Raw genomic sequence first — 72,089 nt, 5'->3', positions numbered from 1 at the left:
TTTGCAAGGGAAAAGGACCATGGTTTGTGTTTGGGGGCCTGTGACTGAGAGTGCCGGCTGACTCCTGAAATTCTTTGATATGCAGGATGATTCCCAGACGCAAGGTGGAAACGCTGCCAAGTCGGGCTGGATTGAAATTACCCAGGGACTCCTGCAATCTGCCATCGAGAAGCAGGGCAGGTGAGTGTTGTTTGCCAGGGAAAAGGGCCGTGGATTGTGTTTGGGGGCCTGTGGCTGGGAGTGGCCGGCTGGCTCCTGAAAATCCACGATCCGCAGGATGTTTCTCAGACCCAAGGTAGCAACATTGCCAAGTCGGGCTGGTTTGATATTACCAAGTGGCTCCTGCAATCTGCCATGATCACATGAAGAAATACTTTCTGGCGTCCGTACTGGGCCATGTGCTCTTTCTTCTCTCAACTTCTCCATCACCTCTCATCTGTTTCACATGCGCTATCTTCAAGGTCCACAGGCTACTTTTCACAGCATCTTCAGGCCTGATGCAGTAAGAATGATGAATAGAACAGAGTTGGGTCTATTTTCCAGTTTGGATAAAATGCTTTCTGCACACAAATCCAAGGAGAAGGTGCTGCCCCCATGGCCAGAAAAACTTTCACTCCTGCTAGTGTTCTACGTCAACCACAACTTAGTCTGAAAGAAAAGCTTTTTCTCTGAGAGCATCTGAGAGGTTTGCATGAAGCACTGATATCTGACATATGCAATTTTGAATAGGAGAGGAAAAAGAAAATGGCAAGAAGTTTTTAATTTTAGTGGTTTCAATTTTAATTTCCGTGCACTTTTTCAAAACTTGTCAGCTCAAATGCCCATCAACATCTTTTAGTCATCTGTAAGTCAGTATTCATCTAAAATGTGCTTCAAATCAAAAGAATTTCAAATTTGCACTCCAAGTTTCTATGCCTAGATTTATGATTTCCTACACATATTAGATGAAAGGAAGGCCTTTTTTACTGTGGGAGTGCTGGAACACTGGAACAGGTTGCCCAGAGAAGTTGTGGGTGTCCCATCCCTGAAAGTGTTCAAGGTCAGCTTGGACGGGGCTTGGAGCAGCAACAAAGGAGAAGCTTGATGGTAGAGAAACAAAGTTGGACTATAGAAGAAACTGGGATTGAAGTATAGGAGCAAGTTTTCTCTCAGCTCTTGGGGTAAATTCAAAGTTGTACAAAATGACATTTATCTGTGATTTTCACTACTGTAACAGAAAGGTTCATGAAAACTGTACAGAAGATAGCAAATTTTAAAAGAGATAAGAATTACAGCATAAAATCCATGGGACGGGTTACAACATGAGACACTCTCTAAGAGAAAATCTCTGTGTTTCAGCACTTCATCATGGTAAGATTTCATGAAGTGCCAAAGAAGGCGGCAAAATATCATTCGGGACATTATTTACTGGAGTTCAGCCTGGCCATTAGTAGGAACTGGGTTTGACCACATCATGTAGATATACCACACACACTTTCCCTTCACTGAAAAATGACTGTTTACAACCAAGAAGCAATTGACGATCAAAATTGATTGAAAGCATCTTAAACATGTCAAGTATTTCATTGTAGATGATCTGTGATCCAAATGCTTCTTCCACCTTCGAGAGGGACAGAACAATTCTTCCATATCATGATGGTTTCAAATTGTATCAACCAATGTTTTCTGCTGAAAAGATAGCATCTATTTTTTTCTATTTTTGGAAGAAAATATTCCTAGACATACAACAGGTGAGAACTAAGTAATTTTAAAGAAGCAAATGACATGAAAATATTCTGTAAATAGAATGAAATGAAAAGCTGTGTTTTAAATAGGAGCTAAATATGAAACAGAATTTCTGTACCAGGCATTTGAATTACTGCACCAGCTCTTTTGCCCATCAAGAGAGGCATTGAGCATTTCAGTCTTTTCCAAGGTGTTCATGATCTGCTATGCTGATCTCTGTGTGTGCCTAGGTGTGTGTGGAAGGGGGGGCATGTGAAGGGGAGTGTGTCTGTTTGCTTTACAATTGTTGTGGCAGATTCATGCCTCAGCTCCACATTTTGTTTTAGAAAGGTCACACAGAGTGGATATGAAGTTTACTATCAACAAGAGATCAATTCCCAAATCATCCATTTGACTCTACCTTATAAATCATGTGCTTTGTTGCATATTTTATCAAATCTACTTTCAAGCCAGATGGAGGCAGGAGGATGTGGGAATCCCTCCACCATCTTGCAACTTTTATGCAAGTAGGTTTTCAAGAAAATCATCATTTCTCTTTGAAATATGTCTGGAACAGGCATGATGGTAGTGTCAACCTGTTGGAGTTTTTGTTGCTGGAAGAAGTTGTACAAAAGGATTGGTTTTTACATTGACCGGTTACTGAATCAAGCGCAGGAATACATTGGAAATTCAACTGGGGCCTCCTTTTCCCAGCAGACCACTTCTAGAACGAGCTTGTACAATGAAGCTGACGCTTCTGCTCTCTTTTTGTTTCTTTCCTATTTTTCTTGGCTTCTTTGCCACTCTCTAGACAATTTGTGAACTCTTTTCCCAACTCAGATGGTTTCAATAGTCTGATTGTGATCACACATTTTTACAAGGAATTCTTAAAATCTTTCCTCCAGTTAAGAAAGTCAAGGACTTAGGTCTTTTTCTTCCCTTATAATATTGCAATGAAATTGATAAATAAAGACCAACTCTTTCTTTTTGTTTTTAACCCAAGTAGATAATTCCCATCCATTCATCCATTTGGTGGACCAATAGTTGCCATGCTGATGGAAGTTGTCACTTCTTAACAATAGACATTCTGTGACTATGTTGACAGCACTTTGGGTGAAGATCCTAACTGGTCTTGGATACACATAGGGAGAAATTTGCTCAGCCAGTGTCAGTCTTAAGCATGCGTATCAGAAGATCTTTCTAGAGCTGGGAATTTTCCCATGAAAGGGATTCAGTTAGGGAAGAGACACTCGTCCCAGAGTTTTACATTCTTCTTGAACACTGCTTAAGGAACTTAGATGCCGTGTCCATTTGGATCTCTGTCTTCACAGAACTTTGTCATGCAAGTGCTTGAAATGCATCTTGAAGAGAATTCACTAGCACAGAATGAATGAGAGTGGAAGGGGTTGGTGGGGCTAACCAGGCCCAATCCCCCTGCCTAAACCAGGATACCTAGAGCCTCTTGCCCAGGATTCTATCTGGGTGTACTTTTAATGTCTTCAAAGATCCAGGCTCCACAATCTTTCAGGGCAGTCTGTGCCGTGGTTCAGTCACCCTCACAGTAAAGAATCATTTGCTGATGGTCAATGGCAATCTCCTGTATTTCAGAGAGTGCCCACTGCCTCTTGTTTTTTTCACTCAGCATCACTGAAAAGACACTGGTTCCCTCCCCTTTGCACTATTGCTTCCATATGGATGCGTGCTGCCATGTAGAGATATGTCAAAAACCTCCCTGAAGCCCAGGCAGATAATATTCCCTTCATCTACCAGTCAAGTTGATTCATCAGAGGAGTTTAAAGTGATGTTCAGCATGAAATTCCCCTGAAAAATCATGCTAATTACATTATTTTGTCGTCTTGCATGTGCCTGGCAAGGTTTTCCAGGAAGAGCTGCTTCATCAACTTCCTGGGGATAAAAAGGAGGCTGGCTGGTTTGTACTATTCTGAGTCCTCCTAATTGCCTTTTTTAGAGATGGGTGTCATTTGCTCTCATCCACTCTTTAGCCTCTCTTGTCGTCTACATCTTAGCAAAAAGCTTTTCCACTACATGTTCATGTGATTGGAAACGTCAGGAAAGTGTAAGGTACTGTTTTCTATCACTTGGCAAGCTGCGCACACAATCCCAGTGTTGTACAGCTTCCTTCTTCACCTTTCCGATGCTGCCGCTCTCTCCGGCTCCCGGAGCCGAAGAAGCGGCTTCTTCGCGCAAAGACGATTGTACCGCTCACAGTGCTCTCTTAGCGCCGCTTCTGCCGAAAGAAGCCCGGGAGCGGCTCTTAGCTCCGGAGAGCATCGTACCTTCCAATTCAATTTTTTCGGCTCCACAAACCAAATGGTATACTTGCAGCAGTAGGGCGGGACGTTGAATCGGACTTTCTCCTTTTAGAGAGAAGCTAATGAAAAAGTTTCACCGGAATCAGAGCAGGCTGTAAAACAAGAAAAGTGTAATGGAAATAAGCCAGCCTTATCCTCTTAGCCTTGCTTGTTGTGATTGGCCAAGAAAGAAATGTGTCAACTCGGTGTTCCTGGGTATCATATCAGTAACAGGTACTTCAGCTGCTGTTCTTCTCTCCTGAAGTTAAGAACAGAATCCAAGGAATTGTGATTCCATGGTCTCAATTCACTCAATATGGTGCCGAAAAGGGAGTGGAAGGGGCACGGGTCAATTAACTTGAATGGCCTATGTAAATCAGCGGCCACTGTTTTTCTGAAGGCTTCAACAGGTTAGTTGCCTATGTTCTTCTTGGAATTGTTTTAATCTTTGGTCATGTTTTTCTTGGGATTCTTTTACCCTTTTCCCCTTAGTTCAGCCTTTGCTCTCAAGGCTTTGCTGACATTTCCAGTATCTCGGTAGCCTGGAAAAGTGTTGTCTTGATTGATCACATCATTATTCCCTTCCAAGGGTTGTTTTCCTCAAGTCTCAGTTTGGCTGGTTTTCTGCTAGTTGATTGTCAGAGGGCAGCAGGTGTTTTGTAAGAGCAAGTACACAATGCCATAACTTGCTTTTCTTTGGATTTGGCCTGTCTAGAAAATGGAATGACTGAACATCTCTGGGAGGCTTTTCTCTCCCCATTAGGTTTCACTGGAAGGAGGGCAGATGCAAATCGTCTACCTAAAGTCTTGGCACGGAAGAAAGTAGTGGTTTGCTGCTGCATAGAGCTAGAAGCTTACAAAAGGAAGGCCTTGGGCTGAGGCCCATTACTTTGGCTAAGTAGAAAAGGACTGTGGCAAGGTGAGGCAGCTGACTTCGAGGTAGATCAACAAGTTCTAGAAGCGTCGTGTGTTCACAGCGTGGTGCATGGTGGTTGGCTGAATTGTGTTTGTTATGGCTTAAAGCTATGGAAATGAGAAAGGCCTGAGTGTTTCAAAAGCCTGGTTTTTGCAAGAAAGCAGCTCTCCTTTGCATCTGCCTGGGGACTCGGCATCACCACGGACCCTCACTGCCACTTTGCCAAGGAGATGATCAGTAGGAATGTTGCAGAGCTGCTGTGTGCATCTGAATGGAATGGCAGAGAACGAAGCGCTGGACGTTTCTGGCTTTAGTACAATGCTGCTGCATTGGTGCCAGTTTAGTTGGTTTTTCCATCAGTGGCCTTTCTGTCTAGAAGTACACTGCCCAGAGTATTGGATGCCTTTTCCTTCCTGTTGTTTTCATACCTTCCTTCAGTTGAAAGGATGATACAACCTTGACATTTTGAAGATCCCTGTTAGGAAGCACTATGCCAGAGGAGTCATCGCTCCCTTTTCTTCTGCCTCCTTTGTCATTTTCAGAGACTCATTTCAAATTTCTGCTCATGTCAAGAAGAATACTGAGACTACTTAGCAGGGCTGACGCTCTCAGCTGCTTTCCTCTTTCCTACTGCTTCATACTGGATGTGACTTCAAGGCCTCGTTTTGTCATCTGCATTTTGCCGTCATCCAAAGCTAAGTATTCCAGGCCTGTGAACACAAAAAGAACTCTTAGTCTTTTGCAAGAACTACCCCTAGGAGGATTTGTGTTCACTTTGATCTCTTCAGTGTTTCAGAAAAAAGGAGATTGTACTCTCTTCTTGTGTACTCTCTTCTTGTGCTCTCATTTCCCTCTCTCTGCCTTGCATGCCCCAGTTAATCTACTGGTGTGACTCATTTGGCATCATCTCACGGTGCAAATTCTGCATAGTTTCAAGTCCTTACAAATGCCAGTTGCCAAGGAGCCTATCTAAGCATTCAAGGGGCAAAGAATTGTAGGGCTGGCAAGTTCAGGTGCTGAAACTGTAAGTCATGCCATATCAAAGTGACAGAGCAAATCAATTGATCTAGGACTTTCAGCTGGACACCTCTGAGAATAGCTGCTTGTCAGCAATGACACAGCCATCTTCCTAGCTGGATTCCAGAGAGAGGAAAGGGACACCTTCAATGGTTAATATGTTTGGCATGAGAAAACAGCAAGAAATGTACCGCAAAATACTTGAGTCAGATCAAGTGCGTTTCTCTAGTGAGAATTTTGCACTTGTTCTTTCTTGTCTGTGCCTTTACTTTTCACAGAAGACAGGGGAGCATTTCATTAGTACTGTTCTTTTGTTTTCTTTTGTTGGCCTCCCTCTTTCCACCTGCAATTAACAAATTTGCCTTTCTTTACTGGCTTCTCTTTCTTTACTTCTACAAGTTGACATGAGGTCATCCAACCTTATCATCAATGTTCTCAGACAGTGGAGAGAAGTAGAAGGTACAGCTAAATGGATAAAAGAAACCCACAAAAACAGACAGGTTTTTACAGTCTTCTGTGAGAACATTAGGACACAAGATGTCTTTGAACTGAGTCATGCTCTATTGACTTAACTTTTAGTCCACTGGTTACTATTATTACACGTGTTTGGCCTTTAGTACAGAGCCTTGGAACTAATCCAGGCCAATACTTGGCTAATTTTGTTTTATTTCTAGTGAGGACTTTGTTTCTTAAGGAATAGTCCAGAGAAAGAGCGTCCACGGTACAGTTACAGGTCATAAATTCTGGTACAGTTTGTGCTGGTAATAGGTCTAGGAAAGAAAGGTTTGACATCTTTTTTGACTTTCAAATGGAACCATGATTTGAAAAACCTAAGAGTTGCGGCTCCCCCCCCACCCCACACCCCAAGTACTTCTCTTTGCAATATTACTCAGGGATTACACATCAAAGCCCACCCTGTAAAATACGTTGCAGATACTTTGCAAGAAGTGCAGCTTAGCAGCTAGAGATGATAACGTGGCTTAAATAACATGGTCTAAATATGTCTGTCTACGCAGACATACTCAACAAAGGTTACGATGGCTTAGCTCCTGTGCTCAAGTGAACGTGCATTTTAGAACTTCCCAAGAAGGTGAATTCAACCTCCTTCATTGCTCTCTGCTGGAGTCCCAAGAGAATTTCAGTCTGCTTTTTGTCATTTACAGCTGTCACTGCTTAGCTCTTGAACATGAGACTCCCTCATGACTGATGAAAGTTGTCTAGTTAAGAGTGGCTGAAAGACATGGTCTTGCTCTAGAAGGAGATGAGAAGGTTTCTGCAGTCTTTGTCATCTCTACTGCTTGTGATTTCTAGACAAAACCAGTGGGAAGTTTTCTGAAGGCAGTCCAGAAGCTGGCAATATGGACAGCTTACAGCCCAACACTTGCTGCAGTGCAACCATGGTGACACCAGAAAGGACTTCAAAAATTTAAAAGGGCAAACAAAGCAGTTGGAAGGAAAAGAACATGAACCATTATTCCATTTTTCTCATCTATCTTTCTTTAAATCATCATTTTCGTGCAGTTTGGCGGCTTGCGTTGGTATCCCACCAAAGGAATCTGAGACAGAGTAAGCTTTTGAATGGAGTAGAAGTGAGAAACGCAGGCCAAGTTGCCTTTTTTGCCATCAAATACCAGTTAGGCTTGAACTACCCTCTGCTTAAGGTGCTTAGCTTACACTAAGAATTGATGAGCACATTTTGATGGGAGCAAATTTTACTGTCACGATGACTGAGTAAATTTTGCTGTCCCTCAGAATTTTACTGTCGTCTGAATAGCAATGTTTGTGTCCAAATAGTATTTTGTCTCCTGTATCTGCAGCAGGTAAGCCTTTTGCTGTCAGCAGTGTTGCTTAACCTTTCATGTCATATCCCTCTTCACATCCATCTTCTGCTTAAGGCTTATTAATCTACTTTAGAATTGGCAGGTGGAATAAGACTACTTTTCCTTTTTGAAAGCTCATGTCATTTGACCTACTTACAGCAAATAATTCATTAATTGCAAGTCCCCAGCTAGCATCTTTTCGGCATATTCTAACCTTCTAAAGAAGTAACAAAAGCACTCTCCAATACTTGACTTTCATATCACAGTGGGAACGCTGGTCCTGTTTGCAAGAAACAATCATGGGTATGGTAAAACAAAAGGAGGGCTTAGAGTTTTCTCTGTTAACCTATAGTGAGCTTGGATTTTGCAATATGCATGAAGTTAATTAACACTGTTATATAAAGTGGCTGATTTAATCAATAAATTGGAGTCAATGCTGATAAACAACAAGGTGGGTTGGCTTCCCTTCGCTTTCAACACAGTGCCAATTCGGGCTGGTTTGATAGGACTAAGTGGCTGCTGCAATCTGCCATCCAGAAGCGGGGCAGGTGAGTTTTGTTTGCAAGGGAAAAGGACCATGGTTTGTGTTTGGGGGCCTGTGACTGAGAGTGCCGGCTGACTCCTGAAATTCTTTGATATGCAGGATGATTCCCAGACGCAAGGTGGAAACGCTGCCAAGTCGGGCTGGATTGAAATTACCCAGGGACTCCTGCAATCTGCCATCGAGAAGCAGGGCAGGTGAGTGTTGTTTGCCAGGGAAAAGGGCCGTGGATTGTGTTTGGGGGCCTGTGGCTGGGAGTGGCCGGCTGGCTCCTGAAAATCCACGATCCGCAGGATGTTTCTCAGACCCAAGGTAGCAACATTGCCAAGTCGGGCTGGTTTGATATTACCAAGTGGCTCCTGCAATCTGCCATGATCACATGAAGAAATACTTTCTGGCGTCCGTACTGGGCCATGTGCTCTTTCTTCTCTCAACTTCTCCATCACCTCTCATCTGTTTCACATGCGCTATCTTCAAGGTCCACAGGCTACTTTTCACAGCATCTTCAGGCCTGATGCAGTAAGAATGATGAATAGAACAGAGTTGGGTCTATTTTCCAGTTTGGATAAAATGCTTTCTGCACACAAATCCAAGGAGAAGGTGCTGCCCCGATGCCCAGAAAAACTTTCACTCCTGCTAGTGTTCTACGTCAACCACAACTTAGTCTGAAAGAAAAGCTTTTTCTCTGAGAGCATCTGAGAGGTTTGCATGAAGCACTGATATCTGACATATGCAATTTTGAATAGGAGAGGAAAAAGAAAATGGCAAGAAGTTTTTAATTTTAGTGGTTTCAATTTTAATTTCCGTGCACTTTTTCAAAACTTGTCAGCTCAAATGCCCATCAACATCTTTTAGTCATCTGTAAGTCAGTATTCATCTAAAATGTGCTTCAAATCAAAAGAATTTCAAATTTGCACTCCAAGTTTCTATGCCTAGATTTATGATTTCCTACACATATTAGATGAAAGGAAGGCCTTTTTTACTGTGGGAGTGCTGGAACACTGGGACAGGTTGCCCAGAGAAGTTGTGGGTGTCCCATCCCTGAAAGTGTTCAAGGTCAGCTTGGACGGGGCTTGGAGCAGCAACAAAGGAGAAGCTTGATGGTAGAGAAACAAAGTTGGACTATAGAAGAAACTGGGATTGAAGTATAGGAGCAAGTTTTCTCTCAGCTCTTGGGGTAAATTCAAAGTTGTACAAAATGACATTTATCTGTGATTTTCACTACTGTAACAGAAAGGTTCATGAAAACTGTACAGAAGATAGCAAATTTTAAAAGAGATAAGAATTACAGCATAAAATCCATGGGACGGGTTACAACATGAGACACTCTCTAAGAGAAAATCTCTGTGTTTCAGCACTTCATCATGGTAAGATTTCATGAAGTGCCAAAGAAGGCGGCAAAATATCATTCGGGACATTATTTACTGGAGTTCAGCCTGGCCATTAGTAGGAACTAGGTTTGACCACATCATGTAGATATACCACACACACTTTCCCTTCACTGAAAAATGACTGTTTACAACCAAGAAGCAATTGACGATCAAAATTGATTGAAAGCATCTTAAACATGTCAAGTATTTCATTGTAGATGATCTGTGATCCAAATGCTTCTTCCACCTTCGAGAGGGACAGAACAATTCTTCCATATCATGATGGTTTCAAATTGTATCAACCAATGTTTTCTGCTGAAAAGATAGCATCTATTTTTTTCTATTTTTGGAAGAAAATATTCCTAGACATACAACAGGTGAGAACTAAGTAATTTTAAAGAAGCAAATGACATGAAAATATTCTGTAAATAGAATGAAATGAAAAGCTGTGTTTTAAATAGGAGCTAAATATGAAACAGAATTTCTGTACCAGGCATTTGAATTACTGCACCAGCTCTTTTGCCCATCAAGAGAGGCATTGAGCATTTCAGTCTTTTCCAAGGTGTTCATGATCTGCTATGCTGATCTCTGTGTGTGCCTAGGTGTGTGTGTGAGGGGGGGCATGTGAAGGGGAGTGTGTATGTTTGCTTTGCAATTGTTGTGGCAGATTCATGCCTCAGCTCCACATTTTGTTTTAGAAAGGTCACACAGAGTGGATATGAAGTTTACTATCAACAAGAGATCAATTCCCAAATCATCCATTTGACTCTACCTTATAAATCATGTGCTTTGTTGCATATTTTATCAAATCTACTTTCAAGCCAGATGGAGGCAGGAGGATGTGGGAATCCCTCCACCATCTTGCAACTTTTATGCAAGTAGGTTTTCAAGAAAATCATCATTTCTCTTTGAAATATGTCTGGAACAGGCATGATGGTAGTGTCAACCTGTTGGAGTTTTTGTTGCTGGAAGAAGTTGTACAAAAGGATTGGTTTTTACATTGACCGGTTACTGAATCAAGCGCAGGAATACATTGGAAATTCAACTGGGGCCTCCTTTTCCCAGCAGACCACTTCTAGAACGAGCTTGTACAATGAAGCTGACGCTTCTGCTCTCTTTTTGTTTCTTTCCTATTTTTCTTGGCTTCTTTGCCACTCTCTAGACAATTTGTGAACTCTTTTCCCAACTCAGATGGTTTCAATAGTCTGATTGTGATCACACATTTTTACAAGGAATTCTTAAAATCTTTCCTCCAGTTAAGAAAGTCAAGGACTTAGGTCTTTTTCTTCCCTTATAATATTGCAATGAAATTGATAACTAAAGACCAACTCTTTCTTTTTGTTTTTAACCCAAGTAGATAATTCCCATCCATTCATCCATTTGGTGGACCAATAGTTGCCATGCTGATGGAAGTTGTCACTTCTTAACAATAGACATTCTGTGACTATGTTGACAGCACTTTGGGTGAAGATCCTAACTGGTCTTGGATACACATAGGGAGAAATTTGCTCAGCCAGTGTCAGTCTTAAGCATGCGTATCAGAAGATCTTTCTAGAGCTGGGAATTTTCCCATGAAAGGGATTCAGTTAGGGAAGAGACACTCGTCCCAGAGTTTTACATTCTTCTTGAACACTGCTTAAGGAACTTAGATGCCGTGTCCATTTGGATCTCTGTCTTCACAGAACTTTGTCATGCAAGTGCTTGAAATGCATCTTGAAGAGAATTCACTAGCACAGAATGAATGAGAGTGGAAGGGGTTGGTGGGGCTAACCAGGCCCAATCCCCCTGCCTAAACCAGGATACCTAGAGCCTCTTGCCCAGGATTCTATCTGGGTGTACTTTTAATGTCTTCAAAGATCCAGGCTCCACAATCTTTCTGGGCAGTCTGTGCCGTGGTTCAGTCACCCTCACAGTAAAGAATCATTTGCTGATGGTCAATGGCAATCTCCTGTATTTCAGAGAGTGCCCACTGCCTCTTGTTTTTTTCACTCAGCATCACTGAAAAGACACTGGTTCCCTCCCCTTTGCACTATTGCTTCCATATGGATGCGTGCTGCCATGTAGAGATATGTCAAAAACCTCCCTGAAGCCCAGGCAGATAATATTCCCTTCATCTACCAGTCAAGTTGATTCATCAGAGGAGTTTAAAGTGATGTTCACCATGAAATTCCCCTGAAAAATCATGCTAATTACATTATTTTGTCGTCTTGCATGTGCCTGGCAAGGTTTTCCAGGAAGAGCTGCTTCATCAACTTCCTGGGGATAAAAAGGAGGCTGGCTGGTTTGTACTATTCCGAGTCCTCCTAATTGCCTTTTTTAGAGATGGGTGTCATTTGCTCTCATCCACTCTTTAGCCTCTCTTGTCGTCTACATCTTAGCAAAAAGCTTTTCCACTACATGTTCATGTGATTGGAAACGTCAGGAAAGTGTAAGGTACTGTTTTCTATCACTTGGCAAGCTGCGCACACAATCCCAGTGTTGTACAGCTTCCTTCTTCACCTTTCCGATGCTGCCGCTCTCTCCGGCTCCCGGAGCCGAAGAAGCGGCTTCTTCGCGCAAAGACGATTGTACCGCTCACAGTGCTCTCTTAGCGCCGCTTCTGCCGAAAGAAGCCCGGGAGCGGCTCTTAGCTCCGGAGAGCATCGTACCTTCCAATTCAATTTTTTCGGCTCCACAAACCAAATGGTATACTTGCAGCAGTAGGGCGGGACGTTGAATCGGACTTTCTCCTTTTAGAGAGAAGCTAATGAAAAAGTTTCACCGGAATCAGAGCAGGCTGTAAAACAAGAAAAGTGTCATGGAAATAAGCCAGCCTTATCCTCTTAGCCTTGCTTGTTGTGATTGGCCAAGAAAGAAATGTGTCAACTCGGTGTTCCTGGGTATCATATCAGTAACAGGTACTTCAGCTGCTGTTCTTCTCTCCTGAAGTTAAGAACAGAATCCAAGGAATTGTGATTCCATGGTCTCAATTCACTCAATATGGTGCCGAAAAGGGAGTGGAAGGGGCACGGGTCAATTAACTTGAATGGCCTATGTAAATCAGCGGCCACTGTTTTTCTGAAGGCTTCAACAGGTTAGTTGCCTATGTTCTTCTTGGAATTGTTTTAATCTTTGGTCATGTTTTTCTTGGGATTCTTTTACCCTTTTCCCCTTAGTTCAGCCTTTGCTCTCAAGGCTTTGCTGACATTTCCAGTATCTCGGTAGCCTGGAAAAGTGTTGTCTTGATTGATCACATCATTATTCCCTTCCAAGGGTTGTTTTCCTCAAGTCTCAGTTTGGCTGGTTTTCTGCTAGTTGATTGTCAGAGGGCAGCAGGTGTTTTGTAAGAGCAAGTACACAATGCCATAGCTTGCTTTTCTTTGGATTTGGCCTGTCTAGAAAATGGAATGACTGAACATCTCTGGGAGGCTTTTCTCTCCCCATTAGGTTTCACTGGAAGGAGGGCAGATGCAAATCGTCTACCTAAAGTCTTGGCACGGAAGAAAGTAGTGGTTTGCTGCTGCATAGAGCTAGAAGCTTACAAAAGGAAGGCCTTGGGCTGAGGCCCATTACTTTGGCTAAGTAGAAAAGGACTGTGGCAAGGTGAGGCAGCTGACTTCGAGGTAGATCAACAAGTTCTAGAAGCGTCGTGTGTTCACAGCGTGGTGCATGGTGGTTGGCTGAATTGTGTTTGTTATGGCTTAAAGCTATGGAAATGAGAAAGGCCTGAGTGTTTCAAAAGCCTGGTTTTTGCAAGAAAGCAGCTCTCCTTTGCATCTGCCTGGGGACTCGGCATCACCACGGACCCTCACTGCCACTTTGCCAAGGAGATGATCAGTAGGAATGTTGCAGAGCTGCTGTGTGCATCTGAATGGAATGGCAGAGAACGAAGCGCTGGACGTTTCTGGCTTTAGTACAATGCTGCTGCATTGGTGCCAGTTTAGTTGGTTTTTCCATCAGTGGCCTTTCTGTCTAGAAGTACACTGCCCAGAGTATTGGATGCCTTTTCCTTCCTGTTGTTTTCATACCTTCCTTCAGTTGAAAGGATGATACAACCTTGACATTTTGAAGATCCCTGTTAGGAAGCACTATGCCAGAGGAGTCATCGCTCCCTTTTCTTCTGCCTCCTTTGTCATTTTCAGAGACTCATTTCAAATTTCTGCTCATGTCAAGAAGAATACTGAGACTACTTAGCAGGGCTGACGCTCTCAGCTGCTTTCCTCTTTCCTACTGCTTCATACTGGATGTGACTTCAAGGCCTCGTTTTGTCATCTGCATTTTGCCGTCATCCAAAGCTAAGTATTCCAGGCCTGTGAACACAAAAAGAACTCTTAGTCTTTTGCAAGAACTACCCCTAGGAGGATTTGTGTTCACTTTGATCTCTTCAGTGTTTCAGAAAAAAGGAGATTGTACTCTCTTCTTGTGTACTCTCTTCTTGTGCTCTCATTTCCCTCTCTCTGCCTTGCATGCCCCAGTTAATCTACTGGTGTGACTCATTTGGCATCATCTCACGGTGCAAATTCTGCATAGTTTCAAGTCCTTACAAATGCCAGTTGCCAAGGAGCCTATCTAAGCATTCAAGGGGCAAAGAATTGTAGGGCTGGCAAGTTCAGGTGCTGAAACTGTAAGTCATGCCATATCAAAGTGACAGAGCAAATCAATTGATCTAGGACTTTCAGCTGGACACCTCTGAGAATAGCTGCTTGTCAGCAATGACACAGCCATCTTCCTAGCTGGATTCCAGAGAGAGGAAAGGGACACCTTCAATGGTTAATATGTTTGGCATGAGAAAACAGCAAGAAATGTACCGCAAAATACTTGAGTCAGATCAAGTGCGTTTCTCTAGTGAGAATTTTGCACTTGTTCTTTCTTGTCTGTGCCTTTACTTTTCACAGAAGACAGGGGAGCATTTCATTAGTACTGTTCTTTTGTTTTCTTTTGTTGGCCTCCCTCTTTCCACCTGCAATTAACAAATTTGCCTTTCTTTACTGGCTTCTCTTTCTTTACTTCTACAAGTTGACATGAGGTCATCCAACCTTATCATCAATGTTCTCAGACAGTGGAGAGAAGTAGAAGGTACAGCTAAATGGATAAAAGAAACCCACAAAAACAGACAGGTTTTTACAGTCTTCTGTGAGAACATTAGGACACAAGATGTCTTTGAACTGAGTCATGCTCTATTGACTTAACTTTTAGTCCACTGGTTACTATTATTACACGTGTTTGGCCTTTAGTACAGAGCCTTGGAACTAATCCAGGCCAATACTTGGCTAATTTTGTTTTATTTCTAGTGAGGACTTTGTTTCTTAAGGAATAGTCCAGAGAAAGAGCGTCCACGGTACAGTTACAGGTCATAAATTCTGGTACAGTTTGTGCTGGTAATAGGTCTAGGAAAGAAAGGTTTGACATCTTTTTTGACTTTCAAATGGAACCATGATTTGAAAAACCTAAGAGTTGCGGCTCCCCCCCCACCCCACACCCCAAGTACTTCTCTTTGCAATATTACTCAGGGATTACACATCAAAGCCCACCCTGTAAAATACGTTGCAGATACTTTGCAAGAAGTGCAGCTTAGCAGCTAGAGATGATAACGTGGCTTAAATAACATGGTCTAAATATGTCTGTCTACGCAGACATACTCAACAAAGGTTACGATGGCTTAGCTCCTGTGCTCAAGTGAACGTGCATTTTAGAACTTCCCAAGAAGGTGAATTCAACCTCCTTCATTGCTCTCTGCTGGAGTCCCAAGAGAATTTCAGTCTGCTTTTTGTCATTTACAGCTGTCACTGCTTAGCTCTTGAACATGAGACTCCCTCATGACTGATGAAAGTTGTCTAGTTAAGAGTGGCTGAAAGACATGGTCTTGCTCTAGAAGGAGATGAGAAGGTTTCTGCAGTCTTTGTCATCTCTACTGCTTGTGATTTCTAGACAAAACCAGTGGGAAGTTTTCTGAAGGCAGTCCAGAAGCTGGCAATATGGACAGCTTACAGCCCAACACTTGCTGCAGTGCAACCATGGTGACACCAGAAAGGACTTCAAAAATTTAAAAGGGCAAACAAAGCAGTTGGAAGGAAAAGAACATGAACCATTATTCCATTTTTCTCATCTATCTTTCTTTAAATCATCATTTTCGTGCAGTTTGGCGGCTTGCGTTGGTATCCCACCAAAGGAATCTGAGACAGAGTAAGCTTTTGAATGGAGTAGAAGTGAGAAACGCAGGCCAAGTTGCCTTTTTTGCCATCAAATACCAGTTAGGCTTGAACTACCCTCTGCTTAAGGTGCTTAGCTTACACTAAGAATTGATGAGCACATTTTGATGGGAGCAAATTTTACTGTCACGATGACTGAGTAAATTTTGCTGTCCCTCAGAATTTTACTGTCGTCTGAATAGCAATGTTTGTGTCCAAATAGTATTTTGTCTCCTGTATCTGCAGCAGGTAAGCCTTTTGCTGTCAGCAGTGTTGCTTAACCTTTCATGTCATATCCCTCTTCACATCCATCTTCTGCTTAAGGCTTATTAATCTACTTTAGAATTGGCAGGTGGAATAAGACTACTTTTCCTTTTTGAAAGCTCATGTCATTTGACCTACTTACAGCAAATAATTCATTAATTGCAAGTCCCCAGCTAGCATCTTTTCGGCATATTCTAACCTTCTAAAGAAGTAACAAAAGCACTCTCCAATACTTGACTTTCATATCACAGTGGGAACGCTGGTCCTGTTTGCAAGAAACAATCATGGGTATGGTAAAACAAAAGGAGGGCTTAGAGTTTTCTCTGTTAACCTATAGTGAGCTTGGATTTTGCAATATGCATGAAGTTAATTAACACTGTTATATAAAGTGGCTGATTTAATCAATAAATTGGAGTCAATGCTGATAAACAACAAGGTGGGTTGGCTTCCCTTCGCTTTCAACACAGTGCCAATTCGGGCTGGTTTGATAGGACTAAGTGGCTGCTGCAATCTGCCATCCAGAAGCGGGGCAGGTGAGTTTTGTTTGCAAGGGAAAAGGACCATGGTTTGTGTTTGGGGGCCTGTGACTGAGAGTGCCGGCTGACTCCTGAAATTCTTTGATATGCAGGATGATTCCCAGACGCAAGGTGGAAACGCTGCCAAGTCGGGCTGGATTGAAATTACCCAGGGACTCCTGCAATCTGCCATCGAGAAGCAGGGCAGGTGAGTGTTGTTTGCCAGGGAAAAGGGCCGTGGATTGTGTTTGGGGGCCTGTGGCTGGGAGTGGCCGGCTGGCTCCTGAAAATCCACGATCCGCAGGATGTTTCTCAGACCCAAGGTAGCAACATTGCCAAGTCGGGCTGGTTTGATATTACCAAGTGGCTCCTGCAATCTGCCATGATCACATGAAGAAATACTTTCTGGCGTCCGTACTGGGCCATGTGCTCTTTCTTCTCTCAACTTCTCCATCACCTCTCATCTGTTTCACATGCGCTATCTTCAAGGTCCACAGGCTACTTTTCACAGCATCTTCAGGCCTGATGCAGTAAGAATGATGAATAGAACAGAGTTGGGTCTATTTTCCAGTTTGGATAAAATGCTTTCTGCACACAAATCCAAGGAGAAGGTGCTGCCCCGATGCCCAGAAAAACTTTCACTCCTGCTAGTGTTCTACGTCAACCACAACTTAGTCTGAAAGAAAAGCTTTTTCTCTGAGAGCATCTGAGAGGTTTGCATGAAGCACTGATATCTGACATATGCAATTTTGAATAGGAGAGGAAAAAGAAAATGGCAAGAAGTTTTTAATTTTAGTGGTTTCAATTTTAATTTCCGTGCACTTTTTCAAAACTTGTCAGCTCAAATGCCCATCAACATCTTTTAGTCATCTGTAAGTCAGTATTCATCTAAAATGTGCTTCAAATCAAAAGAATTTCAAATTTGCACTCCAAGTTTCTATGCCTAGATTTATGATTTCCTACACATATTAGATGAAAGGAAGGCCTTTTTTACTGTGGGAGTGCTGGAACACTGGGACAGGTTGCCCAGAGAAGTTGTGGGTGTCCCATCCCTGAAAGTGTTCAAGGTCAGCTTGGACGGGGCTTGGAGCAGCAACAAAGGAGAAGCTTGATGGTAGAGAAACAAAGTTGGACTATAGAAGAAACTGGGATTGAAGTATAGGAGCAAGTTTTCTCTCAGCTCTTGGGGTAAATTCAAAGTTGTACAAAATGACATTTATCTGTGATTTTCACTACTGTAACAGAAAGGTTCATGAAAACTGTACAGAAGATAGCAAATTTTAAAAGAGATAAGAATTACAGCATAAAATCCATGGGACGGGTTACAACATGAGACACTCTCTAAGAGAAAATCTCTGTGTTTCAGCACTTCATCATGGTAAGATTTCATGAAGTGCCAAAGAAGGCGGCAAAATATCATTCGGGACATTATTTACTGGAGTTCAGCCTGGCCATTAGTAGGAACTAGGTTTGACCACATCATGTAGATATACCACACACACTTTCCCTTCACTGAAAAATGACTGTTTACAACCAAGAAGCAATTGACGATCAAAATTGATTGAAAGCATCTTAAACATGTCAAGTATTTCATTGTAGATGATCTGTGATCCAAATGCTTCTTCCACCTTCGAGAGGGACAGAACAATTCTTCCATATCATGATGGTTTCAAATTGTATCAACCAATGTTTTCTGCTGAAAAGATAGCATCTATTTTTTTCTATTTTTGGAAGAAAATATTCCTAGACATACAACAGGTGAGAACTAAGTAATTTTAAAGAAGCAAATGACATGAAAATATTCTGTAAATAGAATGAAATGAAAAGCTGTGTTTTAAATAGGAGCTAAATATGAAACAGAATTTCTGTACCAGGCATTTGAATTACTGCACCAGCTCTTTTGCCCATCAAGAGAGGCATTGAGCATTTCAGTCTTTTCCAAGGTGTTCATGATCTGCTATGCTGATCTCTGTGTGTGCCTAGGTGTGTGTGTGAGGGGGGGCATGTGAAGGGGAGTGTGTATGTTTGCTTTGCAATTGTTGTGGCAGATTCATGCCTCAGCTCCACATTTTGTTTTAGACAGGTCACACAGAGTGGATATGAAGTTTACTATCAACAAGAGATCAATTCCCAAATCATCCATTTGACTCTACCTTATAAATCATGTGCTTTGTTGCATATTTTATCAAATCTACTTTCAAGCCAGATGGAGGCAGGAGGATGTGGGAATCCCTCCACCATCTTGCAACTTTTATGCAAGTAGGTTTTCAAGAAAATCATCATTTCTCTTTGAAATATGTCTGGAACAGGCATGATGGTAGTGTCAACCTGTTGGAGTTTTTGTTGCTGGAAGAAGTTGTACAAAAGGATTGGTTTTTACATTGACCGGTTACTGAATCAAGCGCAGGAATACATTGGAAATTCAACTGGGGCCTCCTTTTCCCAGCAGACCACTTCTAGAACGAGCTTGTACAATGAAGCTGACGCTTCTGCTCTCTTTTTGTTTCTTTCCTATTTTTCTTGGCTTCTTTGCCACTCTCTAGACAATTTGTGAACTCTTTTCCCAACTCAGATGGTTTCAATAGTCTGATTGTGATCACACATTTTTACAAGGAATTCTTAAAATCTTTCCTCCAGTTAAGAAAGTCAAGGACTTAGGTCTTTTTCTTCCCTTATAATATTGCAATGAAATTGATAACTAAAGACCAACTCTTTCTTTTTGTTTTTAACCCAAGTAGATAATTCCCATCCATTCATCCATTTGGTGGACCAATAGTTGCCATGCTGATGGAAGTTGTCACTTCTTAACAATAGACATTCTGTGACTATGTTGACAGCACTTTGGGTGAAGATCCTAACTGGTCTTGGATACACATAGGGAGAAATTTGCTCAGCCAGTGTCAGTCTTAAGCATGCGTATCAGAAGATCTTTCTAGAGCTGGGAATTTTCCCATGAAAGGGATTCAGTTAGGGAAGAGACACTCGTCCCAGAGTTTTACATTCTTCTTGAACACTGCTTAAGGAACTTAGATGCCGTGTCCATTTGGATCTCTGTCTTCACAGAACTTTGTCATGCAAGTGCTTGAAATGCATCTTGAAGAGAATTCACTAGCACAGAATGAATGAGAGTGGAAGGGGTTGGTGGGGCTAACCAGGCCCAATCCCCCTGCCTAAACCAGGATACCTAGAGCCTCTTGCCCAGGATTCTATCTGGGTGTACTTTTAATGTCTTCAAAGATCCAGGCTCCACAATCTTTCTGGGCAGTCTGTGCCGTGGTTCAGTCACCCTCACAGTAAAGAATCATTTGCTGATGGTCAATAGCAATCTCCTGTATTTCAGAGAGTGCCCACTGCCTCTTGTTTTTTTCACTCAGCATCACTGAAAAGACACTGGTTCCCTCCCCTTTGCACTATTGCTTCCATATGGATGCGTGCTGCCATGTAGAGATATGTCAAAAACCTCCCTGAAGCCCAGGCAGATAATATTCCCTTCATCTACCAGTCAAGTTGATTCATCAGAGGAGTTTAAAGTGATGTTCAGCATGAAATTCCCCTGAAAAATCATGCTAATTACATTATTTTGTCGTCTTGCATGTGCCTGGCAAGGTTTTCCAGGAAGAGCTGCTTCATCAACTTCCTGGGGATAAAAAGGAGGCTGGCTGGTTTGTACTATTCCGAGTCCTCCTAACTGCCTTTTTTAGAGATGGGTGTCATTTGCTCTCATCCAGTCTTTAGCCTCTCTTGTCGTCTACATCTTAGCAAAAAGCTTTTCCACTACATGTTCATGTGATTGGAAACATCAGGAAAGTGTAAGGTACTGTTTTCTATCAGTTGGCAAGCTGCGCACACAATCCCAGTGTTGTACAGCTTCCTTCTTCACCTTTCCGATGCTGCCGCTCTGTCCGGCTCCCGGAGCCGAAGAAGCGGCTTCTTCGCGCAAAGACGATTGTACCGCTCACAGTGCTCTCTTAGCGCCGCTTCTGCCGAAAGAAGCCCGGGAGCAGCTCTTAGCTCCGGAGAGCATCGTACCTTCCAATTCAATTTTTTCGGCTCCACAAACCAAATGGTATACTTGCAGCAGTAGGGCGGGACGTTGAATTGGACTTTCTCCTTTTAGAGAGAAGCTAATGAAAAAGTTTCACCGGAATCAGAGCAGGCTGTAAAACAAGAAAAGTGTCATGGAAATAAGCCAGCCTTATCCTCTTAGCCTTGCTTGTTGTGATTGGCCAAGAAAGAAATGTGTCAACTCGGTGTTCCTGGGTATCCTATCAGTAACAGGTACTTCAGCTGCTGTTCTTCTCTCCTGAAGTTAAGAACAGAATCCAAGGAATTGTGATTCCATGGTCTCAATTCACTCAATATGGTGCCGAAAAGGGAGTGGAAGGGGCACGGGTCAATTAACTTGAATGGCCTATGTAAATCAGCGGCCACTGTTTTTCTGAAGGCTTCAACAGGTTAGTTGCCTATGTTCTTCTTGGAATTGTTTTAATCTTTGGTCATGTTTTTCTTGGGATTCTTTTACCCTTTTCCCATTAGTTCAGCCTTTGCTCTCAAGGCTTTGCTGACATTTCCAGTATCTCGGTAGCCTGGAAAAGTGTTGTCTTGATTGATCACATCATTATTCCCTTCCAAGGGTTGTTTTCCTCAAGTCTCAGTTTGGCTGGTTTTCTGCTAGTTGATTGTCAGAGGGCAGCAGGTGTTTTGTAAGAGCAAGTACACAATGCCATAGCTTGCTTTTCTTTGGATTTGGCCTGTCTAGAAAATGGAATGACTGAACATCTCTGGGAGGCTTTTCTCTCCCCATTAGGTTTCACTGGAAGGAGGGCAGATGCAAATTGTCTACCTAAAGTCTTGGCACGGAAGAAAGTAGTGGTTTGCTGCTGCATAGAGCTAGAAGCTTACAAAAGGAAGGCCTTGGGCTGAGGCCCATTACTTTGGCTAAGTAGAAAAGGACTGTGGCAAGGTGAGGCAGCTGACTTCGAGGTAGATCAACAAGTTCTAGAAGCGTCGTGTGTTCACAGCGTGGTGCATGGTGGTTGGCTGAATTGTGTTTGTTATGGCTTAAAGCTATGGAAATGAGAAAGGCCTGAGTGTTTCAAAAGCCTGGTTTTTGCAAGAAAGCAGCTCTCCTTTGCATCTGCCTGGGGACTCTGCATCACCACGGACCCTCACTGCCACTTTGCCAAGGAGATGATCAGTAGGAATGTTGCAGAGCTGCTGTGTGCATCTGAATGGAATGGCAGAGAACGAAGCGCTGGACGTTTCTGGCTTTAGTACAATGCTGCTGCATTGGTGCCAGTTTAGTTGGTTTTTCCATCAGTGGCCTTTCTGTCTAGAAGTACACTGCCCAGAGTATTGGATGCCTTTTCCTTCCTGTTGTTTTCATACCTTCCTTCAGTTGAAAGGATGATACAACCTTGACATTTTGAAGATCCCTGTTAGGAAGCACTATGCCAGAGGAGTCATCGCTCCCTTTTCTTCTGCCTCCTTTGTCATTTTCAGAGACTCATTTCAAATTTCTGCTCATGTCAAGAAGAATACTGAGACTACTTAGCAGGGCTGACGCTCTCAGCTGCTTTCCTCTTTCCTACTGCTTCATACTGGATGTGACTTCAAGGCCTCGTTTTGTCATCTGCATTTTGCCGTCATCCAAAGCTAAGTATTCCAGGCCTGTGAACACAAAAAGAACTCTTAGTCTTTTGCAAGAACTACCCCTAGGAGGATTTGTGTTCACTTTGATCTCTTCAGTGTTTCAGAAAAAAGGAGATTGTACTCTCTTCTTGTGTACTCTCTTCTTGTGCTCTCATTTCCCTCTCTCTGCCTTGCATGCCCCAGTTAATCTACTGGTGTGACTCATTTGGCATCATCTCACGGTGCAAATTCTGCATAGTTTCAAGTCCTTACAAATGCCAGTTGCCAAGGAGCCTATCTAAGCATTCAAGGGGCAAAGAATTGTAGGGCTGGCAAGTTCAGGTGCTGAAACTGTAAGTCATGCCATATCAAAGTGACAGAGCAAATCAATTGATCTAGGACTTTCAGCTGGACACCTCTGAGAATAGCTGCTTGTCAGCAATGACACAGCCATCTTCCTAGCTGGATTCCAGAGAGAGGAAAGGGACACCTTCAATGGTTAATATGTTTGGCATGAGAAAACAGCAAGAAATGTACCGCAAAATACTTGAGTCAGATCAAGTGCGTTTCTCTAGTGAGAATTTTGCACTTGTTCTTTCTTGTCTGTGCCTTTACTTTTCACAGAAGACAGGGGAGCATTTCATTAGTACTGTTCTTTTGTTTTCTTTTGTTGGCCTCCCTCTTTCCACCTGCAATTAACAAATTTGCCTTTCTTTACTGGCTTCTCTTTCTTTACTTCTACAAGTTGACATGAGGTCATCCAACCTTATCATCAATGTTCTCAGACAGTGGAGAGAAGTAGAAGGTACAGCTAAATGGATAAAAGAAACCCACAAAAACAGACAGGTTTTTACAGTCTTCTGTGAGAACATTAGGACACAAGATGTCTTTGAACTGAGTCATGCTCTATTGACTTAACTTTTAGTCCACTGGTTACTATTATTACACGTGTTTGGCCTTTAGTACAGAGCCTTGGAACTAATCCAGGCCAATACTTGGCTAATTTTGTTTTATTTCTAGTGAGGACTTTGTTTCTTAAGGAATAGTCCAGAGAAAGAGCGTCCACGGTACAGTTACAGGTCATAAATTCTGGTACAGTTTGTGCTGGTAATAGGTCTAGGAAAGAAAGGTTTGACATCTTTTTTGACTTTCAAATGGAACCATGATTTGAAAAACCTAAGAGTTGCAGCTCCCCCCCCCACCCCACACCCCAAGTACTTCTCTTTGCAATATTACTCAGGGATTACACATCAAAGCCCACCCTGTAAAATACGTTGCAGATACTTTGCAAGAAGTGCAGCTTAGCAGCTAGAGATGATAACGTGGCTTAAATAACATGGTCTAAATATGTCTGTCTACGCAGACATACTCAACAAAGGTTACGATGGCTTAGCTCCTGTGCTCAAGTGAACGTGCATTTTAGAACTTCCCAAGAAGGTGAATTCAACCTCCTTCATTGCTCTCTGCTGGAGTCCCAAGAGAATTTCAGTCTGCTTTTTGTCATTTACAGCTGTCACTGCTTAGCTCTTGAACATGAGACTCCCTCATGACTGATGAAAGTTGTCTAGTTAAGAGTGGCTGAAAGACATGGTCTTGCTCTAGAAGGAGATGAGAAGGTTTCTGCAGTCTTTGTCATCTCTACTGCTTGTGATTTCTAGACAAAACCAGTGGGAAGTTTTCTGAAGGCAGTCCAGAAGCTGGCAATATGGACAGCTTACAGCCCAACACTTGCTGCAGTGCAACCATGGTGACACCAGAAAGGACTTCAAAAATTTAAAAGGGCAAACAAAGCAGTTGGAAGGAAAAGAACATGAACCATTATTCCATTTTTCTCATCTATCTTTCTTTAAATCATCATTTTCGTGCAGTTTGGCGGCTTGCGTTGGTATCCCACCAAAGGAATCTGAGACAGAGTAAGCTTTTGAATGGAGTAGAAGTGAGAAACGCAGGCCAAGTTGCCTTTTTTGCCATCAAATACCAGTTAGGCTTGAACTACCCTCTGCTTAAGGTGCTTAGCTTACACTAAGAATTGAGGAGCACATTTTGATGGGAGCAAATTTTACTGTCACGATGACTGAGTAAATTTTGCTGTCCCTCAGAATTTTACTGTCGTCTGAATAGCAATGTTTGTGTCCAAATAGTATTTTGTCTCCTGTATCTGCAGCAGGTAAGCCTTTTGCTGTCAGCAGTGTTGCTTAACCTTTCATGTCATATCCCTCTTCACATCCATCTTCTGCTTAAGGCTTATTAATCTACTTTAGAATTGGCAGGTGGAATAAGACTACTTTTCCTTTTTGAAAGCTCATGTCATTTGACCTACTTACAGCAAATAATTCATTAATTGCAAGTCCCCAGCTAGCATCTTTTCGGCATATTCTAACCTTCTAAAGAAGTAACAAAAGCACTCTCCAATACTTGACTTTCATATCACAGTGGGAACGCTGGTCCTGTTTGCAAGAAACAATCATGGGTATGGTAAAACAAAAGGAGGGCTTAGAGTTTTCTCTGTTAACCTATAGTGAGCTTGGATTTTGCAATATGCATGAAGTTAATTAACACTGTTATATAAAGTGGCTGATTTAATCAATAAATTGGAGTCAATGCTGATAAACAACAAGGTGGGTTGGCTTCCCTTCGCTTTCAACACAGTGCCAATTCGGGCTGGTTTGATAGGACTAAGTGGCTGCTGCAATCTGCCATCCAGAAGCGGGGCAGGTGAGTTTTGTTTGCAAGGGAAAAGGACCATGGTTTGTGTTTGGGGGCCTGTGACTGAGAGTGCCGGCTGACTCCTGAAATTCTTTGATATGCAGGATGATTCCCAGACGCAAGGTGGAAACGCTGCCAAGTCGGGCTGGATTGAAATTACCCAGGGACTCCTGCAATCTGCCATCGAGAAGCAGGGCAGGTGAGTGTTGTTTGCCAGGGAAAAGGGCCGTGGATTGTGTTTGGGGGCCTGTGGCTGGGAGAGGCCGGCTGGCTCCTGAAAATCCACGATCCGCAGGATGTTTCTCAGACCCAAGGTAGCAACATTGCCAAGTCGGGCTGGTTTGATAGTACCAAGTTGCTCCTGCAATCTGCCATGCCAACTTTTCTTTGCCAGGGAAAAGGGCCGAGGTTTGTGTTTGGGGGCCTGTGGCCAAGAGTGTCTTGCTGGCTCCTGAAAATCCATGATATGCAGGATGGTTCCCAGACCCAAGGTGGCACCAGTGCCAAGTCGGGCTGGTTTGATATTACCAAGTGGCTCCTGCAATGTGCCATGCAGAAGCGGGGCAGGTGAGTTTTTTTGGCCAGGTAAGAGGGCCGAGGTCTGTGTTTAAGGGCCTGTGGCTGGGAGAGGCCGGCTGGCTCCTGAAAATCCATGATACGCAGGATGGTTCCCAGACCCAAGGTGGCACCAGTGCCAAGTCGGGCTGGTTTGATAGTACCAAGTGGCTCCTGCAATCTGCCATGATCACATGAAGAAATACTTTCTGGCGTCCGTACTGGGCCATGTGCTCTTTCTTCTCTCAACTTCTCCATCACCTCTCATCTGTTTCACATGCGCTATCTTCAAGGTCCACAGGCTACTTTTCACAGCATCTTCAGGCCTGATGCAGTAAGAATGATGAATAGAACAGAGTTGGGTCTATTTTCCAGTTTGGATAAAATGCTTTCTGCACACAAATCCAAGGAGAAGGTGCTGCCCCCATGGCCAGAAAAACTTTCACTCCTGCTAGTGTTCTACGTCAACCACAACTTAGTCTGAAAGAAAAGCTTTTTCTCTGAGAGCATCTGAGAGGTTTGCATGAAGCACTGATATCTGACATATGCAATTTTGAATAGGAGAGGAAAAAGAAAATGGCAAGAAGTTTTTAATTTTAGTGGTTTCAATTTTAATTTCCGTGCACTTTTTCAAAACTTGTCAGCTCAAAGGCCCATCAACATCTTTTAGTCATCTGTAAGTCAGTATTCATCTAAAATGTGCTTCAAATCAAAAGAATTTCAAATTTGCACTCCAAGTTTCTATGCCTAGATTTATGATTTCCTACACATATTAGATGAAAGGAAGGCCTTTTTTACTGTGGGAGTGCTGGAACACTGGGACAGGTTGCCCAGAGAAGTTGTGGGTGTCCCATCCCTGAAAGTATTCAAGGTCAGCTTGGACGGGGCTTGGAGCAGCAACAAAGGAGAAGCTTGATGGTAGAGAAACAAAGTTGGACTATAGAAGAAACTGGGATTGAAGTATAGGAGCAAGTTTTCTCTCAGCTCTTGGGGTAAATTCAAAGTTGTACAAAATGACATTTATCTGTGATTTTCACTACTGTAACAGAAAGGTTCATGAAAACTGTACAGAAGATAGCAAATTTTAAAAGAGATAAGAATTACAGCATAAAATCCATGGGACGGGTTACAACATGAGACACTCTCTAAGAGAAAATCTCTGTGTTTCAGCACTTCATCATGGTAAGATTTCATGAAGTGCCAAAGAAGGCGGCAAAATATCATTCGGGACATTATTTACTGGAGTTCAGCCTGGCCATTAGTAGGAACTGGGTTTGACCACATCATGTAGATATACCACACACACTTTCCCTTCACTGAAAAATGACTGTTTACAACCAAGAAGCAATTGACGATCAAAATTGATTGAAAGCATCTTAAACATGTCAAGTATTTCATTGTAGATGATCTGTGATCCAAATGCTTCTTCCACCTTCGAGAGGGACAGAACAATTCTTCCATATCATGATGGTTTCAAATTGTATCAACCAATGTTTTCTGCTGAAAAGATAGCATCTATTTTTTTCTATTTTTGGAAGAAAATATTCCTAGACATACAACAGGTGAGAACTAAGTAATTTTAAAGAAGCAAATGACATGAAAATATTCTGTAAATAGAATGAAATGAAAAGCTGTGTTTTAAATAGGAGCTAAATATGAAACAGAATTTCTGTACCAGGCATTTGAATTACTGCACCAGCTCTTTTGCCCATCAAGAGAGGCATTGAGCATTTCAGTCTTTTCCAAGGTGTTCATGATCTGCTATGCAGATCTCTGTGTGTGCCTAGGTGTGTGTGGAAGGGGGGGCATGTGAAGGGGAGTGTGTCTGTTTGCTTTACAATTGTTGTGGCAGATTCATGCCTCAGCTCCACATTTTGTTTTAGAAAGGTCACACAGAGTGGATATGAAGTTTACTATCAACAAGAGATCAATTCCCAAATCATCCATTTGACTCTACCTTATAAATCATGTGCTTTGTTGCATATTTTATCAAATCTACTTTCAAGCCAGATGGAGGCAGGAGGATGTGGGAATCCCTCCACCATCTTGCAACTTTTATGCAAGTAGGTTTTCAAGAAAATCATCATTTCTCTTTGAAATATGTCTGGAACAGGCATGATGGTAGTGTCAACCTGTTGGAGTTTTTGTTGCTGGAAGAAGTTGTACAAAAGGATTGGTTTTTACATTGACCGGTTACTGAATCAAGCGCAGGAATACATTGGAAATTCAACTGGGGCCTCCTTTTCCCAGCAGACCACTTCTAGAACGAGCTTGTACAATGAAGCTGACGCTTCTGCTCTCTTTTTGTTTCTTTCCTATTTTTCTTAGCTTCTTTGCCACTCTCTAGACAATTTGTGAACTCTTTTCCCAACTCAGATGGTTTCAATAGTCTGATTGTGATCACACATTTTTACAAGGAATTCTTAAAATCTTTCCTCCAGTTAAGAAAGTCAAGGACTTAGGTCTTTTTCTTCCCTTATAATATTGCAATGAAATTGATAACTAAAGACCAACTCTTTCTTTTTGTTTTTAACCCAAGTAGATAATTCCCATCCATTCATCCATTTGGTGGACCAATAGTTGCCATGCTGATGGAAGTTGTCACTTCTTAACAATAGACATTCTGTGACTATGTTGACAGCACTTTGGGTGAAGATCCTAACTGGTCTTGGATACACATAGGGAGAAATTTGCTCAGCCAGTGTCAGTCTTAAGCATGCGTATCAGAAGATCTTTCTAGAGCTGGGAATTTTCCCATGAAAGGGATTCAGTTAGGGAAGAGACACTCGTCCCAGAGTTTTACATTCTTCTTGAACACTGCTTAAGGAACTTAGATGCCGTGTCCATTTGGATCTCTGTCTTCACAGAACTTTGTCATGCAAGTGCTTGAAATGCATCTTGAAGAGAATTCACTAGCACAGAATGAATGAGAGTGGAAGGGGTTGGTGGGGCTAACCAGGCCCAATCCCCCTGCCTAAACCAGGATACCTAGAGCCTCTTGCCCAGGATTCTATCTGGGTGTACTTTTAATGTCTTCAAAGATCCAGGCTCCACAATCTTTCTGGGCAGTCTGTGCCGTGGTTCAGTCACCCTCACAGTAAAGAATCATTTGCTGATGGTCAATAGCAATCTCCTGTATTTCAGAGAGTGCCCACTGCCTCTTGTTTTTTTCACTCAGCATCACTGAAAAGACACTGGTTCCCTCCCCTTTGCACTATTGCTTCCATATGGATGCGTGCTGCCATGTAGAGATATGTCAAAAACCTCCCTGAAGCCCAGGCAGATAATATTCCCTTCATCTACCAGTCAAGTTGATTCATCAGAGGAGTTTAAAGTGATGTTCAGCATGAAATTCCCCTGAAAAATCATGCTAATTACATTATTTTGTCGTCTTGCATGTGCCTGGCAAGGTTTTCCAGGAAGAGCTGCTTCATCAACTTCCTGGGGATAAAAAGGAAGCTGGCTGGTTTGTACTATTCCGAGTCCTCCTAACTGCCTTTTTTAGAGATGGGTGTCATTTGCTCTCATCCAGTCTTTAGCCTCTCTTGTCGTCTACATCTTAGCAAAAAGCTTTTCCACTACATGTTCATGTGATTGGAAACGTCAGGAAAGTGTAAGGTACTGTTTTCTATCAGTTGGCAAGCTGCACACACAATCCCAGTGTTGTACAGCTTCCTTCTTCACCTTTGCGATGCTGCCGCTCTCTCCGGCTCCCGGAGCCGAAGAAGCGGCTTCTTCGCGCAAAGACGATTGTACCGCTCACAGTGCTCTCTTAGCGCCGCTTCTGCCGAAAGAAGCCCGGCAGCGGCTCTTAGCTCCGGAGAGCATCGTACCTGCGTCTTTAGCGTCTTTTGTGGTCTACATCCTAGCAGAAAGCTTTTCCACTCTGTCTGGCAAGGAAAACCTGCGGGAGCACAGAAAACATCTCCCATCGTCTTCTGGACGTTGCACGGAGGTCTGCCAAGTGTTTGGCATGAAGGAAAGAAAAGTTGTCCAAAACAGCTTCCAATCGAAGATTCGTGTGATTGGAAACGTCAGGAAAGTGTAAGGTACTGTTTTCTATCAGTTGGCAAGCTGCGCACACAATCCCAGTGTTGTACAGCTTCCTTCTTCACCTTTGCGATGCTGCCGCTCTCTCCGGCTCCCGGAGCCGAAGAAGCGGCTTCTTCGCGCAAAGACGATTGTACCGCTCACAGTGCTCTCTTAGCGCCGCTTCTGCCGAAAGAAGCCCGGGAGCGGCTCTTAGCTCCGGAGAGCATCGTACCTTCCAATTCAATTTTTTCGGCTCCACAAACCAAATGGTATACTTGCAGCAGTAGGGCGGGACGTTGAATTGGACTTTCTCCTTTTAGAGAGAAGCTAATGAAAAAGTTTCACCGGAATCAGAGCAGGCTGTAAAACAAGAAAAGTGTCATGGAAATAAGCCAGCCTTATCCTCTTAGCCTTGCTTGTTGTGATTGGCCAAGAAAGAAATGTGTCAACTCGGTGTTCCTGGGTATCATATCAGTAACAGGTACTTCAGCTGCTGTTCTTCTCTCCTGAAGTTAAGAACAGAATCCAAGGAATTGTGATTCCATGGTCTCAATTCACTCAATATGGTGCCGAAAAGGGAGTGGAAGGGGCACGGGTCAATTAACTTGAATGGCCTATGTAAATCAGCGGCCACTGTTTTTCTGAAGGCTTCAACAGGTTAGTTGCCTATGTTCTTCTTGGAATTGTTTTAATCTTTGGTCATGTTTTTCTTGGGATTCTTTTACCCTTTTCCCATTAGTTCAGCCTTTGCTCTCAAGGCTTTGCTGACATTTCCAGTATCTCGGTAGCCTGGAAAAGTGTTGTCTTGATTGATCACATCATTATTCCCTTCCAAGGGTTGTTTTCCTCAAGTCTCAGTTTGGCTGGTTTTCTGCTAGTTGATTGTCAGAGGGCAGCAGGTGTTTTGTAAGAGCAAGTACACAATGCCATAGCTTGCTTTTCTTTGGATTTGGCCTGTCTAGAAAATGGAATGACTGAACATCTCTGGGAGGCTTTTCTCTCCCCATTAGGTTTCACTGGAAGGAGGGCAGATGCAAATCGTCTACCTAAAGTCTTGGCACGGAAGAAAGTAGTGGTTTGCTGCTGCATAGAGCTAGAAGCTTACAAAAGGAAGGCCTTGGGCTGAGGCCCATTACTTTGGCTAAGTAGAAAAGGACTGTGGCAAGGTGAGGCAGCTGACTTCGAGGTAGATCAACAAGTTCTAGAAGCGTCGTGTGTTCACAGCGTGGTGCATGGTGGTTGGCTGAATTGTGTTTGTTATGGCTTAAAGCTATGGAAATGAGAAAGGCCTGAGTGTTTCAAAAGCCTGGTTTTTGCAAGAAAGCAGCTCTCCTTTGCATCTGCCTGGGGACTCGGCATCACCACGGACCCTCACTGCCACTTTGCCAAGGAGATGATCAGTAGGAATGTTGCAGAGCTGCTGTGTGCATCTGAATGGAATGGCAGAGAACGAAGCGCTGGACGTTTCTGGCTTTAGTACAATGCTGCTGCATTGGTGCCAGTTTAGTTGGTTTTTCCATCAGTGGCCTTTCTGTCTAGAAGTACACTGCCCAGAGTATTGGATGCCTTTTCCTTCCTGTTGTTTTCATACCTTCCTTCAGTTGAAAGGATGATACAACCTTGACATTTTGAAGATCCCTGTTAGGAAGCACTATGCCAGAGGAGTCATCGCTCCCTTTTCTTCTGCCTCCTTTGTCATTTTCAGAGACTCATTTCAAATTTCTGCTCATGTCAAGAAGAATACTGAGACTACTTAGCAGGGCTGACGCTCTCAGCTGCTTTCCTCTTTCCTACTGCTTCATACTGGATGTGACTTCAAGGCCTCGTTTTGTCATCTGCATTTTGCCGTCATCCAAAGCTAAGTATTCCAGGCCTGTGAACACAAAAAGAACTCTTAGTCTTTTGCAAGAACTACCCCTAGGAGGATTTGTGTTCACTTTGATCTCTTCAGTGTTTCAGAAAAAAGGAGATTGTACTCTCTTCTTGTGTACTCTCTTCTTGTGCTCTCATTTCCCTCTCTCTGCCTTGCATGCCCCAGTTAATCTACTGGTGTGACTCATTTGGCATCATCTCACGGTGCAAATTCTGCATAGTTTCAAGTCCTTACAAATGCCAGTTGCCAAGGAGCCTATCTAAGCATTCAAGGGGCAAAGAATTGTAGGGCTGGCAAGTTCAGGTGCTGAAACTGTAAGTCATGCCATATCAAAGTGACAGAGCAAATCAATTGATCTAGGACTTTCAGCTGGACACCTCTGAGAATAGCTGCTTGTCAGCAATGACACAGCCATCTTCCTAGCTGGATTCCAGAGAGAGGAAAGGGACACCTTCAATGGTTAATATGTTTGGCATGAGAAAACAGCAAGAAATGTACCGCAAAATACTTGAGTCAGATCAAGTGCGTTTCTCTAGTGAGAATTTTGCACTTGTTCTTTCTTGTCTGTGCCTTTACTTTTCACAGAAGACAGGGGAGCATTTCATTAGTACTGTTCTTTTGTTTTCTTTTGTTGGCCTCCCTCTTTCCACCTGCAATTAACAAATTTGCCTTTCTTTACTGGCTTCTCTTTCTTTACTTCTACAAGTTGACATGAGGTCATCCAACCTTATCATCAATGTTCTCAGACAGTGGAGAGAAGTAGAAGGTACAGCTAAATGGATAAAAGAAACCCACAAAAACAGACAGGTTTTTACAGTCTTCTGTGAGAACATTAGGACACAAGATGTCTTTGAACTGAGTAATGCTCTATTGACTTAACTTTTAGTCCACTGGTTACTATTATTACACGTGTTTGGCCTTTAGTACAGAGCCTTGGAACTAATCCAGGCCAATATTTGGCTAATTTTGTTTTATTTCTAGTGAGGACTTTGTTTCTTAAGGAATAGTCCAGAGAAAGAACGTCCACGGTACAGTTACAGGTCATAAATTCTGGTACAGTTTGTGCTGGTAATAGGTCTAGGAAAGAAAGGTTTGACATCTTTTTTGACTTTCAAATGGAACCATGATTTGAAAAACCTAAGAGTTGCAGCTCCCCCCCCCACCCCACACCCCAAGTACTTCTCTTTGCAATATTACTCAGGGATTACACATCAAAGCCCACCCTGTAAAATACGTTGCAGATACTTTGCAAGAAGTGCAGCTTAGCAGCTAGAGATGATAACGTGGCTTAAATAACATGGTCTAAATATGTCTGTCTACGCAGACATACTCAACAAAGGTTACGATGGCTTAGCTCCTGTGCTCAAGTGAACGTGCATTTTAGAACTTCCCAAGAAGGTGAATTCAACCTCCTTCATTGCTCTCTGCTGGAGTCCCAAGAGAATTTCAGTCTGCTTTTTGTCATTTACAGCTGTCACTGCTTAGCTCTTGAACATGAGACTCCCTCATGACTGATGAAAGTTGTCTAGTTAAGAGTGGCTGAAAGACATGGTCTTGCTCTAGAAGGAGATGAGAAGGTTTCTGCAGTCTTTGTCATCTCTACTGCTTGTGATTTCTAGACAAAACCAGTGGGAAGTTTTCTGAAGGCAGTCCAGAAGCTGGCAATATGGACAGCTTACAGCCCAACACTTGCTGCAGTGCAACCATGGTGACACCAGAAAGGACTTCAAAAATTTAAAAGGGCAAACAAAGCAGTTGGAAGGAAAAGAACATGAACCATTATTCCATTTTTCTCATCTATCTTTCTTTAAATCATCATTTTCGTGCAGTTTGGCGGCTTGCGTTGGTATCCCACCAAAGGAATCTGAGACAGAGTAAGCTTTTGAATGGAGTAGAAGTGAGAAACGCAGGCCAAGTTGCCTTTTTTGCCATCAAATACCAGTTAGGCTTGAACTACCCTCTGCTTAAGGTGCTTAGCTTACACTAAGAATTGAGGAGCACATTTTGATGGGAGCAAATTTTACTGTCACGATGACTGAGTAAATTTTGCTGTCCCTCAGAATTTTACTGTCGTCTGAATAGCAATGTTTGTGTCCAAATAGTATTTTGTCTCCTGTATCTGCAGCAGGTAAGCCTTTTGCTGTCAGCAGTGTTGCTTAACCTTTCATGTCATATCCCTCTTCACATCCATCTTCTGCTTAAGGCTTATTAATCTACTTTAGAATTGGCAGGTGGAATAAGACTACTTTTCCTTTTTGAAAGCTCATGTCATTTGACCTACTTACAGCAAATAATTCATTAATTGCAAGTCCCCAGCTAGCATCTTTTCGGCATATTCTAACCTTCTAAAGAAGTAACAAAAGCACTCTCCAATACTTGACTTTCATATCACAGTGGGAACGCTGGTCCTGTTTGCAAGAAACAATCATGGGTATGGTAAAACAAAAGGAGGGCTTAGAGTTTTCTCTGTTAACCTATAGTGAGCTTGGATTTTGCAATATGCATGAAGTTAATTAACACTGTTATATAAAGTGGCTGATTTAATCAATAAATTGGAGTCAATGCTGATAAACAACAAGGTGGGTTGGCTTCCCTTCGCTTTCAACACAGTGCCAATTCGGGCTGGTTTGATAGGACTAAGTGGCTGCTGCAATCTGCCATCCAGAAGCGGGGCAGGTGAGTTTTGTTTGCAAGGGAAAAGGACCATGGTTTGTGTTTGGGGGCCTGTGACTGAGAGTGCCGGCTGACTCCTGAAATTCTTTGATATGCAGGATGATTCCCAGACGCAAGGTGGAAACGCTGCCAAGTCGGGCTGGATTGAAATTACCCAGGGACTCCTGCAATCTGCCATCGAGAAGCAGGGCAGGTGAGTGTTGTTTGCCAGGGAAAAGGGCCGTGGATTGTGTTTGGGGGCCTGTGGCTGGGAGAGGCCGGCTGGCTCCTGAAAATCCACGATCCGCAGGATGTTTCTCAGACCCAAGGTAGCAACATTGCCAAGTCGGGCTGGTTTGATAGTACCAAGTTGCTCCTGCAATCTGCCATGCCAACTTTTCTTTGCCAGGGAAAAGGGCCGAGGTTTGTGTTTGGGGGCCTGTGGCCAAGAGTGTCTTGCTGGCTCCTGAAAATCCATGATATGCAGGATGGTTCCCAGACCCAAGGTGGCACCAGTGCCAAGTCGGGCTGGTTTGATATTACCAAGTGGCTCCTGCAATGTGCCATGCAGAAGCGGGGCAGGTGAGTTTTTTTGGCCAGGTAAGAGGGCCGAGGTCTGTGTTTAAGGGCCTGTGGCTGGGAGAGGCCGGCTGGCTCCTGAAAATCCATGATACGCAGGATGGTTCCCAGACCCAAGGTGGCACCAGTGCCAAGTCGGGCTGGTTTGATAGTACCAAGTGGCTCCTGCAATCTGCCATGATCACATGAAGAAATACTTTCTGGCGTCCGTACTGGGCCATGTGCTCTTTCTTCTCTCAACTTCTCCATCACCTCTCATCTGTTTCACATGCGCTATCTTCAAGGTCCACAGGCTACTTTTCACAGCATCTTCAGGCCTGATGCAGTAAGAATGATGAATAGAACAGAGTTGGGTCTATTTTCCAGTTTGGATAAAATGCTTTCTGCACACAAATCCAAGGAGAAGGTGCTGCCCCCATGGCCAGAAAAACTTTCACTCCTGCTAGTGTTCTACGTCAACCACAACTTAGTCTGAAAGAAAAGCTTTTTCTCTGAGAGCATCTGAGAGGTTTGCATGAAGCACTGATATCTGACATATGCAATTTTGAATAGGAGAGGAAAAAGAAAATGGCAAGAAGTTTTTAATTTTAGTGGTTTCAATTTTAATTTCCGTGCACTTTTTCAAAACTTGTCAGCTCAAAGGCCCATCAACATCTTTTAGTCATCTGTAAGTCAGTATTCATCTAAAATGTGCTTCAAATCAAAAGAATTTCAAATTTGCACTCCAAGTTTCTATGCCTAGATTTATGATTTCCTACACATATTAGATGAAAGGAAGGCCTTTTTTACTGTGGGAGTGCTGGAACACTGGAACAGGTTGCCCAGAGAAGTTGTGGGTGTCCCATCCCTGAAAGTATTCAAGGTCAGCTTGGACGGGGCTTGGAGCAGCAACAAAGGAGAAGCTTGATGGTAGAGAAACAAAGTTGGACTATAGAAGAAACTGGGATTGAAGTATAGGAGCAAGTTTTCTCTCAGCTCTTGGGGTAAATTCAAAGTTGTACAAAATGACATTTATCTGTGATTTTCACTACTGTAACAGAAAGGTTCATGAAAACTGTACAGAAGATAGCAAATTTTAAAAGAGATAAGAATTACAGCATAAAATCCATGGGACGGGTTACAACATGAGACACTCTCTAAGAGAAAATCTCTGTGTTTCAGCACTTCATCATGGTAAGATTTCATGAAGTGCCAAAGAAGGCGGCAAAATATCATTCGGGACATTATTTACTGGAGTTCAGCCTGGCCATTAGTAGGAACTGGGTTTGACCACATCATGTAGATATACCACACACACTTTCCCTTCACTGAAAAATGACTGTTTACAACCAAGAAGCAATTGACGATCAAAATTGATTGAAAGCATCTTAAACATGTCAAGTATTTCATTGTAGATGATCTGTGATCCAAATGCTTCTTCCACCTTCGAGAGGGACAGAACAATTCTTCCATATCATGATGGTTTCAAATTGTATCAACCAATGTTTTCTGCTGAAAAGATAGCATCTATTTTTTTCTATTTTTGGAAGAAAATATTCCTAGACATACAACAGGTGAGAACTAAGTAATTTTAAAGAAGCAAATGACATGAAAATATTCTGTAAATAGAATGAAATGAAAAGCTGTGTTTTAAATAGGAGCTAAATATGAAACAGAATTTCTGTACCAGGCATTTGAATTACTGCACCAGCTCTTTTGCCCATCAAGAGAGGCATTGAGCATTTCAGTCTTTTCCAAGGTGTTCATGATCTGCTATGCAGATCTCTGTGTGTGCCTAGGTGTGTGTGGAAGGGGGGGCATGTGAAGGGGAGTGTGTCTGTTTGCTTTACAATTGTTGTGGCAGATTCATGCCTCAGCTCCACATTTTGTTTTAGAAAGGTCACACAGAGTGGATATGAAGTTTACTATCAACAAGAGATCAATTCCCAAATCATCCATTTGACTCTACCTTATAAATCATGTGCTTTGTTGCATATTTTATCAAATCTACTTTCAAGCCAGATGGAGGCAGGAGGATGTGGGAATCCCTCCACCATCTTGCAACTTTTATGCAAGTAGGTTTTCAAGAAAATCATCATTTCTCTTTGAAATATGTCTGGAACAGGCATGATGGTAGTGTCAACCTGTTGGAGTTTTTGTTGCTGGAAGAAGTTGTACAAAAGGATTGGTTTTTACATTGACCGGTTACTGAATCAAGCGCAGGAATACATTGGAAATTCAACTGGGGCCTCCTTTTCCCAGCAGACCACTTCTAGAACGAGCTTGTACAATGAAGCTGACGCTTCTGCTCTCTTTTTGTTTCTTTCCTATTTTTCTTGGCTTCTTTGCCACTCTCTAGACAATTTGTGAACTCTTTTCCCAACTCAGATGGTTTCAATAGTCTGATTGTGATCACACATTTTTACAAGGAATTCTTAAAATCTTTCCTCCAGTTAAGAAAGTCAAGGACTTAGGTCTTTTTCTTCCCTTATAATATTGCAATGAAATTGATAACTAAAGACCAACTCTTTCTTTTTGTTTTTAACCCAAGTAGATAATTCCCATCCATTCATCCATTTGGTGGACCAATAGTTGCCATGCTGATGGAAGTTGTCACTTCTTAACAATAGACATTCTGTGACTATGTTGACAGCACTTTGGGTGAAGATCCTAACTGGTCTTGGATACACATAGGGAGAAATTTGCTCAGCCAGTGTCAGTCTTAAGCATGCGTATCAGAAGATCTTTCTAGAGCTGGGAATTTTCCCATGAAAGGGATTCAGTTAGGGAAGAGACACTCGTCCCAGAGTTTTACATTCTTCTTGAACACTGCTTAAGGAACTTAGATGCCGTGTCCATTTGGATCTCTGTCTTCACAGAACTTTGTCATGCAAGTGCTTGAAATGCATCTTGAAGAGAATTCACTAGCACAGAATGAATGAGAGTGGAAGGGGTTGGTGGGGCTAACCAGGCCCAATCCCCCTGCCTAAACCAGGATACCTAGAGCCTCTTGCCCAGGATTCTATCTGGGTGTACTTTTAATGTCTTCAAAGATCCAGGCTCCACAATCTTTCTGGGCAGTCTGTGCCGTGGTTCAGTCACCCTCACAGTAAAGAATCATTTGCTGATGGTCAATAGCAATCTCCTGTATTTCAGAGAGTGCCCACTGCCTCTTGTTTTTTTCACTCAGCATCACTGAAAAGACACTGGTTCCCTCCCCTTTGCACTATTGCTTCCATATGGATGCGTGCTGCCATGTAGAGATATGTCAAAAACCTCCCTGAAGCCCAGGCAGATAATATTCCCTTCATCTACCAGTCAAGTTGATTCATCAGAGGAGTTTAAAGTGATGTTCAGCATGAAATTCCCCTGAAAAATCATGCTAATTACATTATTTTGTCGTCTTGCATGTGCCTGGCAAGGTTTTCCAGGAAGAGCTGCTTCATCAACTTCCTGGGGATAAAAAGGAAGCTGGCTGGTTTGTACTATTCCGAGTCCTCCTAACTGCCTTTTTTAGAGATGGGTGTCATTTGCTCTCATCCAGTCTTTAGCCTCTCTTGTCGTCTACATCTTAGCAAAAAGCTTTTCCACTACATGTTCATGTGATTGGAAACGTCAGGAAAGTGTAAGGTACTGTTTTCTATCAGTTGGCAAGCTGCACACACAATCCCAGTGTTGTACAGCTTCCTTCTTCACCTTTGCGATGCTGCCGCTCTCTCCGGCTCCCGGAGCCGAAGAAGCGGCTTCTTCGCGCAAAGACGATTGTACCGCTCACAGTGCTCTCTTAGCGCCGCTTCTGCCGAAAGAAGCCCGGCAGCGGCTCTTAGCTCCGGAGAGCATCGTACCTGCGTCTTTAGCGTCTTTTGTGGTCTACATCCTAGCAGAAAGCTTTTCCACTCTGTCTGGCAAGGAAAACCTGCGGGAGCACAGAAAACATCTCCCATCGTCTTCTGGACGTTGCACGGAGGTCTGCCAAGTGTTTGGCATGAAGGAAAGAAAAGTTGTCCAAAACAGCTTCCAATCGAAGATTCGTGTGATTGGAAACGTCAGGAAAGTGTAAGGTACTGTTTTCTATCAGTTGGCAAGCTGCGCACACAATCCCAGTGTTGTACAGCTTCCTTCTTCACCTTTGCGATGCTGCCGCTCTCTCCGGCTCCCGGAGCCGAAGAAGCGGCTTCTTCGCGCAAAGACGATTGTACCGCTCACAGTGCTCTCTTAGCGCCGCTTCTGCCGAAAGAAGCCCGGGAGCGGCTCTTAGCTCCGGAGAGCATCGTACCTTCCAATTCAATTTTTTCGGCTCCACAAACCAAATGGTATACTTGCAGCAGTAGGGCGGGACGTTGAATTGGACTTTCTCCTTTTAGAGAGAAGCTAATGAAAAAGTTTCACCGGAATCAGAGCAGGCTGTAAAACAAGAAAAGTGTCATGGAAATAAGCCAGCCTTATCCTCTTAGCCTTGCTTGTTGTGATTGGCCAAGAAAGAAATGTGTCAACTCGGTGTTCCTGGGTATCATATCAGTAACAGGTACTTCAGCTGCTGTTCTTCTCTCCTGAAGTTAAGAACAGAATCCAAGGAATTGTGATTCCATGGTCTCAATTCACTCAATATGGTGCCGAAAAGGGAGTGGAAGGGGCACGGGTCAATTAACTTGAATGGCCTATGTAAATCAGCGGCCACTGTTTTTCTGAAGGCTTCAACAGGTTAGTTGCCTATGTTCTTCTTGGAATTGTTTTAATCTTTGGTCATGTTTTTCTTGGGATTCTTTTACCCTTTTCCCATTAGTTCAGCCTTTGCTCTCAAGGCTTTGCTGACATTTCCAGTATCTCGGTAGCCTGGAAAAGTGTTGTCTTGATTGATCACATCATTATTCCCTTCCAAGGGTTGTTTTCCTCAAGTCTCAGTTTGGCTGGTTTTCTGCTAGTTGATTGTCAGAGGGCAGCAGGTGTTTTGTAAGAGCAAGTACACAATGCCATAGCTTGCTTTTCTTTGGATTTGGCCTGTCTAGAAAATGGAATGACTGAACATCTCTGGGAGGCTTTTCTCTCCCCATTAGGTTTCACTGGAAGGAGGGCAGATGCAAATCGTCTACCTAAAGTCTTGGCACGGAAGAAAGTAGTGGTTTGCTGCTGCATAGAGCTAGAAGCTTACAAAAGGAAGGCCTTGGGCTGAGGCCCATTACTTTGGCTAAGTAGAAAAGGACTGTGGCAAGGTGAGGCAGCTGACTTCGAGGTAGATCAACAAGTTCTAGAAGCGTCGTGTGTTCACAGCGTGGTGCATGGTGGTTGGCTGAATTGTGTTTGTTATGGCTTAAAGCTATGGAAATGAGAAAGGCCTGAGTGTTTCAAAAGCCTGGTTTTTGCAAGAAAGCAGCTCTCCTTTGCATCTGCCTGGGGACTCGGCATCACCACGGACCCTCACTGCCACTTTGCCAAGGAGATGATCAGTAGGAATGTTGCAGAGCTGCTGTGTGCATCTGAATGGAATGGCAGAGAACGAAGCGCTGGACGTTTCTGGCTTTAGTACAATGCTGCTGCATTGGTGCCAGTTTAGTTGGTTTTTCCATCAGTGGCCTTTCTGTCTAGAAGTACACTGCCCAGAGTATTGGATGCCTTTTCCTTCCTGTTGTTTTCATACCTTCCTTCAGTTGAAAGGATGATACAACCTTGACATTTTGAAGATCCCTGTTAGGAAGCACTATGCCAGAGGAGTCATCGCTCCCTTTTCTTCTGCCTCCTTTGTCATTTTCAGAGACTCATTTCAAATTTCTGCTCATGTCAAGAAGAATACTGAGACTACTTAGCAGGGCTGACGCTCTCAGCTGCTTTCCTCTTTCCTACTGCTTCATACTGGATGTGACTTCAAGGCCTCGTTTTGTCATCTGCATTTTGCCGTCATCCAAAGCTAAGTATTCCAGGCCTGTGAACACAAAAAGAACTCTTAGTCTTTTGCAAGAACTACCCCTAGGAGGATTTGTGTTCACTTTGATCTCTTCAGTGTTTCAGAAAAAAGGAGATTGTACTCTCTTCTTGTGTACTCTCTTCTTGTGCTCTCATTTCCCTCTCTCTGCCTTGCATGCCCCAGTTAATCTACTGGTGTGACTCATTTGGCATCATCTCACGGTGCAAATTCTGCATAGTTTCAAGTCCTTACAAATGCCAGTTGCCAAGGAGCCTATCTAAGCATTCAAGGGGCAAAGAATTGTAGGGCTGGCAAGTTCAGGTGCTGAAACTGTAAGTCATGCCATATCAAAGTGACAGAGCAAATCAATTGATCTAGGACTTTCAGCTGGACACCTCTGAGAATAGCTGCTTGTCAGCAATGACACAGCCATCTTCCTAGCTGGATTCCAGAGAGAGGAAAGGGACACCTTCAATGGTTAATATGTTTGGCATGAGAAAACAGCAAGAAATGTACCGCAAAATACTTGAGTCAGATCAAGTGCGTTTCTCTAGTGAGAATTTTGCACTTGTTCTTTCTTGTCTGTGCCTTTACTTTTCACAGAAGACAGGGGAGCATTTCATTAGTACTGTTCTTTTGTTTTCTTTTGTTGGCCTCCCTCTTTCCACCTGCAATTAACAAATTTGCCTTTCTTTACTGGCTTCTCTTTCTTTACTTCTACAAGTTGACATGAGGTCATCCAACCTTATCATCAATGTTCTCAGACAGTGGAGAGAAGTAGAAGGTACAGCTAAATGGATAAAAGAAACCCACAAAAACAGACAGGTTTTTACAGTCTTCTGTGAGAACATTAGGACACAAGATGTCTTTGAACTGAGTCATGCTCTATTGACTTAACTTTTAGTCCACTGGTTACTATTATTACACGTGTTTGGCCTTTAGTACAGAGCCTTGGAACTAATCCAGGCCAATACTTGGCTAATTTTGTTTTATTTCTAGTGAGGACTTTGTTTCTTAAGGAATAGTCCAGAGAAAGAGCGTCCACGGTACAGTTACAGGTCATAAATTCTGGTACAGTTTGTGCTGGTAATAGGTCTAGGAAAGAAAGGTTTGACATCTTTTTTGACTTTCAAATGGAACCATGATTTGAAAAACCTAAGAGTTGCGGCTCCCCCCCCACCCCACACCCCAAGTACTTCTCTTTGCAATATTACTCAGGGATTACACATCAAAGCCCACCCTGTAAAATACGTTGCAGATACTTTGCAAGAAGTGCAGCTTAGCAGCTAGAGATGATAACGTGGCTTAAATAACATGGTCTAAATATGTCTGTCTACGCAGACATACTCAACAAAGGTTACGATGGCTTAGCTCCTGTGCTCAAGTGAACGTGCATTTTAGAACTTCCCAAGAAGGTGAATTCAACCTCCTTCATTGCTCTCTGCTGGAGTCCCAAGAGAATTTCAGTCTGCTTTTTGTCATTTACAGCTGTCACTGCTTAGCTCTTGAACATGAGACTCCCTCATGACTGATGAAAGTTGTCTAGTTAAGAGTGGCTGAAAGACATGGTCTTGCTCTAGAAGGAGATGAGAAGGTTTCTGCAGTCTTTGTCATCTCTACTGCTTGTGATTTCTAGACAAAACCAGTGGGAAGTTTTCTGAAGGCAGTCCAGAAGCTGGCAATATGGACAGCTTACAGCCCAACACTTGCTGCAGTGCAACCATGGTGACACCAGAAAGGACTTCAAAAATTTAAAAGGGCAAACAAAGCAGTTGGAAGGAAAAGAACATGAACCATTATTCCATTTTTCTCATCTATCTTTCTTTAAATCATCATTTTCGTGCAGTTTGGCGGCTTGCGTTGGTATCCCACCAAAGGAATCTGAGACAGAGTAAGCTTTTGAATGGAGTAGAAGTGAGAAACGCAGGCCAAGTTGCCTTTTTTGCCATCAAATACCAGTTAGGCTTGAACTACCCTCTGCTTAAGGTGCTTAGCTTACACTAAGAATTGAGGAGCACATTTTGATGGGAGCAAATTTTACTGTCATGATGACTGAGTAAATTTTGCTGTCCCTCAGAATTTTACTGTCGTCTGAATAGCAATGTTTGTGTCCAAATAGTATTTTGTCTCCTGTATCTGCAGCAGGTAAGCCTTTTGCTGTCAGCAGTGTTGCTTAACCTTTCATGTCATATCCCTCTTCACATCCATCTTCTGCTTAAGGCTTATTAATCTACTTTAGAATTGGCAGGTGGAATAAGACTACTTTTCCTTTTTGAAAGCTCATGTCATTTGACCTACTTACAGCAAATAATTCATTAATTGCAAGTCCCCAGCTAGCATCTTTTCGGCATATTCTAACCTTCTAAAGAAGTAACAAAAGCACTCTCCAATACTTGACTTTCATATCACAGTGGGAACGCTGGTCCTGTTTGCAAGAAACAATCATGGGTATGGTAAAACAAAAGGAGGGCTTAGAGTTTTCTCTGTTAACCTATAGTGAGCTTGGATTTTGCAATATGCATGAAGTTAATTAACACTGTTATATAAAGTGGCTGATTTAATCAATAAATTGGAGTCAATGCTGATAAACAACAAGGTGGGTTGGCTTCCCTTCGCTTTCAACACAGTGCCAATTCGGGCTGGTTTGATAGGACTAAGTGGCTGCTGCAATCTGCCATCCAGAAGCGGGGCAGGTGAGTTTTGTTTGCAAGGGAAAAGGACCATGGTTTGTGTTTGGGGGCCTGTGACTGAGAGTGCCGGCTGACTCCTGAAATTCTTTGATATGCAGGATGATTCCCAGACGCAAGGTGGAAACGCTGCCAAGTCGGGCTGGATTGAAATTACCCAGGGACTCCTGCAATCTGCCATCGAGAAGCAGGGCAGGTGAGTGTTGTTTGCCAGGGAAAAGGGCCGTGGATTGTGTTTGGGGGCCTGTGGCTGGGAGAGGCCGGCTGGCTCCTGAAAATCCACGATCCGCAGGATGTTTCTCAGACCCAAGGTAGCAACATTGCCAAGTCGGGCTGGTTTGATAGTACCAAGTTGCTCCTGCAATCTGCCATGCCAACTTTTCTTTGCCAGGGAAAAGGGCCGAGGTTTGTGTTTGGGGGCCTGTGGCCAAGAGTGTCTTGCTGGCTCCTGAAAATCCATGATATGCAGGATGGTTCCCAGACCCAAGGTGGCACCAGTGCCAAGTCGGGCTGGTTTGATATTACCAAGTGGCTCCTGCAATGTGCCATGCAGAAGCGGGGCAGGTGAGTTTTTTTGGCCAGGTAAGAGGGCCGAGGTCTGTGTTTAAGGGCCTGTGGCTGGGAGAGGCCGGCTGGCTCCTGAAAATCCATGATACGCAGGATGGTTCTCAGACCCAAGGTGGCACCAGTGCCAAGTCGGGCTGGTTTGATAGTACCAAGTGGCTCCTGCAATCTGCCATGATCACATGAAGAAATACTTTCTGGCGTCCGTACTGGGCCATGTGCTCTTTCTTCTCTCAACTTCTCCATCACCTCTCATCTGTTTCACATGCGCTATCTTCAAGGTCCACAGGCTACTTTTCACAGCATCTTCAGGCCTGATGCAGTAAGAATGATGAATAGAACAGAGTTGGGTCTATTTTCCAGTTTGGATAAAATGCTTTCTGCACACAAATCCAAGGAGAAGGTGCTGCCCCCATGGCCAGAAAAACTTTCACTCCTGCTAGTGTTCTACGTCAACCACAACTTAGTCTGAAAGAAAAGCTTTTTCTCTGAGAGCATCTGAGAGGTTTGCATGAAGCACTGATATCTGACATATGCAATTTTGAATAGGAGAGGAAAAAGAAAATGGCAAGAAGTTTTTAATTTTAGTGGTTTCAATTTTAATTTCCGTGCACTTTTTCAAAACTTGTCAGCTCAAATGCCCATCAACATCTTTTAGTCATCTGTAAGTCAGTATTCATCTAAAATGTGCTTCAAATCAAAAGAATTTCAAATTTGCACTCCAAGTTTCTATGCCTAGATTTATGATTTCCTACACATATTAGATGAAAGGAAGGCCTTTTTTACTGTGGGAGTGCTGGAACACTGGAACAGGTTGCCCAGAGAAGTTGTGGGTGTCCCATCCCTGAAAGTATTCAAGGTCAGCTTGGACGGGGCTTGGAGCAGCAACAAAGGAGAAGCTTGATGGTAGAGAAACAAAGTTGGACTATAGAAGAAACTGGGATTGAAGTATAGGAGCAAGTTTTCTCTCAGCTCTTGGGGTAAATTCAAAGTTGTACAAAATGACATTTATCTGTGATTTTCACTACTGTAACAGAAAGGTTCATGAAAACTGTACAGAAGATAGCAAATTTTAAAAGAGATAAGAATTACAGCATAAAATCCATGGGACGGGTTACAACATGAGACACTCTCTAAGAGAAAATCTCTGTGTTTCAGCACTTCATCATGGTAAGATTTCATGAAGTGCCAAAGAAGGCGGCAAAATATCATTCGGGACATTATTTACTGGAGTTCAGCCTGGCCATTAGTAGGAACTGGGTTTGACCACATCATGTAGATATACCACACACACTTTCCCTTCACTGAAAAATGACTGTTTACAACCAAGAAGCAATTGACGATCAAAATTGATTGAAAGCATCTTAAACATGTCAAGTATTTCATTGTAGATGATCTGTGATCCAAATGCTTCTTCCACCTTCGAGAGGGACAGAACAATTCTTCCATATCATGATGGTTTCAAATTGTATCAACCAATGTTTTCTGCTGAAAAGATAGCATCTATTTTTTTCTATTTTTGGAAGAAAATATTCCTAGACATACAACAGGTGAGAACTAAGTAATTTTAAAGAAGCAAATGACATGAAAATATTCTGTAAATAGAATGAAATGAAAAGCTGTGTTTTAAATAGGAGCTAAATATGAAACAGAATTTCTGTACCAGGCATTTGAATTACTGCACCAGCTCTTTTGCCCATCAAGAGAGGCATTGAGCATTTCAGTCTTTTCCAAGGTGTTCATGATCTGCTATGCTGATCTCTGTGTGTGCCTAGGTGTGTGTGGAAGGGGGGGCATGTGAAGGGGAGTGTGTCTGTTTGCTTTACAATTGTTGTGGCAGATTCATGCCTCAGCTCCACATTTTGTTTTAGAAAGGTCACACAGAGTGGATATGAAGTTTACTATCAACAAGAGATCAATTCCCAAATCATCCATTTGACTCTACCTTATAAATCATGTGCTTTGTTGCATATTTTATCAAATCTACTTTCAAGCCAGATGGAGGCAGGAGGATGTGGGAATCCCTCCACCATCTTGCAACTTTTATGCAAGTAGGTTTTCAAGAAAATCATCATTTCTCTTTGAAATATGTCTGGAACAGGCATGATGGTAGTGTCAACCTGTTGGAGTTTTTGTTGCTGGAAGAAGTTGTACAAAAGGATTGGTTTTTACATTGACCGGTTACTGAATCAAGCGCAGGAATACATTGGAAATTCAACTGGGGCCTCCTTTTCCCAGCAGACCACTTCTAGAACGAGCTTGTACAATGAAGCTGACGCTTCTGCTCTCTTTTTGTTTCTTTCCTATTTTTCTTGGCTTCTTTGCCACTCTCTAGACAATTTGTGAACTCTTTTCCCAACTCAGATGGTTTCAATAGTCTGATTGTGATCACACATTTTTACAAGGAATTCTTAAAATCTTTCCTCCAGTTAAGAAAGTCAAGGACTTAGGTCTTTTTCTTCCCTTATAATATTGCAATGAAATTGATAAATAAAGACCAACTCTTTCTTTTTGTTTTTAACCCAAGTAGATAATTCCCATCCATTCATCCATTTGGTGGACCAATAGTTGCCATGCTGATGGAAGTTGTCACTTCTTAACAATAGACATTCTGTGACTATGTTGACAGCACTTTGGGTGAAGATCCTAACTGGTCTTGGATACACATAGGGAGAAATTTGCTCAGCCAGTGTCAGTCTTAAGCATGCGTATCAGAAGATCTTTCTAGAGCTGGGAATTTTCCCATGAAAGGGATTCAGTTAGGGAAGAGACACTCGTCCCAGAGTTTTACATTCTTCTTGAACACTGCTTAAGGAACTTAGATGCCGTGTCCATTTGGATCTCTGTCTTCACAGAACTTTGTCATGCAAGTGCTTGAAATGCATCTTGAAGAGAATTCACTAGCACAGAATGAATGAGAGTGGAAGGGGTTGGTGGGGCTAACCAGGCCCAATCCCCCTGCCTAAACCAGGATACCTAGAGCCTCTTGCCCAGGATTCTATCTGGGTGTACTTTTAATGTCTTCAAAGATCCAGGCTCCACAATCTTTCTGGGCAGTCTGTGCCGTGGTTCAGTCACCCTCACAGTAAAGAATCATTTGCTGATGGTCAATAGCAATCTCCTGTATTTCAGAGAGTGCCCACTGCCTCTTGTTTTTTTCACTCAGCATCACTGAAAAGACACTGGTTCCCTCCCCTTTGCACTATTGCTTCCATATGGATGCGTGCTGCCATGTAGAGATATGTCAAAAACCTCCCTGAAGCCCAGGCAGATAATATTCCCTTCATCTACCAGTCAAGTTGATTCATCAGAGGAGTTTAAAGTGATGTTCAGCATGAAATTCCCCTGAAAAATCATGCTAACTACATTATTTTGTCGTCTTGCATGTGCCTGGCAAGGTTTTCCAGGAAGAGCTGCTTCATCAACTTCCTGGGGATAAAAAGGAAGCTGGCTGGTTTGTACTATTCCGAGTCCTCCTAACTGCCTTTTTTAGAGATGGGTGTCATTTGCTCTCATCCAGTCTTTAGCCTCTCTTGTCGTCTACATCTTAGCAAAAAGCTTTTCCACTACATGTTCATGTGATTGAAAACGTCAGGAAAGTGTAAGGTACTGTTTTCTATCAGTTGGCAAGCTGCGCACACAATCCCAGTGTTGTACAGCTTCCTTCTTCACCTTTCCGATGCTGCCGCTCTCTCCGGCTCCCGGAGCCGAAGAAGCGGCTTCTTCGCGCAAAGACGATTGTACCGCTCACAGTGCTCTCTTAGCGCCGCTTCTGCCGAAAGAAGCCCGGGAGCGGCTCTTAGCTCCGGAGAGCATCGTACCTTCCAATTCAATTTTTTCGGCTCCACAAACCAAATGGTATACTTGCAGCAGTAGGGCGGGACGTTGAATTGGACTTTCTCCTTTTAGAGAGAAGCTAATGAAAAAGTTTCACCGGAATCAGAGCAGGCTGTAAAACAAGAAAAGTGTCATGGAAATAAGCCAGCCTTATCCTCTTAGCCTTGCTTGTTGTGATTGGCCAAGAAAGAAATGTGTCAACTCGGTGTTCCTGGGTATCCTATCAGTAACAGGTACTTCAGCTGCTGTTCTTCTCTCCTGAAGTTAAGAACAGAATCCAAGGAATTGTGATTCCATGGTCTCAATTCACTCAATATGGTGCCGAAAAGGGAGTGGAAGGGGCACGGGTCAATTAACTTGAATGGCCTATGTAAATCAGCGGCCACTGTTTTTCTGAAGGCTTCAACAGGTTAGTTGCCTATGTTCTTCTTGGAATTGTTTTAATCTTTGGTCATGTTTTTCTTGGGATTCTTTTACCCTTTTCCCATTAGTGCAGCCTTTGCTCTCAAGGCTTTGCTGACATTTCCAGTATCTCGGTAGCCTGGAAAAGTGTTGTCTTGATTGATCACATCATTATTCCCTTCCAAGGGTTGTTTTCCTCAAGTCTCAGTTTGGCTGGTTTTCTGCTAGTTGATTGTCAGAGGGCAGCAGGTGTTTTGTAAGAGCAAGTACACAATGCCATAGCTTGCTTTTCTTTGGATTTGGCCTGTCTAGAAAATGGAATGACTGAACATCTCTGGGAGGCTTTTCTCTCCCCATTAGGTTTCACTGGAAGGAGGGCAGATGCAAATCGTCTACCTAAAGTCTTGGCACGGAAGAAAGTAGTGGTTTGCTGCTGCATAGAGCTAGAAGCTTACAAAAGGAAGGCCTTGGGCTGAGGCCCATTACTTTGGCTAAGTAGAAAAGGACTGTGGCAAGGTGAGGCAGCTGACTTCGAGGTAGATCAACAAGTTCTAGAAGCGTCGTGTGTTCACAGCGTGGTGCATGGTGGTTGGCTGAATTGTGTTTGTTATGGCTTAAAGCTATGGAAATGAGAAAGGCCTGAGTGTTTCAAAAGCCTGGTTTTTGCAAGAAAGCAGCTCTCCTTTGCATCTGCCTGGGGACTCTGCATCACCACGGACCCTCACTGCCACTTTGCCAAGGAGATGATCAGTAGGAATGTTGCAGAGCTGCTGTGTGCATCTGAATGGAATGGCAGAGAACGAAGCGCTGGACGTTTCTGGCTTTAGTACAATGCTGCTGCATTGGTGCCAGTTTAGTTGGTTTTTCCATCAGTGGCCTTTCTGTCTAGAAGTACACTGCCCAGAGTATTGGATGCCTTTTCCTTCCTGTTGTTTTCATACCTTCCTTCAGTTGAAAGGATGATACAACCTTGACATTTTGAAGATCCCTGTTAGGAAGCACTATGCCAGAGGAGTCATCGCTCCCTTTTCTTCTGCCTCCTTTGTCATTTTCAGAGACTCATTTCAAATTTCTGCTCATGTCAAGAAGAATACTGAGACTACTTAGCAGGGCTGATGCTCTCAGCTGCTTTCCTCTTTCCTACTGCTTCATACTGGATGTGACTTCAAGGCCTCGTTTTGTCATCTGCATTTTGCCGTCATCCAAAGCTAAGTATTCCAGGCCTGTGAACACAAAAAGAACTCTTAGTCTTTTGCAAGAACTACCCCTAGGAGGATTTGTGTTCACTTTGATCTCTTCAGTGTTTCAGAAAAAAGGAGATTGTACTCTCTTCTTGTGTACTCTCTTCTTGTGCTCTCATTTCCCTCTCTCTGCCTTGCATGCCCCAGTTAATCTACTGGTGTGACTCATTTGGCATCATCTCACGGTGCAAATTCTGCATAGTTTCAAGTCCTTACAAATGCCAGTTGCCAAGGAGCCTATCTAAGCATTCAAGGGGCAAAGAATTGTAGGGCTGGCAAGTTCAGGTGCTGAAACTGTAAGTCATGCCATATCAAAGTGACAGAGCAAATCAATTGATCTAGGACTTTCAGCTGGACACCTCTGAGAATAGCTGCTTGTCAGCAATGACACAGCCATCTTCCTAGCTGGATTCCAGAGAGAGGAAAGGGACACCTTCAATGGTTAATATGTTTGGCATGAGAAAACAGCAAGAAATGTACCGCAAAATACTTGAGTCAGATCAAGTGCGTTTCTCTAGTGAGAATTTTGCACTTGTTCTTTCTTGTCTGTGCCTTTACTTTTCACAGAAGACAGGGGAGCATTTCATTAGTACTGTTCTTTTGTTTTCTTTTGTTGGCCTCCCTCTTTCCACCTGCAATTAACAAATTTGCCTTTCTTTACTGGCTTCTCTTTCTTTACTTCTACAAGTTGACATGAGGTCATCCAACCTTATCATCAATGTTCTCAGACAGTGGAGAGAAGTAGAAGGTACAGCTAAATGGATAAAAGAAACCCACAAAAACAGACAGGTTTTTACAGTCTTCTGTGAGAACATTAGGACACAAGATGTCTTTGAACTGAGTAATGCTCTATTGACTTAACTTTTAGTCCACTGGTTACTATTATTACACGTGTTTGGCCTTTAGTACAGAGCCTTGGAACTAATCCAGGCCAATACTTGGCTAATTTTGTTTTATTTCTAGTGAGGACTTTGTTTCTTAAGGAATAGTCCAGAGAAAGAGCGTCCACGGTACAGTTACAGGTCATAAATTCTGGTACAGTTTGTGCTGGTAATAGGTCTAGGAAAGAAAGGTTTGACATCTTTTTTGACTTTCAAATGGAACCATGATTTGAAAAACCTAAGAGTTGCAGCTCCCCCCCCACCCCACACCCCAAGTACTTCTCTTTGCAATATTACTCAGGGATTACACATCAAAGCCCACCCTGTAAAATACGTTGCAGATACTTTGCAAGAAGTGCAGCTTAGCAGCTAGAGATGATAACGTGGCTTAAATAACATGGTCTAAATATGTCTGTCTACGCAGACATACTCAACAAAGGTTACGATGGCTTAGCTCCTGTGCTCAAGTGAACGTGCATTTTAGAACTTCCCAAGAAGGTGAATTCAACCTCCTTCATTGCTCTCTGCTGGAGTCCCAAGAGAATTTCAGTCTGCTTTTTGTCATTTACAGCTGTCACTGCTTAGCTCTTGAACATGAGACTCCCTCATGACTGATGAAAGTTGTCTAGTTAAGAGTGGCTGAAAGACATGGTCTTGCTCTAGAAGGAGATGAGAAGGTTTCTGCAGTCTTTGTCATCTCTACTGCTTGTGATTTCTAGACAAAACCAGTGGGAAGTTTTCTGAAGGCAGTCCAGAAGCTGGCAATATGGACAGCTTACAGCCCAACACTTGCTGCAGTGCAACCATGGTGACACCAGAAAGGACTTCAAAAATTTAAAAGGGCAAACAAAGCAGTTGGAAGGAAAAGAACATGAACCATTATTCCATTTTTCTCATCTATCTTTCTTTAAATCATCATTTTCGTGCAGTTTGGCGGCTTGCGTTGGTATCCCACCAAAGGAATCTGAGACAGAGTAAGCTTTTGAATGGAGTAGAAGTGAGAAACGCAGGCCAAGTTGCCTTTTTTGCCATCAAATACCAGTTAGGCTTGAACTACCCTCTGCTTAAGGTGCTTAGCTTACACTAAGAATTGAGGAGCACATTTTGATGGGAGCAAATTTTACTGTCATGATGACTGAGTAAATTTTGCTGTCCCTCAGAATTTTACTGTCGTCTGAATAGCAATGTTTGTGTCCAAATAGTATTTTGTCTCCTGTATCTGCAGCAGGTAAGCCTTTTGCTGTCAGCAGTGTTGCTTAACCTTTCATGTCATATCCCTCTTCACATCCATCTTCTGCTTAAGGCTTATTAATCTACTTTAGAATTGGCAGGTGGAATAAGACTACTTTTCCTTTTTGAAAGCTCATGTCATTTGACCTACTTACAGCAAATAATTCATTAATTGCAAGTCCCCAGCTAGCATCTTTTCGGCATATTCTAACCTTCTAAAGAAGTAACAAAAGCACTCTCCAATACTTGACTTTCATATCACAGTGGGAACGCTGGTCCTGTTTGCAAGAAACAATCATGGGTATGGTAAAACAAAAGGAGGGCTTAGAGTTTTCTCTGTTAACCTATAGTGAGCTTGGATTTTGCAATATGCATGAAGTTAATTAACACTGTTATATAAAGTGGCTGATTTAATCAATAAATTGGAGTCAATGCTGATAAACGACAAGGTGGGTTGGCTTCCCTTCGCTTTCAACACAGTGCCAATTCGGGCTGGTTTGATAGGACTAAGTGGCTGCTGCAATCTGCCATCCAGAAGCGGGGCAGGTGAGTTTTGTTTGCAAGGGAAAAGGACCATGGTTTGTGTTTGGGGGCCTGTGACTGAGAGTGCCGACTGACTCCTGAAATTCTTTGATATGCAGGATGATTCCCAGACGCAAGGTGGAAACGCTGCCAAGTCGGGCTGGATTGAAATTACCCAGGGACTCCTGCAATCTGCCATCGAGAAGCAGGGCAGGTGAGTGTTGTTTGCCAGGGAAAAGGGCCGTGGATTGTGTTTGGGGGCCTGTGGCTGGGAGAGGCCGGCTGGCTCCTGAAAATCCACGATCCGCAGGATGTTTCTCAGACCCAAGGTAGCAACATTGCCAAGTCGGGCTGGTTTGATAGTACCAAGTTGCTCCTGCAATCTGCCATGCAGAAGCAGGGCAGGTGACTTTTCTTTGCCAGGGAAAAGGGCCGAGGTTTGTGTTTGGGGGCCTGTGGCCAAGAGTGTCTTGCTGGCTCCTGAAAATCCATGATATGCAGGATGGTTCCCAGACCCAAGGTGGCACCAGTGCCAAGTCGGGCTGGTTTGATAGTACCAAGTGGCTCCTGCAATGTGCCATGCAGAAGCGGGGCAGGTGAGTTTTTTTGGCCAGGTAAGAGGGCCGAGGTCTGTTTTTAAGGGCCTGTGGCTGGGAGTGGCCGGCTGGCTCCTGAAAATCCACGATACGCAGGATGGTTCCCAGACCCAAGGTGGCACCAGTGCCAAGTCGGGCTGGTTTGATAGTACCAAGTGGCTCCTGCAATCTGCCATGATCACATGAAGAAATACTTTCTGGCGTCCGTACTGGGCCATGTGCTCTTTCTTCTCTCAACTTCTCCATCACCTCTCATCTGTTTCACATGCGCTATCTTCAAGGTCCACAGGCTACTTTTCACAGCATCTTCAGGCCTGATGCAGTAAGAATGATGAATAGAACAGAGTTGGGTCTATTTTCCAGTTTGGATAAAATGCTTTCTGCACACAAATCCAAGGAGAAGGTGCTGCCCCGATGGCCAGAAAAACTTTCACTCCTGCTAGTGTTCTACGTCAACCACAACTTAGTCTGAAAGAAAAGCTTTTTCTCTGAGAGCATCTGAGAGGTTTGCATGAAGCACTGATATCTGACATATGCAATTTTGAATAGGAGAGGAAAAAGAAAATGGCAAGAAGTTTTTAATTTTAGTGGTTTCAATTTTAATTTCCGTGCACTTTTTCAAAACTTGTCAGCTCAAATGCCCATCAACATCTTTTAGTCATCTGTAAGTCAGTATTCATCTAAAATGTGCTTCAAATCAAAAGAATTTCAAATTTGCACTCCAAGTTTCTATGCCTAGATTTATGATTTCCTACACATATTAGATGAAAGGAAGGCCTTTTTTACTGTGGGAGTGCTGGAACACTGGGACAGGTTGCCCAGAGAAGTTGTGGGTGTCCCATCCCTGAAAGTGTTCAAGGTCAGCTTGGACGGGGCTTGGAGCAGCAACAAAGGAGAAGCTTGATGGTAGAGAAACAAAGTTGGACTATAGAAGAAACTGGGATTGAAGTATAGGAGCAAGTTTTCTCTCAGCTCTTGGGGTAAATTCAAAGTTGTACAAAATGACATTTATCTGTGATTTTCACTACTGTAACAGAAAGGTTCATGAAAACTGTACAGAAGATAGCAAATTTTAAAAGAGATAAGAATTACAGCATAAAATCCATGGGACGGGTTACAACATGAGACACTCTCTAAGAGAAAATCTCTGTGTTTCAGCACTTCATCATGGTAAGATTTCATGAAGTGCCAAAGAAGGCGGCAAAATATCATTCGGGACATTATTTACTGGAGTTCAGCCTGGCCATTAGTAGGAACTGGGTTTGACCACATCATGTAGATATACCACACACACTTTCCCTTCACTGAAAAATGACTGTTTACAACCAAGAAGCAATTGACGATCAAAATTGATTGAAAGCATCTTAAACATGTCAAGTATTTCATTGTAGATGATCTGTGATCCAAATGCTTCTTCCACCTTCGAGAGGGACAGAACAATTCTTCCATATCATGATGGTTTCAAATTGTATCAACCAATGTTTTCTGCTGAAAAGATAGCATCTATTTTTTTCTATTTTTGGAAGAAAATATTCCTAGACATACAACAGGTGAGAACTAAGTAATTTTAAAGAAGCAAATGACATGAAAATATTCTGTAAATAGAATGAAATGAAAAGCTGTGTTTTAAATAGGAGCTAAATATGAAACAGAATTTCTGTACCAGGCATTTGAATTACTGCACCAGCTCTTTTGCCCATCAAGAGAGGCATTGAGCATTTCAGTCTTTTCCAAGGTGTTCATGATCTGCTATGCTGATCTCTGTGTGTGCCTAGGTGTGTGTGGAAGGGGGGGCATGTGAAGGGGAGTGTGTATGTTTGCTTTACAGTTGTTGTGGCAGATTCATGCCTCAGCTCCACATTTTGTTTTAGAAAGGTCACACAGAGTGGATATGAAGTTTACTATCAACAAGAGATCAATTCCCAAATCATCCATTTGACTCTACCTTATAAATCATGTGCTTTGTTGCATATTTTATCAAATCTACTTTCAAGCCAGATGGAGGCAGGAGGATGTGGGAATCCCTCCACCATCTTGCAACTTTTATGCAAGTAGGTTTTCAAGAAAATCATCATTTCTCTTTGAAATATGTCTGGAACAGGCATGATGGTAGTGTCAACCTGTTGGAGTTTTTGTTGCTGGAAGAAGTTGTACAAAAGGATTGGTTTTTACATTGACCGGTTACTGAATCAAGCGCAGGAATACATTGGAAATTCAACTGGGGCCTCCTTTTCCCGGCAGACCACTTCTAGAACGAGCTTGACCAATGAAGCTGACGCTTCTGCTCTCTTTTTGTTTCTTTCCTATTTTTCTTGGCTTCTTTGCCACTCTCTAGACAATTTGTGAACTCTTTTCCCAACTCAAATGGTTTCAATAGTCTGATTGTGATCATACATTTTTACAAGGAATTCTTAAAATCTTTCCTCCAGTTAAGAAAGTCAAGGACTTAGGTCTTTTTCTTCCCTTATAATATTGCAATGAAATTGATAAATAAAGACCAACTCTTTCTTTTTGTTTTTAACCCAAGTAGATAATTCCCATCCATTCATCCATTTGGTGGACCAATAGTTGCCATGCTGATGGAAGTTGTCACTTCTTAACAATAGACATTCTGTGACTATGTTGACAGCACTTTGGGTGAAGATCCTAACTGGTCTTGGATACACATAGGGAGAAATTTGCTCAGCCAGTGTCAGTCTTAAGCATGCGTATCAGAAGATCTTTCTAGAGCTGGGAATTTTCCCATGAAAGGGATTCAGTTAGGGAAGAGACACTCGTCCCAGAGTTTTACATTCTTCTTGAAAACTGCTTAAGGAACTTAGATGCCGTGTCCATTTGGATCTCTGTCTTCACAGAACTTTGTCATGCAAGTGCTTGAAATGCATCTTGAAGAGAATTCACTAGCACAGAATGAATGAGAGTGGAAGGGGTTGGTGGGGCTAACCAGGCCCAATCCCCCTGCCTAAACCAGGATACCTAGAGCCTCTTGCCCAGGATTCTATCTGGGTGTACTTTTAATGTCTTCAAAGATCCAGGCTCCACAATCTTTCTGGGCAGTCTGTGCCGTGGTTCAGTCACCCTCACAGTAAAGAATCATTTGCTGATGGTCAATGGCAATCTCCTGTATTTCAGAGAGTGCCCACTGCCTCTTGTTTTTTTCACTCAGCATCACTGAAAAGACACTGGTTCCCTCCCCTTTGCACTATTGCTTCCATATGGATGCGTGCTGCCATGTAGAGATATGTCAAAAACCTCCCTGAAGCCCAGGCAGATAATATTCCCTTCATCTACCAGTCAAGTTGATTCATCAGAGGAGTTTAAAGTGATGTTCAGCATGAAATTCCCCTGAAAAATCATGCTAACTACATTATTTTGTCGTCTTGCATGTGCCTGGCAAGGTTTTCCAGGAAGAGCTGCTTCATCAACTTCCTGGGGATAAAAAGGAGGCTGGCTGGTTTGTACTATTCCGAGTCCTCCTAACTGCCTTTTTTAGAGATGGGTGTCATTTGCTCTCATCCAGTCTTTAGCCTCTCTTGTCGTCTACATCTTAGCAAAAAGCTTTTCCACTACATGTTCATGTGATTGGAAACGTCAGGAAAGTGTAAGGTACTGTTTTCTATCAGTTGGCAAGCTGCGCACACAATCCCAGTGTTGTACAGCTTCCTTCTTCACCTTTGCGATGCTGCCGCTCTCTCCGGCTCCCGGAGCCGAAGAAGCGGCTTCTTCGCGCAAAGACGATTGTACCGCTCACAGTGCTCTCTTAGCGCCGCTTCTGCCGAAAGAAGCCCGGGAGCGGCTCTTAGCTCCGGAGAGCATCGTACCTTCCAATTCAATTTTTTCGGCTCCACAAACCAAATGGTATACTTGCAGCAGTAGGGCGGGACGTTGAATTGGACTTTCTCCTTTTAGAGAGAAGCTAATGAAAAAGTTTCACCGGAATCAGAGCAGGCTGTAAAACAAGAAAAGTGTCATGGAAATAAGCCAGCCTTATCCTCTTAGCCTTGCTTGTTGTGATTGGCCAAGAAAGAAATGTGTCAACTCGGTGTTCCTGGGTATCCTATCAGTAACAGGTACTTCAGCTGCTGTTCTTCTCTCCTGAAGTTAAGAACAGAATCCAAGGAATTGTGATTCCATGGTCTCAATTCACTCAATATGGTGCCGAAAAGGGAGTGGAAGGGGCACGGGTCAATTAACTTGAATGGCCTATGTAAATCAGCGGCCACTGTTTTTCTGAAGGCTTCAACAGGTTAGTTGCCTATGTTCTTCTTGGAATTGTTTTAATCTTTGGTCATGTTTTTCTTGGGATTCTTTTACCCTTTTCCCCTTAGTTCAGCCTTTGCTCTCAAGGCTTTGCTGACATTTCCAGTATCTCGGTAGCCTGGAAAAGTGTTGTCTTGATTGATCACATCATTATTCCCTTCCAAGGGTTGTTTTCCTCAAGTCTCAGTTTGGCTGGTTTTCTGCTAGTTGATTGTCAGAGGGCAGCAGGTGTTTTGTAAGAGCAAGTACACAATGCCATAGCTTGCTTTTCTTTGGATTTGGCCTGTCTAGAAAATGGAATGACTGAACATCTCTGGGAGGCTTTTCTCTCCCCATTAGGTTTCACTGGAAGGAGGGCAGATGCAAATCGTCTACCTAAAGTCTTGGCACGGAAGAAAGTAGTGGTTTGCTGCTGCATAGAGCTAGAAGCTTACAAAAGGAAGGCCTTGGGCTGAGGCCCATTACTTTGGCTAAGTAGAAAAGGACTGTGGCAAGGTGAGGCAGCTGACTTCGAGGTAGATCAACAAGTTCTAGAAGCGTCGTGTGTTCACAGCGTGGTGCATGGTGGTTGGCTGAATTGTGTTTGTTATGGCTTAAAGCTATGGAAATGAGAAAGGCCTGAGTGTTTCAAAAGCCTGGTTTTTGCAAGAAAGCAGCTCTCCTTTGCATCTGCCTGGGGACTCGGCATCACCACGGACCCTCACTGCCACTTTGCCAAGGAGATGATCAGTAGGAATGTTGCAGAGCTGCTGTGTGCATCTGAATGGAATGGCAGAGAACGAAGCGCTGGACGTTTCTGGCTTTAGTACAATGCTGCTGCATTGGTGCCAGTTTAGTTGGTTTTTCCATCAGTGGCCTTTCTGTCTAGAAGTACACTGCCCAGAGTATTGGATGCCTTTTCCTTCCTGTTGTTTTCATACCTTCCTTCAGTTGAAAGGATGATACAACCTTGACATTTTGAAGATCCCTGTTAGGAAGCACTATGCCAGAGGAGTCATCGCTCCCTTTTCTTCTGCCTCCTTCGTCATTTTCAGAGACTCATTTCAAATTTCTGCTCATGTCAAGAAGAATACTGAGACTACTTAGCAGGGCTGACGCTCTCAGCTGCTTTCCTCTTTCCTACTGCTTCATACTGGATGTGACTTCAAGGCCTCGTTTTGTCATCTGCATTTTGCCGTCATCCAAAGCTAAGTATTCCAGGCCTGTGAACACAAAAAGAACTCTTAGTCTTTTGCAAGAACTACCCCTAGGAGGATTTGTGTTCACTTTGATCTCTTCAGTGTTTCAGAAAAAAGGAGATTGTACTCTCTTCTTGTGTACTCTCTTCTTGTGCTCTCATTTCCCTCTCTCTGCCTTGCATGCCCCAGTTAATCTACTGGTGTGACTCATTTGGCATCATCTCACGGTGCAAATTCTGCATAGTTTCAAGTCCTTACAAATGCCAGTTGCCAAGGAGCCTATCTAAGCATTCAAGGGGCAAAGAATTGTAGGGCTGGCAAGTTCAGGTGCTGAAACTGTAAGTCATGCCATATCAAAGTGACAGAGCAAATCAATTGATCTAGGACTTTCAGCTGGACACCTCTGAGAATAGCTGCTTGTCAGCAATGACACAGCCATCTTCCTAGCTGGATTCCAGAGAGAGGAAAGGGACACCTTCAATGGTTAATATGTTTGGCATGAGAAAACAGCAAGAAATGTACCGCAAAATACTTGAGTCAGATCAAGTGCGTTTCTCTAGTGAGAATTTTGCACTTGTTCTTTCTTGTCTGTGCCTTTACTTTTCACAGAAGACAGGGGAGCATTTCATTAGTACTGTTCTTTTGTTTTCTTTTGTTGGCCTCCCTCTTTCCACCTGCAATTAACAAATTTGCCTTTCTTTACTGGCTTCTCTTTCTTTACTTCTACAAGTTGACATGAGGTCATCCAACCTTATCATCAATGTTCTCAGACAGTGGAGAGAAGTAGAAGGTACAGCTAAATGGATAAAAGAAACCCACAAAAACAGACAGGTTTTTACAGTCTTCTGTGAGAACATTAGGACACAAGATGTCTTTGAACTGAGTCATGCTCTATTGACTTAACTTTTAGTCCACTGGTTACTATTATTACACGTGTTTGGCCTTTAGTACAGAGCCTTGGAACTAATCCAGGCCAATATTTGGCTAATTTTGTTTTATTTCTAGTGAGGACTTTGTTTCTTAAGGAATAGTCCAGAGAAAGAACGTCCACGGTACAGTTACAGGTCATAAATTCTGGTACAGTTTGTGCTGGTAATAGGTCTAGGAAAGAAAGGTTTGACATCTTTTTTGACTTTCAAATGGAACCATGATTTGAAAAACCTAAGAGTTGCAGCTCCCCCCCCCACCCCACACCCCAAGTACTTCTCTTTGCAATATTACTCAGGGATTACACATCAAAGCCCACCCTGTAAAATACGTTGCAGATACTTTGCAAGAAGTGCAGCTTAGCAGCTAGAGATGATAACGTGGCTTAAATAACATGGTCTAAATATGTCTGTCTACGCAGACATACTCAACAAAGGTTACGATGGCTTAGCTCCTGTGCTCAAGTGAACGTGCATTTTAGAACTTCCCAAGAAGGTGAATTCAACCTCCTTCATTGCTCTCTGCTGGAGTCCCAAGAGAATTTCAGTCTGCTTTTTGTCATTTACAGCTGTCACTGCTTAGCTCTTGAACATGAGACTCCCTCATGACTGATGAAAGTTGTCTAGTTAAGAGTGGCTGAAAGACATGGTCTTGCTCTAGAAGGAGATGAGAAGGTTTCTGCAGTCTTTGTCATCTCTACTGCTTGTGATTTCTAGACAAAACCAGTGGGAAGTTTTCTGAAGGCAGTCCAGAAGCTGGCAATATGGACAGCTTACAGCCCAACACTTGCTGCAGTGCAACCATGGTGACACCAGAAAGGACTTCAAAAATTTAAAAGGGCAAACAAAGCAGTTGGAAGGAAAAGAACATGAACCATTATTCCATTTTTCTCATCTATCTTTCTTTAAATCATCATTTTCGTGCAGTTTGGCGGCTTGCGTTGGTATCCCACCAAAGGAATCTGAGACAGAGTAAGCTTTTGAATGGAGTAGAAGTGAGAAACGCAGGCCAAGTTGCCTTTTTTGCCATCAAATACCAGTTAGGCTTGAACTACCCTCTGCTTAAGGTGCTTAGCTTACACTAAGAATTGAGGAGCACATTTTGATGGGAGCAAATTTTACTGTCACGATGACTGAGTAAATTTTGCTGTCCCTCAGAATTTTACTGTCGTCTGAATAGCAATGTTTGTGTCCAAATAGTATTTTGTCTCCTGTATCTGCAGCAGGTAAGCCTTTTGCTGTCAGCAGTGTTGCTTAACCTTTCATGTCATATCCCTCTTCACATCCATCTTCTGCTTAAGGCTTATTAATCTACTTTAGAATTGGCAGGTGGAATAAGACTACTTTTCCTTTTTGAAAGCTCATGTCATTTGACCTACTTACAGCAAATAATTCATTAATTGCAAGTCCCCAGCTAGCATCTTTTCGGCATATTCTAACCTTCTAAAGAAGTAACAAAAGCACTCTCCAATACTTGACTTTCATATCACAGTGGGAACGCTGGTCCTGTTTGCAAGAAACAATCATGGGTATGGTAAAACAAAAGGAGGGCTTAGAGTTTTCTCTGTTAACCTATAGTGAGCTTGGATTTTGCAATATGCATGAAGTTAATTAACACTGTTATATAAAGTGGCTGATTTAATCAATAAATTGGAGTCAATGCTGATAAACAACAAGGTGGGTTGGCTTCCCTTCGCTTTCAACACAGTGCCAATTCGGGCTGGTTTGATAGGACTAAGTGGCTGCTGCAATCTGCCATCCAGAAGCGGGGCAGGTGAGTTTTGTTTGCAAGGGAAAAGGACCATGGTTTGTGTTTGGGGGCCTGTGACTGAGAGTGCCGGCTGACTCCTGAAATTCTTTGATATGCAGGATGATTCCCAGACGCAAGGTGGAAACGCTGCCAAGTCGGGCTGGATTGAAATTACCCAGGGACTCCTGCAATCTTCCATCGAGAAGCAGGGCAGGTGAGTGTTGTTTGCCAGGGAAAAGGGCCGTGGATTGTGTTTGGGGGCCTGTGGCTGGGAGTGGCCGGCTGGCTCCTGAAAATCCACGATCCGCAGGATGTTTCTCAGACCCAAGGTAGCAACATTGCCAAGTCGGGCTGGTTTGATATTACCAAGTGGCTCCTGCAATCTGCCATGATCACATGAAGAAATACTTTCTGGCGTCCGTACTGGGCCATGTGCTCTTTCTTCTCTCAACTTCTCCATCACCTCTCATCTGTTTCACATGCGCTATCTTCAAGGTCCACAGGCTACTTTTCACAGCATCTTCAGGCCTGATGCAGTAAGAATGATGAATAGAACAGAGTTGGGTCTATTTTCCAGTTTGGATAAAATGCTTTCTGCACACAAATCCAAGGAGAAGGTGCTGCCCCCATGGCCAGAAAAACTTTCACTCCTGCTAGTGTTCTACGTCAACCACAACTTAGTCTGAAAGAAAAGCTTTTTCTCTGAGAGCATCTGAGAGGTTTGCATGAAGCACTGATATCTGACATATGCAATTTTGAATAGGAGAGGAAAAAGAAAATGGCAAGAAGTTTTTAATTTTAGTGGTTTCAATTTTAATTTCCGTGCACTTTTTCAAAACTTGTCAGCTCAAATGCCCATCAACATCTTTTAGTCATCTGTAAGTCAGTATTCATCTAAAATGTGCTTCAAATCAAAAGAATTTCAAATTTGCACTCCAAGTTTCTATGCCTAGATTTATGATTTCCTACACATATTAGATGAAAGGAAGGCCTTTTTTACTGTGGGAGTGCTGGAACACTGGAACAGGTTGCCCAGAGAAGTTGTGGGTGTCCCATCCCTGAAAGTGTTCAAGGTCAGCTTGGACGGGGCTTGGAGCAGCAACAAAGGAGAAGCTTGATGGTAGAGAAACAAAGTTGGACTATAGAAGAAACTGGGATTGAAGTATAGGAGCAAGTTTTCTCTCAGCTCTTGGGGTAAATTCAAAGTTGTACAAAATGACATTTATCTGTGATTTTCACTACTGTAACAGAAAGGTTCATGAAAACTGTACAGAAGATAGCAAATTTTAAAAGAGATAAGAATTACAGCATAAAATCCATGGGACGGGTTACAACATGAGACACTCTCTAAGAGAAAATCTCTGTGTTTCAGCACTTCATCATGGTAAGATTTCATGAAGTGCCAAAGAAGGCGGCAAAATATCATTCGGGACATTATTTACTGGAGTTCAGCCTGGCCATTAGTAGGAACTGGGTTTGACCACATCATGTAGATATACCACACACACTTTCCCTTCACTGAAAAATGACTGTTTACAACCAAGAAGCAATTGACGATCAAAATTGATTGAAAGCATCTTAAACATGTCAAGTATTTCATTGTAGATGATCTGTGATCCAAATGCTTCTTCCACCTTCGAGAGGGACAGAACAATTCTTCCATATCATGATGGTTTCAAATTGTATCAACCAATGTTTTCTGCTGAAAAGATAGCATCTATTTTTTTCTATTTTTGGAAGAAAATATTCCTAGACATACAACAGGTGAGAACTAAGTAATTTTAAAGAAGCAAATGACATGAAAATATTCTGTAAATAGAATGAAATGAAAAGCTGTGTTTTAAATAGGAGCTAAATATGAAACAGAATTTCTGTACCAGGCATTTGAATTACTGCACCAGCTCTTTTGCCCATCAAGAGAGGCATTGAGCATTTCAGTCTTTTCCAAGGTGTTCATGATCTGCTATGCAGATCTCTGTGTGTGCCTAGGTGTGTGTGGAAGGGGGGGCATGTGAAGGGGAGTGTGTCTGTTTGCTTTACAATTGTTGTGGCAGATTCATGCCTCAGCTCCACATTTTGTTTTAGAAAGGTCACACAGAGTGGATATGAAGTTTACTATCAACAAGAGATCAATTCCCAAATCATCCATTTGACTCTACCTTATAAATCATGTGCTTTGTTGCATATTTTATCAAATCTACTTTCAAGCCAGATGGAGGCAGGAGGATGTGGGAATCCCTCCACCATCTTGCAACTTTTATGCAAGTAGGTTTTCAAGAAAATCATCATTTCTCTTTGAAATATGTCTGGAACAGGCATGATGGTAGTGTCAACCTGTTGGAGTTTTTGTTGCTGGAAGAAGTTGTACAAAAGGATTGGTTTTTACATTGACCGGTTACTGAATCAAGCGCAGGAATACATTGGAAATTCAACTGGGGCCTCCTTTTCCCAGCAGACCACTTCTAGAACGAGCTTGTACAATGAAGCTGACGCTTCTGCTCTCTTTTTGTTTCTTTCCTATTTTTCTTGGCTTCTTTGCCACTCTCTAGACAATTTGTGAACTCTTTTCCCAACTCAGATGGTTTCAATAGTCTGATTGTGATCACACATTTTTACAAGGAATTCTTAAAATCTTTCCTCCAGTTAAGAAAGTCAAGGACTTAGGTCTTTTTCTTCCCTTATAATATTGCAATGAAATTGATAAATAAAGACCAACTCTTTCTTTTTGTTTTTAACCCAAGTAGATAATTCCCATCCATTCATCCATTTGGTGGACCAATAGTTGCCATGCTGATGGAAGTTGTCACTTCTTAACAATAGACATTCTGTGACTATGTTGACAGCACTTTGGGTGAAGATCCTAACTGGTCTTGGATACACATAGGGAGAAATTTGCTCAGCCAGTGTCAGTCTTAAGCATGCGTATCAGAAGATCTTTCTAGAGCTGGGAATTTTCCCATGAAAGGGATTCAGTTAGGGAAGAGACACTCGTCCCAGAGTTTTACATTCTTCTTGAACACTGCTTAAGGAACTTAGATGCCGTGTCCATTTGGATCTCTGTCTTCACAGAACTTTGTCATGCAAGTGCTTGAAATGCATCTTGAAGAGAATTCACTAGCACAGAATGAATGAGAGTGGAAGGGGTTGGTGGGGCTAACCAGGCCCAATCCCCCTGCCTAAACCAGGATACCTAGAGCCTCTTGCCCAGGATTCTATCTGGGTGTACTTTTAATGTCTTCAAAGATCCAGGCTCCACAATCTTTCTGGGCAGTCTGTGCCGTGGTTCAGTCACCCTCACAGTAAAGAATCATTTGCTGATGGTCAATGGCAATCTCCTGTATTTCAGAGAGTGCCCACTGCCTCTTGTTTTTTTCACTCAGCATCACTGAAAAGACACTGGTTCCCTCCCCTTTGCACTATTGCTTCCATATGGATGCGTGCTGCCATGTAGAGATATGTCAAAAACCTCCCTGAAGCCCAGGCAGATAATATTCCCTTCATCTACCAGTCAAGTTGATTCATCAGAGGAGTTTAAAGTGATGTTCAGCATGAAATTCCCCTGAAAAATCATGCTAATTACATTATTTTGTCGTCTTGCATGTGCCTGGCAAGGTTTTCCAGGAAGAGCTGCTTCATCAACTTCCTGGGGATAAAAAGGAGGCTGGCTGGTTTGTACTATTCCGAGTCCTCCTAATTGCCTTTTTTAGAGATGGGTGTCATTTGCTCTCATCCACTCTTTAGCCTCTCTTGTCGTCTACATCTTAGCAAAAAGCTTTTCCACTACATGTTCATGTGATTGGAAACGTCAGGAAAGTGTAAGGTACTGTTTTCTATCACTTGGCAAGCTGCGCACACAATCCCAGTGTTGTACAGCTTCCTTCTTCACCTTTGCGATGCTGCCGCTCTCTCCGGCTCCCGGAGCCGAAGAAGCGGCTTCTTCGCGCAAAGACGATTGTACCGCTCACAGTGCTCTCTTAGCGCCGCTTCTGCCGAAAGAAGCCCGGGAGCGGCTCTTAGCTCCGGAGAGCATCGTACCTTCCAATTCAATTTTTTCGGCTCCACAAACCAAATGGTATACTTGCAGCAGTAGGGCGGGACGTTGAATCGGACTTTCTCCTTTTAGAGAGAAGCTAATGAAAAAGTTTCACCGGAATCAGAGCAGGCTGTAAAACAAGAAAAGTGTCATGGAAATAAGCCAGCCTTATCCTCTTAGCCTTGCTTGTTGTGATTGGCCAAGAAAGAAATGTGCCAACTCGGTGTTCCTGGGTATCATATCAGTAACAGGTACTTCAGCTGCTGTTCTTCTCTCCTGAAGTTAAGAACAGAATCCAAGGAATTGTGATTCCATGGTCTCAATTCACTCAATATGGTGCCGAAAAGGGAGTGGAAGGGGCACGGGTCAATTAACTTGAATGGCCTATGTAAATCAGCGGCCACTGTTTTTCTGAAGGCTTCAACAGGTTAGTTGCCTATGTTCTTCTTGGAATTGTTTTAATCTTTGGTCATGTTTTTCTTGGGATTCTTTTACCCTTTTCCCCTTAGTTCAGCCTTTGCTCTCAAGGCTTTGCTGACATTTCCAGTATCTCGGTAGCCTGGAAAAGTGTTGTCTTGATTGATCACATCATTATTCCCTTCCAAGGGTTGTTTTCCTCAAGTCTCAGTTTGGCTGGTTTTCTGCTAGTTGATTGTCAGAGGGCAGCAGGTGTTTTGTAAGAGCAAGTACACAATGCCATAGCTTGCTTTTCTTTGGATTTGGCCTGTCTAGAAAATGGAATGACTGAACATCTCTGGGAGGCTTTTCTCTCCCCATTAGGTTTCACTGGAAGGAGGGCAGATGCAAATCGTCTACCTAAAGTCTTGGCACGGAAGAAAGTAGTGGTTTGCTGCTGCATAGAGCTAGAAGCTTACAAAAGGAAGGCCTTGGGCTGAGGCCCATTACTTTGGCTAAGTAGAAAAGGACTGTGGCAAGGTGAGGCAGCTGACTTCGAGGTAGATCAACAAGTTCTAGAAGCGTCGTGTGTTCACAGCGTGGTGCATGGTGGTTGGCTGAATTGTGTTTGTTATGGCTTAAAGCTATGGAAATGAGAAAGGCCTGAGTGTTTCAAAAGCCTGGTTTTTGCAAGAAAGCAGCTCTCCTTTGCATCTGCCTGGGGACTCGGCATCACCACGGACCCTCACTGCCACTTTGCCAAGGAGATGATCAGTAGGAATGTTGCAGAGCTGCTGTGTGCATCTGAATGGAATGGCAGAGAACGAAGCGCTGGACGTTTCTGGCTTTAGTACAATGCTGCTGCATTGGTGCCAGTTTAGTTGGTTTTTCCATCAGTGGCCTTTCTGTCTAGAAGTACACTGCCCAGAGTATTGGATGCCTTTTCCTTCCTGTTGTTTTCATACCTTCCTTCAGTTGAAAGGATGATACAACCTTGACATTTTGAAGATCCCTGTTAGGAAGCACTATGCCAGAGGAGTCATCGCTCCCTTTTCTTCTGCCTCCTTTGTCATTTTCAGAGACTCATTTCAAATTTCTGCTCATGTCAAGAAGAATACTGAGACTACTTAGCAGGGCTGACGCTCTCAGCTGCTTTCCTCTTTCCTACTGCTTCATACTGGATGTGACTTCAAGGCCTCGTTTTGTCATCTGCATTTTGCCGTCATCCAAAGCTAAGTATTCCAGGCCTGTGAACACAAAAAGAACTCTTAGTCTTTTGCAAGAACTACCCCTAGGAGGATTTGTGTTCACTTTGATCTCTTCAGTGTTTCAGAAAAAAGGAGATTGTACTCTCTTCTTGTGTACTCTCTTCTTGTGCTCTCATTTCCCTCTCTCTGCCTTGCATGCCCCAGTTAATCTACTGGTGTGACTCATTTGGCATCATCTCACGGTGCAAATTCTGCATAGTTTCAAGTCCTTACAAATGCCAGTTGCCAAGGAGCCTATCTAAGCATTCAAGGGGCAAAGAATTGTAGGGCTGGCAAGTTCAGGTGCTGAAACTGTAAGTCATGCCATATCAAAGTGACAGAGCAAATCAATTGATCTAGGACTTTCAGCTGGACACCTCTGAGAATAGCTGCTTGTCAGCAATGACACAGCCATCTTCCTAGCTGGATTCCAGAGAGAGGAAAGGGACACCTTCAATGGTTAATATGTTTGGCATGAGAAAACAGCAAGAAATGTACCGCAAAATACTTGAGTCAGATCAAGTGCGTTTCTCTAGTGAGAATTTTGCACTTGTTCTTTCTTGTCTGTGCCTTTACTTTTCACAGAAGACAGGGGAGCATTTCATTAGTACTGTTCTTTTGTTTTCTTTTGTTGGCCTCCCTCTTTCCACCTGCAATTAACAAATTTGCCTTTCTTTACTGGCTTCTCTTTCTTTACTTCTACAAGTTGACATGAGGTCATCCAACCTTATCATCAATGTTCTCAGACAGTGGAGAGAAGTAGAAGGTACAGCTAAATGGATAAAAGAAACCCACAAAAACAGACAGGTTTTTACAGTCTTCTGTGAGAACATTAGGACACAAGATGTCTTTGAACTGAGTAATGCTCTATTGACTTAACTTTTAGTCCACTGGTTACTATTATTACACGTGTTTGGCCTTTAGTACAGAGCCTTGGAACTAATCCAGGCCAATATTTGGCTAATTTTGTTTTATTTCTAGTGAGGACTTTGTTTCTTAAGGAATAGTCCAGAGAAAGAACGTCCACGGTACAGTTACAGGTCATAAATTCTGGTACAGTTTGTGCTGGTAATAGGTCTAGGAAAGAAAGGTTTGACATCTTTTTTGACTTTCAAATGGAACCATGATTTGAAAAACCTAAGAGTTGCAGCTCCCCCCCCCACCCCACACCCCAAGTACTTCTCTTTGCAATATTACTCAGGGATTACACATCAAAGCCCACCCTGTAAAATACGTTGCAGATACTTTGCAAGAAGTGCAGCTTAGCAGCTAGAGATGATAACGTGGCTTAAATAACATGGTCTAAATATGTCTGTCTACGCAGACATACTCAACAAAGGTTACGATGGCTTAGCTCCTGTGCTCAAGTGAACGTGCATTTTAGAACTTCCCAAGAAGGTGAATTCAACCTCCTTCATTGCTCTCTGCTGGAGTCCCAAGAGAATTTCAGTCTGCTTTTTGTCATTTACAGCTGTCACTGCTTAGCTCTTGAACATGAGACTCCCTCATGACTGATGAAAGTTGTCTAGTTAAGAGTGGCTGAAAGACATGGTCTTGCTCTAGAAGGAGATGAGAAGGTTTCTGCAGTCTTTGTCATCTCTACTGCTTGTGATTTCTAGACAAAACCAGTGGGAAGTTTTCTGAAGGCAGTCCAGAAGCTGGCAATATGGACAGCTTACAGCCCAACACTTGCTGCAGTGCAACCATGGTGACACCAGAAAGGACTTCAAAAATTTAAAAGGGCAAACAAAGCAGTTGGAAGGAAAAGAACATGAACCATTATTCCATTTTTCTCATCTATCTTTCTTTAAATCATCATTTTCGTGCAGTTTGGCGGCTTGCGTTGGTATCCCACCAAAGGAATCTGAGACAGAGTAAGCTTTTGAATGGAGTAGAAGTGAGAAACGCAGGCCAAGTTGCCTTTTTTGCCATCAAATACCAGTTAGGCTTGAACTACCCTCTGCTTAAGGTGCTTAGCTTACACTAAGAATTGAGGAGCACATTTTGATGGGAGCAAATTTTACTGTCACGATGACTGAGTAAATTTTGCTGTCCCTCAGAATTTTACTGTCGTCTGAATAGCAATGTTTGTGTCCAAATAGTATTTTGTCTCCTGTATCTGCAGCAGGTAAGCCTTTTGCTGTCAGCAGTGTTGCTTAACCTTTCATGTCATATCCCTCTTCACATCCATCTTCTGCTTAAGGCTTATTAATCTACTTTAGAATTGGCAGGTGGAATAAGACTACTTTTCCTTTTTGAAAGCTCATGTCATTTGACCTACTTACAGCAAATAATTCATTAATTGCAAGTCCCCAGCTAGCATCTTTTCGGCATATTCTAACCTTCTAAAGAAGTAACAAAAGCACTCTCCAATACTTGACTTTCATATCACAGTGGGAACGCTGGTCCTGTTTGCAAGAAACAATCATGGGTATGGTAAAACAAAAGGAGGGCTTAGAGTTTTCTCTGTTAACCTATAGTGAGCTTGGATTTTGCAATATGCATGAAGTTAATTAACACTGTTATATAAAGTGGCTGATTTAATCAATAAATTGGAGTCAATGCTGATAAACAACAAGGTGGGTTGGCTTCCCTTCGCTTTCAACACAGTGCCAATTCGGGCTGGTTTGATAGGACTAAGTGGCTGCTGCAATCTGCCATCCAGAAGCGGGGCAGGTGAGTTTTGTTTGCAAGGGAAAAGGACCATGGTTTGTGTTTGGGGGCCTGTGACTGAGAGTGCCGGCTGACTCCTGAAATTCTTTGATATGCAGGATGATTCCCAGACGCAAGGTGGAAACGCTGCCAAGTCGGGCTGGATTGAAATTACCCAGGGACTCCTGCAATCTGCCATCGAGAAGCAGGGCAGGTGAGTGTTGTTTGCCAGGGAAAAGGGCCGTGGATTGTGTTTGGGGGCCTGTGGCTGGGAGTGGCCGGCTGGCTCCTGAAAATCCACGATCCGCAGGATGTTTCTCAGACCCAAGGTAGCAACATTGCCAAGTCGGGCTGGTTTGATATTACCAAGTGGCTCCTGCAATCTGCCATGATCACATGAAGAAATACTTTCTGGCGTCCGTACTGGGCCATGTGCTCTTTCTTCTCTCAACTTCTCCATCACCTCTCATCTGTTTCACATGCGCTATCTTCAAGGTCCACAGGCTACTTTTCACAGCATCTTCAGGCCTGATGCAGTAAGAATGATGAATAGAACAGAGTTGGGTCTATTTTCCAGTTTGGATAAAATGCTTTCTGCACACAAATCCAAGGAGAAGGTGCTGCCCCCATGGCCAGAAAAACTTTCACTCCTGCTAGTGTTCTACGTCAACCACAACTTAGTCTGAAAGAAAAGCTTTTTCTCTGAGAGCATCTGAGAGGTTTGCATGAAGCACTGATATCTGACATATGCAATTTTGAATAGGAGAGGAAAAAGAAAATGGCAAGAAGTTTTTAATTTTAGTGGTTTCAATTTTAATTTCCGTGCACTTTTTCAAAACTTGTCAGCTCAAATGCCCATCAACATCTTTTAGTCATCTGTAAGTCAGTATTCATCTAAAATGTGCTTCAAATCAAAAGAATTTCAAATTTGCACTCCAAGTTTCTATGCCTAGATTTATGATTTCCTACACATATTAGATGAAAGGAAGGCCTTTTTTACTGTGGGAGTGCTGGAACACTGGAACAGGTTGCCCAGAGAAGTTGTGGGTGTCCCATCCCTGAAAGTGTTCAAGGTCAGCTTGGACGGGGCTTGGAGCAGCAACAAAGGAGAAGCTTGATGGTAGAGAAACAAAGTTGGACTATAGAAGAAACTGGGATTGAAGTATAGGAGCAAGTTTTCTCTCAGCTCTTGGGGTAAATTCAAAGTTGTACAAAATGACATTTATCTGTGATTTTCACTACTGTAACAGAAAGGTTCATGAAAACTGTACAGAAGATAGCAAATTTTAAAAGAGATAAGAATTACAGCATAAAATCCATGGGACGGGTTACAACATGAGACACTCTCTAAGAGAAAATCTCTGTGTTTCAGCACTTCATCATGGTAAGATTTCATGAAGTGCCAAAGAAGGCGGCAAAATATCATTCGGGACATTATTTACTGGAGTTCAGCCTGGCCATTAGTAGGAACTGGGTTTGACCACATCATGTAGATATACCACACACACTTTCCCTTCACTGAAAAATGACTGTTTACAACCAAGAAGCAATTGACGATCAAAATTGATTGAAAGCATCTTAAACATGTCAAGTATTTCATTGTAGATGATCTGTGATCCAAATGCTTCTTCCACCTTCGAGAGGGACAGAACAATTCTTCCATATCATGATGGTTTCAAATTGTATCAACCAATGTTTTCTGCTGAAAAGATAGCATCTATTTTTTTCTATTTTTGGAAGAAAATATTCCTAGACATACAACAGGTGAGAACTAAGTAATTTTAAAGAAGCAAATGACATGAAAATATTCTGTAAATAGAATGAAATGAAAAGCTGTGTTTTAAATAGGAGCTAAATATGAAACAGAATTTCTGTACCAGGCATTTGAATTACTGCACCAGCTCTTTTGCCCATCAAGAGAGGCATTGAGCATTTCAGTCTTTTCCAAGGTGTTCATGATCTGCTATGCTGATCTCTGTGTGTGCCTAGGTGTGTGTGGAAGGGGGGGCATGTGAAGGGGAGTGTGTCTGTTTGCTTTACAATTGTTGTGGCAGATTCATGCCTCAGCTCCACATTTTGTTTTAGAAAGGTCACACAGAGTGGATATGAAGTTTACTATCAACAAGAGATCAATTCCCAAATCATCCATTTGACTCTACCTTATAAATCATGTGCTTTGTTGCATATTTTATCAAATCTACTTTCAAGCCAGATGGAGGCAGGAGGATGTGGGAATCCCTCCACCATCTTGCAACTTTTAAGCAAGTAGGTTTTCAAGAAAATCATCATTTCTCTTTGAAATATGTCTGGAACAGGCATGATGGTAGTGTCAACCTGTTGGAGTTTTTGTTGCTGGAAGAAGTTGTACAAAAGGATTGGTTTTTACATTGACCGGTTACTGAATCAAGCGCAGGAATACATTGGAAATTCAACTGGGGCCTCCTTTTCCCAGCAGACCACTTCTAGAACGAGCTTGTACAATGAAGCTGACGCTTCTGCTCTCTTTTTGTTTCTTTCCTATTTTTCTTGGCTTCTTTGCCACTCTCTAGACAATTTGTGAACTCTTTTCCCAACTCAGATGGTTTCAATAGTCTGATTGTGATCACACATTTTTACAAGGAATTCTTAAAATCTTTCCTCCAGTTAAGAAAGTCAAGGACTTAGGTCTTTTTCTTCCCTTATAATATTGCAATGAAATTGATAAATAAAGACCAACTCTTTCTTTTTGTTTTTAACCCAAGTAGATAATTCCCATCCATTCATCCATTTGGTGGACCAATAGTTGCCATGCTGATGGAAGTTGTCACTTCTTAACAATAGACATTCTGTGACTATGTTGACAGCACTTTGGGTGAAGATCCTAACTGGTCTTGGATACACATAGGGAGAAATTTGCTCAGCCAGTGTCAGTCTTAAGCATGCGTATCAGAAGATCTTTCTAGAGCTGGGAATTTTCCCATGAAAGGGATTCAGTTAGGGAAGAGACACTCGTCCCAGAGTTTTACATTCTTCTTGAACACTGCTTAAGGAACTTAGATGCCGTGTCCATTTGGATCTCTGTCTTCACAGAACTTTGTCATGCAAGTGCTTGAAATGCATCTTGAAGAGAATTCACTAGCACAGAATGAATGAGAGTGGAAGGGGTTGGTGGGGCT

This window comes from Ammospiza caudacuta, chromosome 8, assembly GCF_027887145.1.
Source record: "Ammospiza caudacuta isolate bAmmCau1 chromosome 8, bAmmCau1.pri, whole genome shotgun sequence".
In the NCBI taxonomy this organism is placed as follows: domain Eukaryota; kingdom Metazoa; phylum Chordata; class Aves; order Passeriformes; family Passerellidae; genus Ammospiza; species Ammospiza caudacuta.
The sequence above is the reverse complement of the archived record's forward strand: the minus strand, read 5'-3'. Positions refer to the sequence as shown.